This window comes from Pongo pygmaeus, chromosome 6 (genome assembly GCF_028885625.2).
Source record: "Pongo pygmaeus isolate AG05252 chromosome 6, NHGRI_mPonPyg2-v2.0_pri, whole genome shotgun sequence".
Lineage (NCBI taxonomy): Eukaryota > Metazoa > Chordata > Mammalia > Primates > Hominidae > Pongo > Pongo pygmaeus.
In genome coordinates this window covers 45,128,715-45,200,803 of record NC_072379.2, presented here as the reverse complement: position 1 = coordinate 45,200,803, position 72,089 = coordinate 45,128,715, and the positions used below count along the sequence as shown (strand labels likewise).

At 39.4% G+C, this 72,089-nt stretch overlaps 1 long non-coding RNA gene across 1 annotated transcript; it reads right to left on the bottom strand.

Annotated features, from left to right (window-relative positions):
- Positions 1-42,359: 42,359 nt before the first annotated feature.
- On the bottom strand, positions 42,360-67,563 carry LOC129041404 (uncharacterized). The gene is made up of 3 exons (XR_008503860.2): positions 67,417-67,563; positions 44,735-44,833; positions 42,360-42,849 (listed from the first exon to the last, which is right to left on the bottom strand). It is a non-coding gene; the product is annotated as an uncharacterized LOC129041404 (long non-coding RNA).
- Positions 67,564-72,089: the final 4,526 nt, after the last annotated feature.

Here is a 72,089-nt window from a genome sequence, read left to right as displayed (position 1 = left end):
TAAATAATATGTCATGCTTTGTTTTATTTTATTAATATTATTATTATTATTGAGACAGGGTCTCGCTCTGTCTCCCAGGCTGGAGTGCAGTGGCAAGATCTCGGCTCACTGCAACTTCCACCTCTCGGGTTCAAACAATTCTCCTGTCTCGGCCTCCCGAGTAGCTGGGACTACAGGCACCTGCCACCACGTCTGTCTAATTTTTGTATTTTTAGTAGGGACAGGGTTTCACCGTATTGGTAAAGCTGGTCTCAAACGCCTGACCTCAGGTGATCCACCTGCCTTGGCCTCCCAGAGTTTTGGGATTACTGGTGTAAGCCACTGTGCCCAGCCTTCATGCTTTATTTTAGAAGCCCCTCATTAATGGATATTTAGTTGTTACTTATTTTTGGCCACTCCATACAAAGTACCAAAAGATGCACTTAAACACACATTTTCAGGTACATGTATAAGAATTCTACAAGGTAGATTTCTGAAAGTGGAATAAGTGGGTCAAAACACAGACACATTTCAGGTTTTGCAAAGTATTGTTAAATGGCTGTCTAGATAGCATGCCCGAATTATGTTCCCACTGTCCATGTATGAAAGAACTCAGTTCCTCGGTAGAATGGATTTAAGAACAGGCAACTGAACTGCTCTATTTGAGGCTAAATATAAAATCCCTTAGATTTTTAGCATTTGTGTGTACATGTTTTTTTTTTTTAAAGTCTACCTGTGTGTGTGTTTGTAGTGATCTCTGATCCATAATTTCTGTGCAACTGCAGTTGTTTTCCATTCAGCATCTGGTGGTATCTCTAGCTCTTTAGATAGAACGGAGCTGGCCAAGGTTATCACTGGGGACTCTGTTGAGTCTATGCCCTCTTGACACAGGCCATGCATCTGAGACCTTCCCTTGCAAGGAACACGTGTCCAGGGTGCTTGGAAGGCTTCTGGGCATCACGAGGTCACTGCAGAGAGCAGAGCCTCTTCATGAGTCAACAAAGGGTCTAGCGGAACCAGTCTGGCTCTCCCCGCCCTGCCAAGCATATTTAGTCTGGGAGGATGTGGACGGTGGGCACAGACACAGCAGCATCCTTTGCATTCCTCTAAGAAAACTCATTTATTAGTCCGGAGGCTGATGAAGCATAAATGGCAAGGGTGTCAGGGGGCCAGGTGGCACGGTACATGCTGCCCTGCACCTCCAAGGAATGAGGGTCAAGTGTCAGCCCTGGACATTCTCCAAGTGCCTTCTCAGGCGGACTGAGAGGCCTTCTTGTTTGGGAACAGAGATCTTTTGTTAACACACACAGAGGGGAAGCCACTCATTCCACAGAAAGCCTGCTAAGGCAGGACCTGTCCTACATAAAAATGTTTCGGATGTATAGATACAGAGCTAAAGATAGACATAAAGTGGCACATATATAGATGTGGGCAATGGCATACATAGTCTGTGCAGTAATACATGTTCAGATATGCCAAGATTCTCCTTGAGGGCCATATAGTGAGGGAGGCCATGGCACTCTGTAATTGAAGAACAACATAATGGAGTATGCAATTCATGAATGCAGTTTAAAGTCTCTGGGGATTTTTTTTAATTTTTAAAAAAATGTTCAAAAGTGCTTTTCCTCATAGAATGAAAAGGGCAATGCCTGCCTTTATACCTGTCTCTATGAACCGAGTGCAAGAAATGTGTATGTAAAATATGTGATTATAAAGTAAATAGGCTTTATTTAAAAATGTGCTTTATGAACTCAAAATATTAGCTGGAGTCTTTTTCTAGGGGAAAAAATATCTATGTGTTATTGCAGGGACTCTGCCCTTAATTAAGAAAGTCAGCATAAATAAGAAGGTTTTTATTTAAGAACCCAGTCTCCCTTCACATCTAAACTTATTTAAACTAAGACCATTGGCATTTTTTGTAAAAGTAGAATGAGTTTCAAGGCTGAAGGAGAGGGGTGTCAGCAGCATCTCGTTATCAAAATTGAGGTGGAATGAGGTTGCTGCTTCATTGTAGATTTATACAACACTCTTAACGGAACTAAAGATTAGAAAGCAGCTCCTGCAAAATCACATATGTTATAAATTCTTTTTATTCATATATTCCTTTTTTCTTTATTGAGGTATAATTTGCATACAGTAAAATGCACAGATCTTAAAGGGTACAGTTTTATGTATTTATATGTATCTTTTGATATAGGACCTTACTTCATACTTTGCTGCAACTTGCTTTTTCTTTCTTTTTAATAGACTGTATTTTTAAGAGCAGTTTTAGGTTCACAGCAACATTGAGCAGAAGGCATAGGGATTTCCCATACACACCCTGCTCCCCCACAGGCATAGCCTTCCCCACTCTCAACATCCCCCAGCAGAGTGGTGCATTTGTTACAACCAATGAAGCTACGCTGACACATCATGATCACCCAGAATTCATAGTGAATTTTGTAAGTGTACTCATATTGTATGTCATTTATTCAGGCTGGGTTGCTGGCCTGAACATAAATTGCATAGAGGTATGCTTGTGTAATTTTTTTCAATAGATTAAGTAGAAGCTAGAAACAGAAATAGAATCGACAACCCCAAGGAGTGGGGCATTGGAAATATTGTTTAAAGCCTCAAATTATAAACCCGTTATTTGTTTGTTTTATTTTTTGTCCGTGCCAAAAGCACAAAGTATTGTTCTGGATTTTTGTGAAGACCCTTTTTTTAAAAATTTTTTTCACTGAGAACCTAAGTGAGGAAATTTTCTCTCTACATCATACTAAGGAGAGAGCTCAGCACCATTTGGATTGGTTCCAAGGACCCCAGGTAGGAGAAATAATCATTTAGACGTAAGGAAGTTGACAGAATCTCAGGTCTACAGGGTCCCCTGCCACTGTCTCCCTGCTATCACATTTTCCTAATTGCTCTCTTCATCCCACTGTCACCCCATGGCCCTCTGCCCTGTCACTTAGTGTTATCTTCTCAAAAAACAAATCCATCATGTAATTCCTCTGCTTGCCAATGGGAAGAAATCTAATTGACCTTGTAGGACGAAATCTGAATTTCCTGATCACCAGGTCTCTCATCTTCGGTCATTCCCCTACTATCCCTTATATTTCTGCGTTGCTGAATTTCACCATTGCTCAGTGATGCCAGGCCAGGACTCTCCATGAACAGATATGCCTTGGTACATTTTTTTTTCCCTCCAGCACCAACGTCTCTGGAAAACTCTTCTTTCTGCTCATGGAAGCCTTACTCAATCACTTAGGCAGAGGGAATTTGCTGCCCTCTTTCCAACCTTAGCATCACTTGCCTTTGACTGTAATAGAACACATTTTTACTTATTTTTTGTGCATATTCCAATCTCTTCACTAGGCTGCAAGTTTTCAATGGCAGGCATCACTTTTTTTCCTCTTTTTTTTGTAACTCCATTATCTAGATTTCAGTGCATAACAGGAGTTCAATACCTGTGTTAAATAAATGGCTACTCTGCAGCATGAAAGACACTGCAGTCTGTTAATTAAGTTTTTAAAAGCGCTAGATGTAGATTATGGTGATTGTGTTAACAAAAATGAAATAACTTTTTTTTATGTGAGATATACCTGGGGCATTAGTTAAACATACATATTCCTAGGGGCCTCCCTGGAGACACTGACTCAGGGTGTCTGTGGCAGGGCCCTGGAATTTTCATGTTTGTCACTTGTCCGATGTGATTCTCATAATTCTGTACATAACGGAAACTCCGAGTCAAAACACCCTGCTGCATTGTTAGGGTGGGTGGTATTGCTGGCTATCACTGAGCCATCTAGGACACGGTAAGCATACGCTTACTAAGTTGCTCTCATGGGCCAGGCACCATGCTAGTGCTTGAAATTGCCTTAACCATTGGAAACTATTCCATCTAGAGTAAGTGGATGAATCCCCTCACAAGGATTCTTCTCATGTGAGTGAATTCAGAATCAAATTGAAAAGATGAAACCATATTCCCTTTTAATAACATAAATACCCACTGTTATTCTTTTATGTTATATAAAATTGCTGCATGAAATAAATTTCATCATTGGTAGTCATAACTTTGAATATCCTTTCTGAAACTTAACTTTCCCAACTCACTCTCCTAAAGAAGCCCGCACCCCCTCCACCCCGCCCACCGCCATCAGAATCTGATATCCCACCACTGTTGAGTATCTCTGGTCTGATACCGGATTCCAGTTGCACCTCACCTTACCTGTTCTGCCCTGCAGGAGGTGATTATCCATGCCCTGGAATAGTTGAGATGTGGCAGATATTAATTAACATTGGCTTACCAATCATTTCAGACCCTATGCTGGAAACAAAGTTTGAGGCAAAGGAGGAGTCAAGGCAATGGAGGAGATGGCAAGTAAAGTCATTAGGATTTTGGGGTTAGCAGATTGCCTATTGAGTGTTACCCAAGGGTGGAAAGGGATGCAGAAAAAGGCAAGTTGCATCAACCTCCTTATGTGGCCTGGACAGCTAATGATGGGAATTGTTTAGAGATATAAGACAAGCATTCTTAGTCTCAGGATATGAACAAACTACTTTTGAGCTCCAAAAGAAATCACTCTGAAATCCCACATCTATCCCTTCTACTGTAGAAAGTGAAATCATACATGTCAGAGAAACTACTGACATTGCTTTTTCTTAGTTTGTAAAGAGCAAAGTACAGCATCTTGTCCAATAAGGGGTTGCAACACCATGCCAGTGTTCAGACAGTGGCGCTCGACGGGTGGATCTGGAGTCACCTCTCCTTTCAAAAATTATCAACTAACACATCTACCAAGTGTCCAGAGTTTCAGTTACACAGTTTCTTCTTGACTGTTAATTATATGTGTAGCCTTTATTTTATAGAGGCTTCATCCACACGAAATTATTGGGTCAGGGTTCTAGTCCCATCTCATGTTCACTCATCTAGCTAGTCATCATGCATTTAAATGGAATTCTTTCAGGAATTTAAAAAATTAAAAGCATCCTGTTCATTTTCCAGGGGAGAAGAAAAGAAAAGTTCTTCAGAACTTCTTATAGAAGCCAGTTCTTGGAAGAGCCAGGAGCACTGTTCTGATAAGGTCAAGTTGCCCTGGGTTTGCAGAGATCACATCAACCAAATGGAAATGCATAATGGACCAGAAATGGGGTCAACTGCGTCATGGAGTTTGAAGTGGAGCTGATGAAGTGGCCTTGCTCTTGTTTAAAGCAGGCAAGCCATTTGGTGTGATTCAAGGTCCAAGGAGGAATTTGAATATTCCATTATTACATGAGAATTATGGTATAATGCAAAGACTGCTACAAGAGGTAATCCAGTATTAGATTTGCAAGGTGTTATTTAATTGATAAAGAAAATCCCAAAGCAATCAATCATTGACATATGTAAATTCTGAAAGAGGAGTAGGTGGAAAACTTGCTTGGGTGATGGTTTTGGTGGAAGGGGTGGAGGATGAGGTTGTTCTGGGCATCCAGAATGTGGCCCTTGTGCTCTGGATACTGGAAAGCGGGCATGAAAATTGTGAAATCAACCTCAACAGCAGAAGTTAGACTTGGCCAATTCAAAAATTACATTTTTAGTATGGTCTGGTTGTTCCATGTAGATAATTTTAGGAAGGAATAATGAAAATTTTCAAACAATCAGTAGTTCAAAAGCAAAATGAGCTGCTCTATGAAATAAATTTTTCATAATTGGAAGTGTTTAAATAGGGACTGGACAATCTGCTTTGAAATGTTTAAGAAGGGAAGACTGACATTGAATAAAATGGCTTTCAAAGTTTTACCACAGCTAGTTTTCTATGAAACCCAGAGTTTTTTTTTTTTTTTTTTTTTTTGGTCCAAAGACATATGTAATGTCTTAAACTTTATGTTATTCAATTTTTCACTGTAATTTATCAAGAACATTTTTTTAATCTAATTTTGTTGTTAGATATATTTTCTGACCCTTCCCATTTGATTTTTTCTAGAAATTTCATAAGCCTGTTTCCTTTCACCAAGTAATTGATAATGTTGTCGGCTAAACAAAGATATTATATGTAACCAATAAATCGATAGCATTTTCATCAATATGATATATTGTTGATTATAATATATGTATAATATATAAAACTGAGAAATTGATAACACTATTGAAAAGAAAACGTTGAGTACAGAGCCATTTGTCACTCCACCAGACACCTTGAAATTGTTTTCATTCATCCATTTACTGAGTCGCCTTACAGAGCTCACACTAATTTAATATATTCTTTTCTTAAAATTGATTACATTTCACTCATCTCTAGTCTTCTCAGACTTTCCCCATCACCATGATCCTTTAAAGATTATCTATGATAAATCAGCAATCTATTCTGCAAATTTTCTTCTTGTCTGATCTGTTGTATGTCCCCGTGTGCCTCATATGGATGATAATCCATTATTTGAACGTCGCTTTGTTATTTTCAGTGACTCTTTTTGGAAGCTCAGGTTTATCTTCCACTTGGAGCTTCCTAAGGTAACTATCAGAAATTACAGAAAACTGTTATCTTTGATCCTGCACCCAACGTTAGAATAAAACTTCCTAATATCTGAATTCACAGATGTTCTAATTCACTTTCAACACCACCATTGATTTCTTGGGCATGGTAATATACAACAGACACTCAAAAGAATTTTATTACTTGCAAGCATCTTTTACACATTAGTTCTTCTCCACATATTTAGGGAAGCAGAGAATCTGAAAAATCATGGTGCTCTTCATAGGGCACCATGAAATATTTGCTTCTGTTATACAGAGCAAAAATAATTTGTCAATAGAACGTGTTTAATGGTATACATATGAAATATCAGGTCATATGTACAAACACTCATGAAAAATATATTTTATCAAGCATGACCAACTATTTACATATTTTTCTGTGAAAATGAAGTTGATACTTATTTTTTTAAGCTAGTGCTAATTTGTAGAAAAATTAGAGCAGCTATGTTACACACTTTTTATTAAAAATATTTAAGACAATTCCATGGAAAGAAAACTAAAATTTTTCATATAATATCTTTATTTTATGAAGATGTTGTTTGAGTCATACTGCACAACATTATTCAATTTAGATCTTATAATCTGTTAGATAATTAATATCTTTCCAAATATCCAAATCAGAAAACCAATGAACCAGGCTGTTAAATAATTTGTTCCAACACGATACCAGAGCCAAGATTCTTGCCACCCCACAGTACTGCTCACATTTCTTCTTTATTGAGATCATTTATAATGAGACAGTCACAATTATGTTTTCCAGAGCTTCCTAACAAGGATGGAAATCCACCTGAGGGAGGGGCCAGGAGCACAGGCTCCACAATCAGACTGCTTGGGTTTCACTTCCATCCCTGCCACTTGCCACCTGGATGATCTTGTGCAAGTAGCTTAGTTACTCTGTGTCTCTACCTTAGTATGGACTCATAAAACAATAATAGCTACATCGTAGGCTTGTTGTGACTGTTAATTGAAGCAATCCTTGTAAAGGATTTAGCACAATGCCTGGCATAAAATAAGCCTCGGATGAGTGTCAACTGATAATTAAGTTGTAGTCATTTTGTGCCACACACCATGGACTCCTTCTCTGTCTATTTTACTTTTCTTTTCTTTTTCTTTCTTTTTTTTTTTTGAGATGGAGTTTCATTCTTGTTGCCCAGGCTGGAGTGCAATGGCGCGATCTCGGCTCACGGCAACCTCCGCCTCCCGGGTTCAAGTGATTCTCCTGCCTCACCCTCCCGAGTAGCTGGGATTACAGGCTTGCACCACCACGCCCAGCGAATTTTGCATTTTTTAGTAGAGACGGGTTTTCTCTACGTTGGTCAGGCTGATCTCGAACTCCCAACCTCATGTGGTCTTCCTGCCTTGGCCTCCCAAAGGGCTGGGATTACAGGCGTGAGCCCGCGCCCGGCCTATTTTACTTTTCAATCCATCTTTTTAATAACTTAAAGTACAAGTGTCAATATATACAATCTTTTCATCCCTGGTTATCAAGCTTTCTAATATATATGGATGTATCTTCCAGTTTTGATCCCATTTACTTTACAGCGTCACTGCTCTGGAACCCAGAGAGCAGCTCTTTCTAAGAGGGTCAAACAAGAGCTAAGAAAGCCACGACCTCCCGGGTGTTGTGCTTTCGAAAGACCAATGTTTCCAGGTGTCCTGAGGAGAGGCTCTGTGCCAATTTTGCATCCACATCAGAACTACATTATCCATTGCTGTGTTCTGTAGTTGTCGCTTATAATATTAGTCTCACAATGCTACATATATGTCTTTATTTGGATCTTGTACGTCTTTTCAACATGGAATTCTAATCTTGACTTTCATCCCACCCTGGTCCAGACCTATAAAGAATGCTGCAAGAGAATTTTACAGTGAGTGCACATCTGCCCAGACTTTTTCATATCTCATACCTAGATCTCTTACTTTTGAGTTCTGCCTACTATTGAGACACCCTCCCAAATAAGACATTTTCTTTCTCACTTGGATGAAGATTTCCCATTAGGCAAGATCACCCTCGGCATCCTTTTCAAATTACTGTGACATATTTCTTTAGCCAGTGGAACCAATGGTGCCAGGGGGGAATGAGTTCCTTATCCTCAAATGTACAAAATGTACAAGCACAGAATCATCTTTAGTTATGCAGGATGAAAGAAACTTACAAGCTTATTCTATGTATCGCCAAAAGGATCAGCTAATTTCCTCATTCACTTATGTATTCATTCTTCATCCAAATTCTACTCTCCCAGAACTAAGAGAGATCACAGTTGTTGGGAAATCTAATAGGCAGGAGTATAGAATTCAAAAGCAGTGACTCTTCAGATACAGTGTGTGAGGACAAAATAGGCACCCTGTGTTGAAGAGAAGACGTAACTTCTTTGGTGCCCTCCTTCCTTTTCCATTTTCTCTTGCATGTTTGGGGTTCAATTTTCCCCCCAAAATACAAATCAGAAGTGCTGAAAATTTCAATCTTATTTTTCTTTTTGTATTTTGAAGAACACAGCCCAAAAGTAATCATGAAAATAGAAAGTCATATATCCTAGATTCTAAAGATTGAATGGATCTTGAAGGTCATCTAGTCAAAGCACAGAAATGAAATGCTCAGCATGGTGCAATTTCTTTCTAATATTTTTTTGGGAATTGTTTAGAATGGGAGGTTAGTTTTGTGCACATCTGTATGTTTCTCCATCTTTAAAAATGGATTTGTTCTGTTTTCTCCATGTTTCTTTTTTTCTGTAAAAATATCGAGTGAGAGGAGAGGGGACACTGAGTCTGAGGCCAATGCTTCCTGTTGAATCATATCAACCTCTCCCTTTTAAAAGGATCAAGGGAGATCCTTCCTTTTAAAACGTATGTTTTTCCTTTGTGTGTTTGTTTGTTTTGAGACAGAGTCTCGCTCTGTCACCCAGTCTGGAGTGCAGTGGTGCCATCTCGGCTCACTGCAACCTCTGCCTCCCGGGTTCAAGCAGTTCTCCTGCCTCAGCCTCCTGAGTAGCTGGGACTACAGGCTGCCCACCACCACACCTGGCTAATTTTTGTATTTTGAGTAGAGATGGAGTTTCACCATATTGATCAGGCTGGTCTCAAACTCTTGACCTCAGGTGATCTACCCATCTTGGCCTCCCAAAGTGCTGGGATTACAGGCGTGAGCCACCATGCCTGGCCTAAAACACATGTTTTTTGATGATGTGTCAGTGCCAGCTATCATTGGAGGTCTACTTTGAGGGTTTATGGTCCATGGAAGCTAATACCAGGTGTGCCTGAGGGCTCAAAGGGAGATGAGAACCCATTGGTGGAGGACAGAAATGCCAAAGAACCAATCGTCATCCAACTGACAAATCCCATTCAGGATCTTCAGTTAAATTTAAAACAGTTGTGCCTCATTCCAAAAAATAACCAATTATCTGGTTCTTTATGAGGGTAGGAAGAAGAGCCTTTGGGCCACATTCTGATGTTCTTGTCTGAAGGGGGGACCCTATGGAAGTCATAAATCAACAAATTTCATGGTTAAAAATATCTGATTTCATGCCTACTTACATCCATACAAATGTCATATTGAAACTATGAAGTGCGTGTCGTAGCTGAGACACCCAGAGTCTCCCTTTAAACTTCCCCTTTGTGCTGTTGACTTCTACGTGATTTCTCAGGCTGCTGGAGTCTCAGCCACGGAAAATGCTGTTTCAAAAACTTTCTAGTCATTTTCAACTTTATGTTATTACAGGTTTGACTATTTTTAAATGATCCTGATTCTGTTCCCTTCATGACACTGGGACAGAGGACAGGCCAAGGGGACTTATCCCTGGTGTTCTCCTCAGCAGACTTTCTGCAGCTTGAGCTTTTCCAGGCCCTGGGGTGCAACAGTAATGACCCAGTTACAGTGCCTCCACCTCCTCCAGTGAAATTCCTGTAGCCCAAGGACTCTTGAGATCCCTCTCTGGTGAGTCAATGGCTTTGTGGGATTTCCTGTGCACTTTAATGGATGTGCAGAATATTCTGGTCTATTTCTCCCACCTCTTGGTATCCACTCTTTTCTTCATGACCCTCCAGGCACTGTTTGTCTTCTGAGATACACTACTTCTATTCCTTTGAATGCTGGGATGATCTCAAGGCACTCTGCTGAAGGACTAACTCCATTTATTTCTTCTATGTTGTTGGAGTGGCACTATTTTGTTCTGCTACAAATAACACAACTGTGTCCTGGGGCTAATCTTACCAGTTATTACATATTCTATTTCTAACACAAAAAGGTAGAGCCTTTTCCTCCATCTTATCTCTATTTTTTATAGGTTCTTTCTCTGTTTACCTGTCAGGGCTGGAAGGTAATAAAAGGTTTGCGTGTCCTGTGGCATCTAATTACCTCTCTTCTGCAAGAGTCCATCCCTGAAACTCTCTCCTTGCAGGGTGAGTCTTTCCTTTTAGGAATGCTGCTGATGAGATAAAGAGATGGCTGTTTGCCCTATGGCCTCTCAGAATAGGTGCTGGAGAGGAGCATGTGAGCCTTTCCCATGAAGCTGACCTACCTATAGATTAATATTGCAGATTAGCTCTAGGTTTTACCTAGTCTTCTAGGAACATCTGGGTTGACCTAAATATAAAGGGCCAGACCGTGGAGAACTCTAACCGGCCCCCTGTTTGTTTGCCCATCCTAACATGTTTTCTTAGACATAGATAATAATTTTTGAATTTAAAAAATTATACGCGAATGTCTTTCAATTATATTATTATTAAAAAGTATTATTAAAAAAATAATAAATATTTTTTAGACGGAGTCTCATGCTGTCGCCCAGGCTAGAATGCAGTGGCACGATCTTGGCTCACTGCAACCTCCGCCTCCCAGATTCAAGCGATTTGCCTGTCTCAGCCTTCCAAGTAACTGGGATTACAGGCGTGCGCCACCACGCCCGAGCAATTTTTGTGTTTTTAGTAGAGACGGGGTTTCACCATGTTCGCCAGGCTTATCTCGAACTCCTGACCTCAAGTGATCCACCCTCCTCGGCCTCCCAAAGTGCTGGGATTACAGGCGTGAGCCACCGTGCCCGGCCCTTTTCAATTATATTATAACTAGCTGGGAAATGTGTCACCAATTTGCCACAGGTCTCACTATTCTCTATTGTTTATACCTTTTCTTTACTTGGCATGATGAGCTCATTGACATTCTGCTGGTCCTTGAAGCCATTCCATTTCTACCTCTGGCTTAGATTCCTGCTCAGAGACCCTATACAGATCAGCATAACAAATTTAGGTCAATGAAAGAGTGCAGCCATTGATGCATATAACATATTTAGTGTACATTAATTGATTGATTGAATTCATGAATAAGACTTTTATTCTTTTAGGATATATCTGTATACTTACATAGATCATCAGAAAATAAGATGTCTTCACTTTTTATTGCTAGCAAGAGATGGAAGAAAAATATAATCAAATTCTCCTGCAATTTCTGACGTTACATGGAGATCCAACAGAAAGAAGCCAGCAACTATAGTGTAGAAAGGATTCTGAGTTTTAAACACACACACACACACACACACACAAAGACACACATGCACAAACACACACACACACACACAAAGACACACATGCACAAACACACACACACACACACACATACATATATACCTGCAGAGGTTCCCTAATAGCAGAGAGCCAAGGACCTTTTTATAGATGAAGAAAACAAGAGCTGAGGTGCTAGGTGAACTGTGCTAATGAGTGTGGCTGAGATGTCCCCTGCCTTGGTCAGCCAGAGCACTGCAGGTGCAGCTCACTTGGTGGTGTCCTCAAACCTGAAAGCCATTGTGTTCTACACTATGTAAGAAGCTGCTTCTCTGGATTGGCCCCAGCATCTTCCTCTGAGCCAAGAACTTCAGTGACACTGGTGGTAGGAGAGTGAGTCTGGGCAAGAAAAAGAAGATCACAAGACAGGAGTTGCCTTATGAAGAGCCCTGAAATGACAGGAAAATTTCAAGAAAATAGACATGGCACTACAAAATAAGCTTAATTTATTTTGAATTTATTGATTAGATACTTAATATAGTGCTTAATATGTTCCAAGGATGTCCTAAGCTCTTAAATACATTAACTTGAATCATCACAACAACCTGGTGAGGTAGGTGTTATTGTTCCCATTTTACAGAGAAAAAGATGGAAGAACAGAGAAGTAAGGTAACTTGCCCAAGGTCACACAGCTCAAACTGGGGGAGCCAGGAAGGGAATCAATGCAGTCTGTGTGCTGAACCAAGTTGCTACGGCATTTCCCTAGTGAAGTGAAGGGGCTGGTAGACAGGAAATGGGGATAGTTAGGCTCAGGAGGTGGATTTCTTTCAGGACAGGACTTGCTGACTTTCCCCAAGCTACACCGTTGTTGTGGCTCCCTAGAGTAAGGAGAAAAGAATGTGAGAGAGAAGAGGAGCTGCCCTCACCTCCTCCCCACCCGCCCTTCACTTGGCTCCTGACCCCGCCTTCTCATTGGCTCTGGTTCCTCACTTGGCTGGGAGGTGCATCCATTCAGGTACCAAGATGTAAACATTTATACTGGAAATATTTCAGGAATACTCCAGGAAGAAAACCGGACTAAGAATTATGAGAACTGGATTCTAGCACTTTCTCTGCCTCTAACCAGCTGTGTGACCTTTGGAAAATCATAACTTCTCTGGACTTGTGATTCTTCATCTGTTAAAAAAAATGAAACAAGACTGGACTAGAATATTGCAAAGCTTCCTTAGAGTTTAGATACTCCATGATTCTATGATATAAACAAACCAAATATTTTAGCAAATGTTCCTATAATGTTGATAAAACAACTTAAAATGTCTGAGCTAATTTCAACTCCATGCATTTCAAAAACAAGATCTCTCCTCATTTTTGTTTTCACTCTTGTTTTTTGTTTATATACATGTTCTTACTTGTTACCCCAGAAGGTGAGGAAAGCTTCATACTGTCTGACCAGGTTTTCCTTTATTTTATTGTTTTATATTATTTTATCACAGTTTAAATGTCATAATACAAATCAGAATAGTCCAAAATAGTGCAAAGCCTGTCAAGATTTTTTTGAGGAAATTCACAGGAACTTCCTGTATTTTCACAACCATTTAGCATATGCCAGATGGGAAAAATAATGCATTGCTTCCCGAGGAAGTGGGACATTTAGTAAGACAGTTTTTCACACATAAAAATACTGTCTTTTATCTCTGAACTACCCATGGATCTATGAAGGGAAAAAATGCCTTGGATCTGCAAGGTTTTTGTGGTAAGAAGTCCCTGTGTGAATCAGAGAAGAACTTACTGAAACTCTGTTCTGTGTAAGCACTCTTATAGGTGTTGTGGGGATTTAAAGAAGAAACAGAGGCCTCCTGCCCAGCTTAAAGAGATTAGGCTTCTAGGAAAACAAAACATGTTAAACTATGCAGTTACAGGAAGCTGAGAGTGTGAGATGGTGTCCAGGGCAGATCAGTAGCTTTGAGGGTTACTTCAAAGCCTGTGTCCGAAGCCACCAACACCTTATAAAAACTCAGGGACGACACTTCTTGGCTCAGAGAATTCCTATGGGGTTTGGCCACCACATTCTGCTTTTGCTTGTGATCTTTTTGTTATCATCTTGCCACGTTGTAACAGGATGTCACCTCCCTGCCCAGCCCTCATGTGGAGACAACCTGGAGGTTGCCAGGCCTCCATGGGCTGGCCCCGAGGCTCCCCAGTGTGCAGGGCCTCTGCTCGGCCCAAGTCGGGTGGAGTCTTCCAGTCATCCTTCCCTCCTGGTTCTCTCGCAGCTCACCTCCAATCCAATCCCTCAGAAAATCTTCTGCCTTTAAGACACATGGAGTCTGACCACTTCCCTCCACTCTCCACCACTTCTCCTATGACCAAAGCCAACTTCATTCCCAGCCTGGAGTCCCATAGCAGCCTCTGAACTGGTTTTCCTGGTCTGCCCTTGCCCTCTGCTTCCAGCCTCGCCTAAACTTAGTGTTTTCAAACAACACTCATTTGATCATTTCTCCTGATTCTGTGGGGTTAAGCAGGGCTCTGCTGGATGGATTTCCACTGGGGCCTCTCCTGTGGCTGCATCAGATGAAGGCCGGGATGGAGTCTCCAAGGTGGCTTCTCCCACATTCAGTCCTTAACAGGCTCGTCTAGAACATCTAGGCCTCCGGTTCTCTTCGTGTCATCTCAGGGGGTCTTCCTCTCCACATGATCTCTTCACAAGAGCGCTCCAACAGGGTAGCTGGACTTCCAACATGGAATCTTGGGGCCCCTAAAGTGGACAAAGCCAAAGCCACCAGGCCTTCTCAAGCAATCCTCTGGTTAAAGGCAATCCCAGAGCCAGCCCAGATTCAGGGTGGGAGAGGACTATCACTACTAAAGGGTATGAATGCTGGCCAAGGAGGACAGGGAATGGCTTGTTAGGGGCCACTATTGGAATCTAGAGACCATATCCTTTACAGTCTGTTTTGTGCACAATGAGAAATATCTTATTAAACCTGTGTCAGACCACACCCCTCTGCTCAAAACTCTCCACTGGTTTCTCCTATCACTCAGAGTAAAAGCTGAAATCTTGCCAAAGTTGCCCAAGGCTCGCACTATATAGGCTTAGCTCTCTGAACTCATGCCTTCCCTCTTTTCTACTCTTTCCCTTTGCTCCAGCCACACCTGGCTCCTGGCCCTCTCTGGCACTCGGAAGGCTCTATCTCAGGGGGTACGCTTCCTCCAGAAACCTCTATGACTTCCTCTTTCACCTTCTTTAGGGCATCACGCAAACATCCCCTTCTCCATACTCTCTTCCCAGGCTCCTCTGTCTAAAATTATAAAGCCAACTACCCTATGTTCCATTCCTCTTCTGAGGTTTATTTTTTTTGTACCATATTGACCATAATCATTGAAAAAAATACATATTATTATTTTGCTTTTTAATCTCATTCTTTTGCATTTCTTCCTATAATAGAATAATAGATTTTTAAAAAAAGTAACTCTGTAACAGAAGGATTTTTGCCTTTTTATTCACTACATTTTTCTCAGCACCTAGAATAGTGCTGGCAAATTGTAGGGGTTCAACAAATATACATTAACTGACTGACTGGATGGATGGATGGATGGATGGATGGATGGATGGATGGATGGATGGATGGGTAGGTGGATGGAAAAATGGGTGGGTGGGTAAGCAGATGGGTGGATGGGTGGGTGGATGGATGAATGGGTGGGTAGGTAGATAGGTGGATGGAATGATGGATTGATGGATGGGTGGATGCATGGGTGGATGAGTGGATGGATGGGTGGGTAGGTGGGTGGATGGATGGATGGATGGATAGATGGATGGATGGTTGGATGGATAGATGGATGGATGAATGGATGGATGGATGGATGGATGGATGGATGGATGGGTGGATGGGCGGGTGAATGGTTAGATGGGTGGATGGTTAGATGGGTGGATGAGTGGGTGGGTGGATGGATAGATGGATGGATGGATGGATGGATGGATGGATGGATGGATGGATGGAAGGATGCATGGATGGATGTGGGCTCCTACTTCCACCTCAGACTGCTGCTTGTTGTGCCCCTCTGAGCTCCTGGGACCTTGTTTGTCTAGGAGCATGTAGATAAGTGCTCAGAAAAAAGCACTTGAAGTGGGCCTTGAAAGACTGTGGGGGTTTTCAATAATTGAGAGGTTAGTGAGAGGACATCCTGGAGGTGGGGAGTGTTTGGTGTCATATTTTATGGCACACTAACAAAAGTGGAAAGAACCATCTTGGGAAGGTGAGCCTTGGTTGATGAGAATCCAGGATTCAACTTGGGAAGATGTAGAAAATCACACTGCCTAGCCAGGCCAGTGAATCGGGCATGGTGAGATACTTTCTACAGATCGTCACTATCTTCACCACAATGCTCCAGGAAGGCATTACTCCTCCCACTTTCCAGATGGGGAAACTGAAGCTCAGAAAATGTAAATCACATAACTAGGTCAAGATTCAGAGTCAAGTGGAATTAAATTCATGTCTGCCAGTGTTCTTTATTCTGCACAATCTTCACCTCACTATTTAATTGCCTCCTTAAAGTCTTCAAAAAAAGAGACTTGATCTTAACATTTTTAGAAAGAGGGATGGGGAAGCATAACAAATGGTTTTTGGATGGAATATTAAAAGAATCAATTTCCCCTTAATTCACATATGGAAAAAGCTTCAGAAAATTATTATTTGAAGGTAAATCAGTGGTCTTAAGTTATCGGGAAAGTAGAATTTACTTTCCACATAATGTTTCACTGCTTGTTGCTTTGCTGACTACTGAATTTTTTTTAGAGCTTTTAAAACCCCAACTTCTAGTTTGAAAATGCTGCATTTGGCAAGTCGGAGAATCAGTTCTTTCATTCAACAGTGAGACACCAATATTTTATTCTCTTTGGTCTGCCTGCATTCTTGATCTTTACAAGGGGAGGCCCATGGATTCCCAGAGAGGTGGCGAGCTCCATGGAACCAGAAATATTCCCCAGCAAAGCGGGGGATGCTCAGGGTATCTGTATTCCATGGAAGACCATGCTAATAGCTTTCATTCGTCACTTCCAACTTCAAGATTCCATGTTTATTTCCAAAATATTGCTCATATGTGCAAGGTTTGGAAAGAAAATTGTAAATTATGTAGTTTATTTAGAGCTTAAAACACATGAAGTGGAGAAGTAAAAAATAAAAGGTTAAAAAAGTAAGAGGAAGGCAGAGTAAAATGGTCTCTGTATATTATATATTTAAAGAAGAAAAATGTGTTGAAGACTTTGGATAGAAAGCAATTTTAGGCAACAAAAGCCACTGAAGAACAGGGGAGGTATGATAGTATTTGGATTGAGAAAGATGACTAGAAAGACACTATAAATGCCTTATACAAAGGGAGGGTGAGTCGAAACCTGGTAATTGGGATTTCGTATTATCAGATTCCTGCTTCTATTTCCAGTGTGAGATTGCATGAGAAGACTTTTAAGTCTTTAAAGTGACATGCTAAATGTATCCCTGAGAAGATATAATGCTCACTGAGCGCAGTGGCTCACTCCTGTCATCCCAGCGCTTTGGGTGGCTGAGGCAAGGGGATCACTTTAGGCCAGGAGTTCAAGAACAGCCTGGCCAACATGGTGAAACCCCGTCTCTACTAAAAATACAAAAATTAGTTGGGCATGGTGGTGCATGCCTGTAATTCCTGCTACTTGGGAGGCTGAGACATGAGAACTGCTTGAGCCCAGGAGATGGAGTTTGCAGTGAGCCGAGATTGTGCCACTGCACTCCAGCCTGGGTGACAGAGCAAGGCTCTGTCAAAACAAAACAACAACAAAAAAGATATAATGTTCTAGCCAAACTTTCAAAGTATCTGTTCAGGTGCTGTAAAATAAGACCTTGAATGTGAACGTTTAGCAAATGTGCCCTGTTACACACCAGCATTGGAGTATTGCTGTATGTTCCATCAATTCTTTTTTTAAAAGAAACAGTTATATTGAGGTACAATTTATACACTGTAAAATTCACCCAGTTTAGATCTACAGTTCAATGAGTTTTAGTAAATTTACATAGCTATGCCACCCTTATCATAATCCATGTATAAAATATTTCCATCACCCCCAAAAGTTCTGTTTTGCCTGTTTGCAGTCAATCTCAGCTCCTGCCATGACCCCTGGCAACCGCTAATCAATTCTTAATATTACGGCAAAGGCACTGAGAGAGAGCGTGGCATTTCACAAGCCATGTGAGATTATATGCGTGTGAGAGAGAGAGTAAGACTAAGACACACACACACTATAAAGAGCTGAAATAAATCACCAAAATAATTCTGTATATTTAACTGTTTTCATGATGTGTGCCTGCTTATATTATAGTCTCAAAAAAGCTCCCACTTTTTCAAATGTTATGGGAAAAGATTGTTTTAAATTTTGTTTTATTTCTTAATGCTCACATTGATTTCAGTGATTAAGGAGTAATTTTAAAGTTGGGTTTTTTTATTTTTTGCAGTTAGGATTGGGACCTCACTTTTTAAACAAAATCTTAAGTTGGACCTCAATATATAAAACAGATAACGCTGAACAGCCATCAAGAAAAGAGGAAGGAGACCTGAAATACCAGTCTCTTGGACTTCCCTTCCAGGTCTTCGGCTGCTCCTTCAGCTCCCCTCCTGCGGACCAGGTGGCCCCCCTCAGAATGTCATTCAGTCAGGCCTCCTAAAATGTCAACATTCCCCAGGGACAGAGGCCTTTTCTCTGGCTGGGTCACATGATCAGGTGATTCAAAAGGTGGGATAGGGTTTCCTGAAAATACCTGTCCCCTCTAGAAAACATAAAAGCAACACTTTGCTTTTAAGGGATGTCATCACAACTTTTATTCACATGTTGTGAATAATCCCTTGCTTTACTTTCTAAGTGTTAACCATTTCCATTTTTAGTAGATTTGATTTAAGCTTATTTCTGTAATATGCAAATTCCTGATGAGCACCTACTTTCAAGTACTGTTAACATGATATTTAATCTCTCGTGTGTGTGTGTATGTGTATGTGTGTATGTGTGTGTATATATATATATATATGCATAGAGAGAGATGGTTATTTTTAAACTTCATGATTATGAGGTTTTTCTCTTTTGACTTAATGATTGAACAATGTTCACACATTCTTGTTTTCTGGCATAAACTCCATTTGGTCATAAGGAGGAATTCATTTAATTCATTATTAAATTGTATTTCTGGTTATTTTCTTCACTACTAATGTAGCTATATCCATGTTCATTTTGTTGTTATTTTTATTGGAAGTGTATGTGCCCAGCTTTCAGTATAAATTATATTCACCAAGAATTGGAAAGCTTTCTCGTACTTTTTTCATGGAACAGTTAAAAACCATGGGAATCACCTCTTCCTTGAAATTCTGAAAGAGGATACCTGTGAAACCATTGGGACCTGACAATGTTTTTGGAAATAATTTCTTGGCAAGTTCTTTTGTTTTTTTCTTTTACATTGTTATTGGCCCATCAGCCTAACAGGTTGTCTATTTCTTCATGTTTGTGTGTGTGTGTGTGTGTGTGTGACCTTCCATAATTTTATTCTTTCAAAAAAATTTTCAAATATATTGTGATAAACTTCACATTGTATTTTTAAAAACTATTACCTATCTCTATATTATGTATTCTTTTCTATTTATTATTAAGGATGCTTCCTTGTCATTTGTTTTCCTCTTTTACTCCATTGGTTAAATTAATTTGTCTACTCACATTAATTTGTCTAAGATGTGTCTTTTTTGTTTTTTTCTTTTTTCTTTCTTTCTTTTTTTTTTTTTTTTTGAGACAGAGTCTCTCTCTGTCACCCAGGCTGGTGTGCAGTGCCACGATCTCAGCTCACTGCAACCTCCGCCTCCCAGGTTCAAGCAATTCTCCTGCGCCAGCCTCCCAATAGCTGGGACTACAGGTGCATGCCACCATGCCTGGCTAATTTCTGTATTTTTAGTAGAGACGGGATTGCACCATGTTGGCCAGGCTTGTCTCAAACTCCTGACCTCGTGATCCGCCTGCCTCAGCCTCTCAAAGTGCTGGGATTACAGGCTTGAGCCACTACACCCGGCCTTGTTTTTCTTTTTTAAAGAACTAGTTCCTAGATATATCAATTGATTGGTTTTCTATTATCTATGTCACTGAATTCTACTTTTTTATTCATTATTTCCTATTTCCAATATGCTCTAGGTTTATTTTGTTATATATTTTTAAATATCTTAAATTTCATTCTCAGTTACTTTATTTTATTATTTCATTTCTATTAATGATACTATTAATGGCATGAATTTGCCTCTGAAAAGAGCTTTAGCACAATCCTGTAATCCCAGCTACTCGGGAGGCTGAGGCAGGAGAATCGCTTGAACCCAGGAGGCAGAGGTTGCAGTGAGCCGAGATCATGCCACTGCACTCCAGCCTGGGTGACAGAGTGAGACTCTGTCTCAAAAAAAAAAAAAAGCCATTATGCTTTAGAGTAGTTTTAGATTAACAGAAAAACGAAGCAGAAAGTACAGAGAATTCCCATATGTCCCCCACATTCCCCCTTCCCACGTACACAATCTTCCCCACTATCAACAACCCCACAAGAGTGGTACATGATACAGTCAATAAACCTACACTGACACATCGTTATTACTCAAAGTCCATAGTTCACTTTAGGGCTCACTCTTGATGTTGTATATTCTATGATTTTGGACTATGTATAATGACTATCTTTACAGTGTTATGCAGAATAGTTTCACTGCCCTAAAATTCCTCTGTCTTCTGGCTATTCATCCTTCCTCTCCCCTAACCCCTGGAAACCACTAACCTTTTTACTGTCTCCACAGTTTTGTCTTTTCCAAAATGTCATATAGGCGAAATCATAAAGTGTGTAGACTTTTCAGATTGGCTTCTTTCACTTAACAATATACATTTATGTTTCCTCCACATTTTTTCATAGCTTGATAGCTTATTTATTTTTAGCATTGAATAATACTCTATTGCCTGGATGTACCACAGTTTATTTATTCATTCACCTACCTACAGAATGACATTTTAGAAGCTTTCAAGTCTTGGCAATTATGAGTGAAGTTGTTATAAACATCCTTGTGCACGTTTTTGTATCAACATAAATTTTCATTCACTTGAGTAAGTACCAAGGAGCATGATTGCTGGATCATAAGTTAAGAGTACGTTCAGCTTTATACAGAACTGCCAAAATCAAAGTACAATACTGTACCATTTTGCATTCCTACCAGCAATAAATAAGAGTTCCTCTTGCTCCACATCCTTGCCAGCATTTAGTGTTGTCAGTGATTTTGGATTTTGGCCTCTTAATAGATATGTTTCATTGTTGTTTTAATTTGCAACTCTCTAATCACATATGATGTTGATCACCTTTTCATATGTTTGTTTGCCATCTGTATATCTTCTTTGGTGAGATGTCTGTTTCAGCTCTTGTGCTCATTTTTTAATTAGGTTGTTTATTTTCTTATTGTTGAGTTTTAAGAGTTTTTTTGGCTATTTTGGATAACACTTCTTCATTAAGTATGTCTTTTGCAAATACTTTCTTCCACTCTGTGTGTTGTCTTCTCATTCTCTTGACATTGTCTTCACAGAGCAGAAATTTTTAATTTTAATGAAGTTCAGACCACCAATTATTTCTTTTATAGATTATGCCTTTGATGTTGTACAGCACTTTGGGAGGCCAAAGTGGGAGGATTGCTTGAAGCCAGAAGTTCAAGACCAGCCTGGGCAACATAACAAGAACCCTGTCTCTACAAAATTTTTTAATTAAAAATTAATAAAATCAAAAGTCATTGCCACACCCGAGGTCATGTAGGTTTTCCCCTGTTATGTATTCAGATTTTATAATTTTTCATTTACATTTAGGTCTATGATCCATTTTGAGTTATTTTTTATGGAAAATGTAAGTTCTGTGTCTAGATTCATCATTTTCTTTATAGATGTCCAGTTATTCCAGCACCTTTTGTTGAAAAAACTATCTTTGCAGCATTGTATTGCTTTGCTATTTGTCAAAGATCAGTTGCTATATTTACGTAGGTCTATTTCAGGGCTTTCTATTCCACACTCTCTTGTTTACTGTGGCTTTATAGCAAGTTTTGAAGCCAGTAGTGTCATTTACCCAACCAACTTTGTTGTCCTCCTTCAAAATGATATTGCCTATTCTGAGTGTTTTGCCTCTCCATATAAACTTCACAGTCAGTCTGTTGATATCAACAGAATAAGTTGCTGGGATGTCTATTGGTATTGCATTGAACCTATAGATCAATTTTGGAAGAATTGGTATTTTGACAATATTAAGCCTTCCTATCCATGAACTTGAAATATCTCACTATTTATTTAGTTCTCCTTTGTTACCTTTGTCAGAGTTATGTACTTTTCCTCCTATATGTCTTATACATATTTGGTTAGATTTATACCTAAGTATTTCATTTTTGGGGATACTAATGTATAAATGACAATGTGTGTTTAATTTCAAATTCCCTTTTTCATTGCTAGTATATAGTACACCAATTGACTTTTTTATTTTAACCTTGTAGCATGCAACCCCACTATAATAGTTACTAGTTCCAGTTTTTTTGTCAATTGTTTCAGGCTTTTTAAATGTAGATGATTATGTCATCAGCAAATAAACAGTTTTTTTTCTTCTCAATCTGTATAGCTTTCATTTTATTTTCTTGTCTTATTTCATTAACCACAAGTTTTAGTATGATGTTGTAAAGCAGTAGTGAGAGAAGACATCATTGCCTTGTTCTTGATCTCAGCAGGAAAGCTTTGAGTTTCTTATCATTAAGTAAGATCTTAGCTGTAGATTTTTTTGTAGAGAGTCTTTATTAAGTTGAGTAAATTATCCTCTATTTCTAGTTTGTTGAGAGTTTTTACCATGAATGGGTGTTGGATTTTGTCAAATACTTTTTCTGCATCTATTGATATGATCATGTGGTTTCTCTTCTTTAACCTATCAATGTAGTGAGTTTCATTAATTGATTTTCAACTGTTGACCTAGCCTTGTATACCTAAGACAAATCCCATTTGTTCATGGTATGCAAGTTTTTAGATATGGATAAATCTATTGATTTAGATACATGTTTTTAGATGTTGGATTAGATTTTCTTTTCTTTTCTTTTTTTAGTTTTTCTCTTTTAGTATCTATGTCCATGAGAGATATTGGCCTGTAGTTTTATTTTCTAATGTCTTTGTCTGCTTTTGATGTTAGAGTAATGCTGGTCTCATAGAATGAGTAAGGCACTATTCTTTCTGATTCTATATTCTAGAAGGGATTGTAGCAAAATTGTGTATTTTTTTTCCTTAAAAGTTTTGTAGAATTTATGAGTAAACTCATATGGGCCTGCTGCTTTCAGTTTTGGAAGGTTATTTATTATTGATTCAATTTCTTTAAAAAATCTATACCTAATTAGATTGCCTATTTTTTCCTATGTGAGTTTTGGCAGATCCTGCCTTTCAAGGAATTTATCAATTTCATCTAGCTTATCAAATTATTGGGCACAGAGTTGTTCACATTATTCCTTTATTATCTTTTTAATGTGCATGGGATCTGTACTGACATCCCCTCTTCCATTTCTGATATTAGTAATTTGTGTCTCCTCTTTTTTTTCAGTCTGGCTGAAGCTTTATTGATTTTATTAATCATTTTAAAGAGCCAGATTTTGGTTTTGTTGATTTTCTCTATCGACTTCCTATTTCAATTTCGTTGATTTCCATTCTAATTTTTATGATTTCTTTTCTTTTGCTTACTTGGATTTCATTTGCTCTTCCTAGTATCCTAAGGTGGGAGCTTAGATTATTGATTTGAGGTCTTTCTTCTTTTCTAATACATGCATCAATGCTATAAATTTCCTTTGAGGCACTCCTTTTGCTGCACCCTACAACTATTTATAAGTTGTATTTTCATTTTTATTTAGTTCAAAATATTTTTAAATTTCTCTTGAGATTTCTTCTTTGTCCCATGTGCTATTTAAAAATGTATTGTTCAATCTCCAAATATTATGAGATTTTTTCTATCTGTCCTTCTGTTACTAATTTCTAGTTTAATTCCATTTCAGTCTGAGAGCAGATAACGTGGGATTTTTATTCTCTTGAATTTGTTAAGATGTGTTTTATGGCCCAGAATGTGGACTATCTTGGTGTATCTTCCACGTGAGCTTGAGAAGGATGTGTATTCTGCTGTTTTTGGATGAAGTAGTTGATAGATGTCAATTATGTTCATTCAGTTGATTGATGGAACTGTTGAATTCAACTATGCCCTTACTGATTTTCTGCCTGCTAGATTTGTACCTTTCTGAAAGAGGGACATTGAGGCCTCCGACTCAAAATTAATAAAAAGAAAAATAAGTTCTTATTTAACCCTCACTGACTCCTTCTCTGATGCTTTTCCCTTCTTTATGTAGAACTGAGAATCTGAGCTATATAATTTTTCTTTCTTCTGAATAACTTCTTTTAATATTTCTTGCAAAGCAGGTCTTCTGGCAACAAATTTCTTCCATTTTTGTTTGTCTGAGAAAGTCTTTGTTTATTCTTCACTTTTGCAAGATAATGTTAAGAATACAGAACTCTAACTTAGTGGGGTTTTTCTCCTCTCAACACTGTAAATATGTCATACCACTGTCTTGCTTGCATGGTTTCTGAGGAGAAGCTGCATGTAATTATTATCTTTGCTCCTCTATCTCACCTCGCATAGATAAGGTGTGTTTTTCCCCTCCTCTGGTTTCTTTCAATATTTTTTTCTTTGACTTTCTGAAGTTTCAAGACGATATGCCTAGGTTTAATTATTTTGGCATTTACCCTGGTTGCTTCTCTTCGAGCTTCCTAGATATGTGATTTAATGTCTGGCATGAATTTGGGGACATTCTCAGTCATTATTGCTTTAAATATTGCTTCTATTTCTTTCTCTCTTTCTCCTCCTTCTGGTATCCCCATTACACATATGTTACACTTTTTGTAGTTGTCCCATAATCCTTGGATATTCTGTTCTTGTTTTTTTTTTCTTTCCTTTTCAGTTTTGGAAGTTTTATTGTCATATCTTCAAACTCAGAATTTCTTTACTCAGCTGTGTCCAGTATGATCGCAACCCGTCAAAAGTATTCGTCTTTTCTGTTAAAGTGTTTTTAATCTCTAATATTTCTTTTTGATACATTCTTCAAATTTCTATCTCTCCACTTACAGTATCCATTATCCATTGTCTACCTTTTCAATTAAATCAATTAGCATATTAATCATCATTGTTTTAAATTCCTGGTCTGATGATTCCAACATTACTGCCCTGTCTAACTCTGGTTCTCATGCCTTCTTCAGTCTCTTCAAAGTATGTTTTGCCTTTTAATATGCCTTGTTCTTTTTTTGTTGGAAGGTAGATTTGAAATAATGGGTAAAAGAAAGAAACAGAGGTATATAAGTCTTTAATAATATAATGGTCGTGTGTCAGGGGAGGGAAATTATTCTAGAGTGACATGATTAGGCCTCAGGTTTTTGGTGAGCCTGTGCCCTGTGGACTGTGAACTTCACCAGTGCATCTCAGGTCCCCTAGCCCCCAGTCCCATCCCCTATCATTGCATGAAACAGGATGGCTAGAGGGAGCTGGATTTTTTTTTTCTTTTTCCACAAGTGGAAGGTTAACGGGGGATCAAGATGAGAATCTCCCAAGTGGATTAAGCTCTGACAAAACTTCCGAAGTTGGGCTCTGGTAAAACAGTTTCTCCCAAGGACAGGCCTTGCTAAGAAGAACAGAATGCCCTAGTATATTTTGAAAGGATTCCTCTTTCCCTTCCCCTGCAAGAAGCAGGAGGGAATTTTTTTTTTTCTCCCTTTCACTGTGAATGCCTCACAGAGCTTCTGGAGGTAAAATTCACAGAAACATGAGGGTCCCTTATGACTGGGTCCCCCGCAGCATTTTTAACTCTCAGACTTGTCCACAGTAAACAAGCCTCCAGCTATCTGTCAATTACAGCTCCAGTTTCTCTATCCCAGCACTGATTCCCATGGTGGTTTTGCATGTGGGTTTTTGCTCTGGTCTATGTTGTGATTCTTTGTATCCGTCTGTTTCTCCAATTTAAGGGACAATGGTTTTCCCTGTGATGTCACTTCTCTGACTAATCTAAAATGAGTTGTTGATTCTTCAGTTTGTTTAGCTTTTTAGTTGCTAGACTGGAGTGGTGACTTCTAAGCTCCTTACCTGCCAGCTGGACTGGACACCAGAAAGCTCCATATATTTTTATGTGCAGTGCTTTTATTTTTATTTTCATCATTTTCTAAATAGGGACAAATCTAATCAAGAAGCTAATTTTGGCCAGGCGCTGTGGCTCACGCCTGTAATCCCAGCACTTTGGGAGGCTGAGGCGGGTGGATCACAAGGTCAGGAGATGGAGACCATCCTGGCTAACACGGTGAAACCCTGTCTCTACTAAAAATACAAAAAAAATAGCGGGGCATGGTGGCACACGCTTGTAGTCCCAGCTACTCAGGAGGCTGAGGCAGGAGAATCGCTTGAACCCAAGAGGCAGAGTTTGCAGTGAGCCAAGATTGTGCCACTACACTCCAGCCTGGGCAACAGAGAGAGACTCTGTCTAAACACACACACAAAAAGTTAATTTTAAAATTAATTTTATTCAGTGCATTTATTTTATTTCAATTAAAAAATAAGCACTTCTAGCAACAGTCAACACTGTGGACAGTGCAAGGCAAATGTGATGTTTATTTTTTATTAAGCAGCTCATTTTTTCCCTAGCCCCACTTCAACTTAAAAACTGTAGAGTCGAGGTCCATGTGACTCTGCTAAAATAACAATAGTCCTATCCTCTCATAGCTTGGCCTTGCCACTTTGATTAAAGGAGAGTATTCTTTCATTCCATTTACCCTTTATTGTAAATTGTAGACATCTACTTTTTTTTTTTTTTTGAGATGGAGTCTTGCTCTGTCGCCAGGGTGGAGTGCAGTGGTGCAATCTTGGCTCACTGCAACCTCTGCCTCCTGAGTTCAAGCGAATCCCTTGTCTCAGCCTCCCAAGTACTTGGGACTACAGGCACGTGGCACCACACCCAGCTAATTTTTGTATTTTTAATAGAGATGGGGTTTCACCATGCTGGCCAGGATGGTCTTGATCTTTTGAACTCATAATCTGCCCGCCTCAGCCTCCCAAAGTGTTGGGATTACAGGGATGAGCCATTGCGCATGGCCAACATCTACCCTTTATGTAGTGCAGTGTGTCCGTCTTTGCCATACAGGGTAGATGACTACAGTCTCCTGAGTATGCTTCTCTCTGGCTCTTCCTGTTTCTATCTGCAACTCAATGAATGACCTCACTTCATGAAGCAATGCGTCACTGCCTATGTCCTTCCTCATTCTGCCGTCTTGCATTTGTGGCAGCTGTAATCTCCAAATGGATAATGGATGAAATGTACTGGTGGATGTGGACTAGGGACAGGGAGTTGTCACCAGCTGTCTCAGAAAGCATTTCTTTCACAGATTAGAGCATTTCTGAGTGCCTTTTGGTGGAGCAATGCTTCATGTCTGTCAGATGGATCTTCTATGTGTCTGTGAGGTATAGCGGAGAGCGTATAGTGAGTGCCTCCTCTTTGCTTCACATTACGCCTTATGTTTTCTCTTTCAAAAGGAATATGTGGACGCTCCAGAAAGTTTTCCAGTCCCATCCATCACTCATGTAACTCTTTATATTGCTTTCAGACGAAGGGAGGTTGTAAATGAATTCTCTCAGAGTCTCTGCTGGGACAACTTTCTACCTCCCCGTTGGTTTCATGGAGAGTTGAGAGAGAGCGAATTAAAACAATCAGCTAGCTGGCATCACAGCCCTCAAGTCATAAAGAATCTGAAAATGCCTTTATTTAACTTGATAAGCCCTTAAACTAACTTGACAGCTTTTATACCCTCAATGGCAACTCACCCCACATCTTCAGAGGATCTAAATTTCTGGGTTAACAAAGATCTGCCAAAACCTTCTCCTTAGAAATTCTGGACTGGTGAGATTATATTCTCCATGGATTCTTCTTAAAGATCCATTTATTAAAGAGAAACATTTGGCCTGCTATAATTAACTTGTAACCTGTGATACAAAATTTTTAAATCTATCACTAACCAAAGAAACCATTATTATATCAAATCTTCAGTTATTTTGTAATAATCACCACCACCACATGCTGAGATAAAAATGATCAATTCCTTTGTATTTTAAATGTTAGTATTCAACATAATCAGTCCCAAACTTATACCTGAAAGTAGAATGTTTACATTAGAAAATGAGAAAAACAATATTGAAACTCTGTATCACAATTCTAGACAGAACAAAAAATGAAAAACATAATAAAACTAACCCAGTCTCATGTTTTCAGCAAGCAGAATTCTAAGCAATTTAATTCTCATTTTGATCAGTACAATAAGAGATGAATGAAGAGAGGCTAATGGTCATTCGTTTGATTAGGGAATGGAATGAAGTTGTTGAATCCTCAGCCATTTCTTCCTCAAGCCCTTGCTAGGTCTTCTTGCCCAACCCCTTTCCTCCACTGTTTTGCCCAATGTGGTCTTTAATAATATGAAATTTAATTTAATTTGTTAAATTTGACTATTAATTTATTATTCTTAATAGCCTAATAATTGCTATTGATGAAACTTAAAACCGATTGTATATTTCCTCTGCTGAAAACCCTCTAGTGGAGTACCTCAATCAAGTGAAAGCTATGTCCTTATGACTCAAGGCCCTACACATGCTGGTCCTTTTTCCTTTTTGCTTTCATTTCTTATACTCTCTCTGTGGCTTCCTCCATTGCAGACATCCAGGTCCCATTGCCTTTTCTTGTTCATGGTAAGCAGACACCTACCTGCACCATTTTCTTTGCACTTTCTCTGCTTTTCTACTGAAAGTCTCTTTTCCCAGGAATTAACTGATTTTACTTCCTCAGCAATTTGGGGCCTTCGTTCAATGTTACCTTCTCAGTAGGATCTTTCTGCCCATTCTTGTTAAAACTGTAACCATCTGCCCTCGATGCCATTGTCTTTCCCTGCTTTTTCGCTATAGTGTTTACCACTCTCAGATGTGCTATGCACTGTAATTATTTGCTGTGTTCATTGTGTAGCCCTCATCTCTAGAATGGAAACTACATAAGAAAAGGGATTTTTGCTTGCTTCTTTTCTCTGCTCTACTGCAGTGCCTGTAATACTCCATGATACACATATATATGCTCAATATGTATTTGTTGAATGTCCAGAGAGTAAAGCCTGCAAAGTTATAAAATAATAGATAACCACATTGAAATTAATCCATCATTTTAGTTAGATTTTCTCTTCTTACTTTGATCTAGATGGTTTCCCAAAGGATTTTTAGATATATTATTATATCACTTTACCAAAATCTGTCACCATTACTGTTATTTTAAGAAACAGTAATACAGGTGAATAATTTCCCCTAAATTCTGAAAGTCAAAATCCAGGCTGTGTCACCTTTAGAGCCACCAGAAGTTGCCTCAGAAGGATAGAATGGCTCTCTCTTATGACAAGGCTCTCTTTCAACCAGCAGCTCCTTCTAGGGGATATCAAAGGAAGTTTTAGTCTTCAAGGACCTTTGAAATGATGTGTCTATCTCTCATGAATCAATGTAAAATTATTACATGTCAGGCCAGTTGTGGTGGCTCACGCCTGTAATCCCAGCACTTTGGGAGGCTGAGGCGGGCAGATCACAAGGTCAGGAGATCGAGACCATCCTGGCTAACACGGTGAAAATTTGTCTCTACTAAAAATACAAAAAATTAGCCGGGTGAGGTGGTGGGTGCCTGTAGTCCCAGCTACTTGGGAGGCTGAGGCAGGAGAATGGCGTGAACCTGGGAGGCAGAACTTTTAGTGAGCCGAGATCATGCCACTGCTCTCATAAAAAAAAAAAAAAAAAATTATTGCACGTCAATATTTTTTTTACTGATATATATTATATTAACATATTAAAATATATAACATTAATGTTTCTCACCCAAATTTCACAAAAGACATTTCACAATATATCTACATTTCTGACAATGAAATCCTAGAGTGAAGTGAAGGCAAAAGAGTCAAAAAACAGAACCCCTAATAAGTTAAGGTGAGGGACAGAGCTGTCAATTAATGTGAGTCACTAAAAATTTACCCTCTGGCCTGCTAACCAACCCCTGGAAAACATCAATTCAGATTCCTAATACTCTTAGGAATTCAGGAAAAGGGGAGATAACAATGGGTAGAAGATGTTTAAATGCTTTCCAGAAGAAAGCAGGCTTTGGCTAGGCATTAAAGGATAAGAAGAATTTGCAGAGAAGGAAAAATATGTGTCTTAGTTAGGGAGCCACTATATCTGAAAATTACTCCAAAAATAACATATACACATGGTCTTCCTTATGCATTTATGCATAATTAGGTAACTATGAGGACACTGGTTTGACTTAAGTTAAAATTCATATAAGGGAGTATATTGAAATAATTTTGGAAAGGAAATTTGGGATTGCTTCAGGTGCAAGGATAGGATCTTTAAAATAGGCAGAGTCATTGAGACTGAAACTAACAGATGAGAGAGTTCTGTAGAAACTTGACAAAGGAATGACATGATTTATACTCCAGAGAATTGAAAGAAACTTCTTTACTAACATGGTAATATCTAGATTGGAGAAGCAGAATAAAGTGAAGAATCAAGTTAGAAGATAATGTCTAACATGATATACTAGACAGGAGATCATCAGACCTTAATTAAAGATTCAAAAATTCCTAGAAATTTTAAAATGACAAAAAGCCAGGAGAATATTAAAACGTGAGAAATTTTGAATGAAACTGAGTTTTGTAAATTTGAACTCAATCACTCGTTTTAATAAAACAATGTGCATTTGACATGACAGTTTATTTGTAAGTGATTATTTATTGCACATGAAATTTAAAAACTTTTTCTACTCAGAAATTATTTAAAAAGTACTTATTGAATTCACATTGTAAAACAATTATTAATTGTTTTACAAATGGCTATGCATGTGGCTGGACTCATTTCTCCTAAACCAAATTATGGGAAACAGACATACAGCGAAGAGAGTAAGCCATCCACATTACTAGTAACACAATGAAGGTGATTTTGTTTCCCGGCTTTGGTGATCTCCACTGTGTCAAGCAGGTATAGAAAGCACTAGATGTCAGACAGAAGCAAAAGGGGGGGAAAAAAAGGGAAACCAAGGATCAGCCTGCATAGAACTTAGAACACGTGGAACTTTGTTGAATGAGGTTTATTTGCTGAACAATCATGATTATTTCCTGTTTCTTCTGATGCTTCCTTCATACAAACTTTGTGAACTTCCAAAAAGTCAAAGTTCATTTAGATATCAGTTCTCTTGCTTCCTTCATACAAACTTTGTGAACTTCCAAAAAGTCAAAGTTCATGTAGATATCAATTCTCTTTCATGTGTTAGCTTATTTTTAATTTGGTGTATTTGCAGGCATACACCAAGTCCTTTTATCTGTTGTAAGAAAAGGAGGGATCCCTAAACTGGGGAGAAGTGAGAGACCTTGTGATGAGCATTGCTGGCTTTGCTGGTCGCAGGGGTGTCATGGAGAGGCTCACTTTCACTGTTAGGGGATGCTAGTTAAGACTGGGAGGGCCTGGATTCTGGCAGGCTGGGTGAGAATTCTCTCCCCCTTTATCTCTCAGCTCTGTGATTTTAGCTCCCTAAGCTATAGTTTCCTCAACTGTCAAATAGAATAACATACCATGCATATCTCATGGGGCTGTTGTGAGAATTAATTGAGATAACTCATATAAACCACATGCTCAGGAGAACGCCATACCACCTAATAGTCCAGTCCTGGAGATGGTCTCAATTTTGTAACACAGAAATAACTTTTCTTAGGCAGCTTTTAAGTGTAATTCTTATCTTGCAATCCACAACAACAACAACAAAAACTCAAAAACAAAACATTATCTTTCTTTACATTTCTGCTTTTGAATCTATTTAGCAGCATGATATCACTCACAGTAAATTTCTTGCCAGTTATTAATGCAATCTTCTGTTCCCCTTTCTTCTTCCCCATAAATTAAAATATACTTTAAGTCTAAAACAACCAAATGCACAGACAAACTGACCAGTTTGTTTACTGAGGCTATTAGTAAAGAATATTTCCTACAGAGGGCTCTCTGGTGTTCAGATGATAGTTTTATCAGTTTTTACCATGTGTTATATAACTCTTGTTTCCAAAAGGTGACAGCTGTTGTGTCAAGAGTAGGCTTCACCTATTTTTGATAACTTTTTTCCTCTTCCATAAATCTGTTGGGAAACAAGCCCCGTTAATATCCTGGAGAAGGTTCTGTGGCCCTGCAAGCAAGTGTGGCTCCCCATTCACTGCTGTCTCCTTGGGGCTCTAAGCCTGTTCTACTATCCGTAAACAAACATAGATATTTTTTCCTGCTCTCTATCCCATCTTCTACTGGTGTGCTGATATATCCCATAATGGATCTCTGTTGTCCGATTTTGTTCTTCTATTTAAAAACAAATGAGTTAAGAATGTATTCTTAAAAAGTTGTGTAACTCTGTTCCTCTGTGACATTGTCTGCCTAACCATAACTCTGGCGTTTACAACAGCATTGTCTTTATTCTTCCTGTTACCCATACCACCCATTGACATCCAAATGCTTAAAGACCCACTCAAAACCCGCCACGGGGACTACTGACTACTGCTTCCTTCCCTTAGTATTGAAACACTTACTGCCTGCCTTGATGAGGCAAGTCCACAGAAGCAGAGGGACTTGCAAGAAGTTGTTTGTTTGTTTTGTCCTGATCTTTAGGTATCATCTTGTCCACAAATGTAGTTACTGCAGTCCTTTTTCCTGGTAGACAGCTGCTTGCAACATGTGGTTATTTGAAGATAATTGAGCTAGCTTTATGATGAGGCTGATGCCACAGAAGCAGCGACTGAGGAGGGTCTCCCTGTATGTCTGGAACAATGACTGTAGGACAAGCTTCTTGTACTTTTTCATTCTCCTCAATTCCAGCCCCGGAGGATTTTTTTTTTTTTTTTTGAACATCTGCAGGACACTTCTGACACACAAGGATGTGTTTGAACATCGTAGTAACATTTGGAAATGCCTGTTTCATTTGACAGAATTTGCAAATTACATTTTTCCCCCTCAGAATAACTCACAGTGTGGAAATGCTTCCATATGCTACAAGTTGTTCTCATCATTTGCTGAAGGGAAAACAAAAAGAAGAGAACTGTAGTCAAGTTTGTGACTTGCAGAAAGCACCAAGCTACAGCAAGTGCACACTTAGTGGCAGCCTTCGGTGGGTCTAAAACCAGCCACTTGGAGCCTCACTCCCTGCCAAAGTCTGGTAAGTAGACTCTCTTTTTAAAGAATCACCTAAGTGCAAATTCATTAATAATTCTGAAAGTTATTACTATATATAAGTGCTAATTAGTTCACTTACAAGTGAAAAAATATTAGCTCTTCTGTATACCACATATTTAGAAAGCACCACATTACAATTGCCTTGTATTTCCAAAACCTGGCCTAGGAAAACATTTTTTAATATATTATACTCAGGCCCGTTCCACCAGTCATCATGACAAGAATATAGCAGCTTCTAGGTCCCAAGTGAATAAGAACCCCAAGTAAGTAAAAACTTGTCCCCTTCCTTTCATGTCAGAAAATGGCCATGGCCCTTTGAGGCAAAGGTGCAGAAAAAGTTGTGACATGCTTACTAGAATTCATTTAAAATCATGATTTAGAAGAGTACTTCAAAGCATAGGTATAGGATTGAAAACATGATAAATGATTGGTTCTGCCCTCCGTGTTCAGGGTTCCAAAATGCTGATGTTCATTCATTTATTTACTATTTCAACAAAGATTTATTGAGCATCCACTGTGTGACAAGCCAGAGATGCCACCAGATGAAGTCATGGTCCCCAAAATTGAAGAACTTGTATTTCAAAGGAAAAATATTAGAAAAGCAAATAGATAATGACAAACTATGTTAAAAACAAGATAGATAGAGATAGCTATGGTATAAGAGATAGCTGCTAATTCTGCTTGGGTAGTCAGGTGAGTTTCACGAGGGCATGACAGCCGGGCTGAGTTTGGGGGAGAGAAAGCATTTTCCTGGATGCAACATTAAAGATGAGTGTATTCATCAGAGGGAAGAGCACGTGTAGAGGCACAGGAGGTGTGGTGATTTCAGGGAGCTGCAAAAGGGCCCATGTCATTAGAACAGGAGTCCTTGGCAGAGCCATTTAGAGGTAGGGGTGTCCAACCATGAACACTGGTGTTGCCTACACTCAGGACTGTACATCTAGAAGACCACCAATAATGATCATGAGGGTATTATTCATGAAAGCAACATCTTCAGGATTTTTATCATAGAATAGTAACTATAGGAGCAATTAGAAGCAATGCAAAAGATAAAACAGGAGAAAGAGCCAATGGGAAGCTGCTGTAAGTCTGAATTAAACCTCTCATAGATTGGCATATCCCAGCTCTACATGATATTTGTTTTTAAAGAATATAGTACCATTGCCTAGTGATCTAAATTATTTATATATTTATTATGAACCGAATTGAAAAATGAGAATACCCAAATATTCTTCAACTAAAGGCAATTAATTCAATTTCTTTCTTCAATTATCTTCTATTGAAATAAAACACAAATTAAGAAACTATGTTTTAAATAGCTGTCATTTATTTTGAAGAATAAAGACCTTCCTACTAAATGCTTAATAGAACGACTTATTTTGTTTTGTTGATTTTTTTTAAATGTTGTGAACCAGCAGTTGGGAATTAAAAAACAAAACAAAACAAACAAACAAACAAAAAAACCCTCCCTAGAATGCTGGAGATATGGTTCTGGAATCTGACACTATTCTCTGGAGACTCAGTGCACCAGGCGAATCCTAAGTGTCATTGTGTTCCTTGGATGGTATACGAAGTTTTCTTTTAGGTTTTGGCCTATCATTTATTCCTGTTTAGAGCCTTGCTTCTTTCCTGTGTGTGTTGTTTTTTGTTTTTTGGTTTTTGACTTTGTGAGACAGATCATGAATTTGAGAAATATTTAAAGGGAGAAAGGAAGGAGCAACTGGATATTTTCTTCCGTTCTTCCTTTCTTCCTTTCTTCCATTTCTCTCTTTCTTTCTTTCCTTCTTTCTTTGTCTTTCTTTCTTTTTTTTTTTTTTGACAGAGTTTTGCTCTTGTTGTCCAGGCTGGAGTGCAATGGCGCAATGGCACAATCTTGGCTCACCGCAACCTCCACCTCCCGGGTTCAAGTGATTCTCCCGCCTCAGCCTACCGAGTACCTGGGATTACAGGAATGCGCCACCACACCCGGCTAATTCTGTATTTTTAGTAGAGACAGGGTTTCTCTATATTGGTCAGGCTGGTCTCGAACTCTTGACCTCAGGTGATCCACCCACCTCGACCTCCCAAAGTGCTGGGATTACAGGTGTTAGCCACCGTGCCCAGCCTGGATGTATTATTTCTTAATTGAATTGCATGAATCATATCTGGGATGATGGGTTTTAAAACAAATAAAATAAAGTCTACACAGCACAGAGTATTTTTGCATTTGAATAATGAGTTGTCTATAACTTATACTGAAGACAAAACCAAACCAAAGAACAAACTTGGGTATAACTTCTGAAGCTGCAGTGAACTGGCTGGGGAAAAGAGAAGCATTTCAGATCCTGGGAGGGAGTTTTCTGCTTGTTTTCGAGCCAGGCCCCAGCATTAGCGATATGATTACGTTCTCCGAAGCTTGGTGTGTTATTGAACAATGCTGTTGTAGCTGGCCTGGGCATGCCCACGAGAGAAATGCAACATGAGGCATCAGAACGATGAGAGATACAGACTTCAAAGAAGAGAGAACCAGCTAAATAGTGCTCTTTGTTTTTGAAGCACATGGTACCAAGATAAGCCATTTCATAAGCACCATCCTATGGGCCTCCCCAGAGCCTTGCCAGAGGAGGCAGCTCCAGGCTCCATCCCAGGCTGGGAATGAGGCTCACAGGTGGACAGTGGCTTTCCAGTGTCCAGAGCCACACCCTTGTACTCTTCTTTAATGCCTCTTTATGACAGGCTCTGATGTGAACCATATTCTCAGAATGAATCTAGTTGAGTCCCTGGAAATGATAGGTATTTATTTGTGTAATATCATGTAAAGCCCAATTTAAATGGGTCTTCCTATGAAAAACAACATCACACAAGTGGCAGCTGATCTGATAAAGCTGATATTTGTCATTAACTTGGTTTTCTCCCTCTGCCTCTTGTCCTTCCCACTTGTGGCCCACAAATAACCAGAGGGAAACAAAATGAGACAAAAGGAAAACTTCATGCTGCAATGCATGAGACAAAAGAACATGGATGAGGATGTGGCCCCCAGAAAAGAGCATGACAGCTCAATCCACCATTTGTGAGCTCCCCACATTCACAAAATGGGAACACTTGAGGCTAAGTTCTTAGCAGATGTGACAAGATCCAGCCACACGATTCTCATTAATGGGCCTGGGAATCCTGCAGTGGAAACCTTAGCCCTGTGCTGAGAATTCTTTCTATTGTTTCATATCCCCCTAAGCCATAAATGGTTGTTATGTAAATGTCATGTTGCTTAATTCCCAATGTACCTCTTTACTCCCTCTAATCCTCTGTTAGACACATACGCATACAGCCGATGTGTTTAGATTTTGCTCAGAAATAAAGCACCCTACCAGCGCTGAGGAAGAGATGAAGGTTAATATCTGTATTTACCTCCCCTGTGCTTAAGCAGGTGAAAAAGGCTGGTGGTGCTGCAAATGGTTGCGCATGCTGCTGAGTCAGGGGTGGCCTTCCACAGTTTTGTAATGCAGGCCAGTGTTGTTCAGAATTGCCTTTCTAATAAAACCACCATTGAAATGAGCAGAGGGAAAAAAATAAAAACCAGTTCACCAAACTCTTTCAATACAACGTCCCAAAGAAATGAATATGCCAATGCTAAACAAAGATTGTCAAACAAACAAAAAAGACTACAGCCTTGCCACAGGGTATCCTGTTCTTGAATTGAGATTTGGCAGCAAGGAGCTAAGTACCAACCACTATTTCCAGATCATAGCCCAGCCAAGTGTTTCAGCATTCAACACAATCTTCCCTTGACTTCTCCAGGTACGCAAAAGGGCATTGCTGCAAAGAGGCAAAGACACACATCCTGGATGCGTCAGCTGAGATTATCTGGGAAACTAGACACCTTTTTGACGGACGGAGATAGATGAGCCCTTCAGGTAGAGTTCTCCACTGTCTTTAGAGAATTTACGTTAAATCTTGGATTGCTGGAAGTGATGGGGCTGGGAAATGATATGCAAATTCTGCCCTATCCCCTGCAAAGATAAAAAACAATAACTCACAGATGGTAAGCCTAACATGATCTGGTCCTGTATTACTGAATTTCTGAGTTGGATCATGTAGTTCCATGTTCATTTCCCAGATGGGAAATAGAACCCCAGAGGTGATGAATGACCTGTTGAAGTTGTACACCATTAGAGACAGAGTCAGGAATACAACCATGGTCACTGCTCGTGCTCCAGTGTTCTTTCCAATAACCTGGACACCAGAAACTTTTTTAATGCCAAAATATTTACCCATAGTTGGTCAATCTAATTATCAAGTTTAGATGTAAAGCTTCTTGGTACAGCCACAATTTTAGTTATTTATTCATTTGTTTATTTATTTTTGATCATTGAACTTGAGCATTTTATTTTAGTCCTTTTGGATTTCTTTTCCTCTTTGGCTTTTTCTTTTAATAACAGATTTTTAGATCTTACAAATTGAAGATGATGTGTGTAAATTTTTGTGTAATAAATACGTCTGCATCTGTTGAAAAGTAGTTTGAGTGTTTTTTTTTTATTTTTATAATTTAGTTTTGTATTTTTGCCATGTTATTTATTTCTTCCCCTGCCCCGCAGCTTTACAAAGGTATAATTAACAAATAAAAATTGTATGTATTTATGGTGTACAAAATAATGTTTTGATTTATGTATATGTTGTGAAATGATTACAATAAGGGAATTAATATTAATACATCCATTTCCTCTCTTATCATTTTTTTGCAGTGAGACCATTTAAGATCTACTCTCTTAGCAATTTTCAAGCAAGTAATTAATACATTATTGCTAACTATAGTTACCATGCTATACAATAGATCTCCAGAATTTATTCATCCTGTACAACTGAAAATTTTTACCCTTTGACCAGCATATCCCCATTTCATACACGTAGATACCCCCAGCCCCTGGCAACCACCATTCTACTCTCTGCTTCTATGAATTCAACTTCTTTAGATTCCAAATGAGTGAGATCCTGCAATATTTGTCTTTCTGTGCCTGGCTTATTTCATTTAACACAATGTCCTCCATTTTCATCCACATCGTCAGAAATGACAGAATCTTCTTCTTTTCTTAAGGCTGAATTATACTTCATTGTGGATATATACCACGTTTTCTTTACTCCATTTACTTGCCAATGAACACAAGTTCATTCTATAACTTGGCCACTGTGAATAATGTAATGATCATGGGAGTGCAGTTACCTCTTTCACACACTGATTTCACATCCTTCGGGCATATGCCCAGATGTGGGATTGCTGGATCATAAGGGAGTTCTATTTTTAGTTTTTTGAGGGATCTTTATACTGTTTTCCATAATGGTTGCACTAATTCACATTCCCATCAACAGTGTACAAGGTTCCCTTTTCTCCACATCCTCACCAACATTGTTGTATTTCGTCTCTATGATAATAAGCATTCTAACATATGTAAAGTGAAAAGTCATTGTGATTTTAAAAATGGCCTTTTCCTGCTGATTGGTAATATTAGCATTTTTTTCATACACCTGTTGGCCATTTGCATGCCTTCTTTTGAGAAATGTCTATTCAGGTCCTTTGCCCATTTTTTGAATTGGATTATTTGTTTTTCTTGCCATTGTCTTGTTTGAATTCTTTATATATTGTGGATATTAATCCTTTATCAGATGTATGGTTTGCAAATATTTTCTCCCATTCTGCTAGTTGTCTTTTTGCTAGGCTGATTGTTTTCTTTGCTATGCAGAAGTTTTTAGTTTTTTTTTAACTTTTATTTTAGGTTTGGGGGTATATGTTAGGTTTGTCACCCAGGTAAACTCATGTCATGGGGGTTTGTTGTACAGATTATTCTGTAACTCACGTATTAAGTCCAGCACCCAATAATTACCTGTTCTGCTCCTCTCCTTCCTCCAAATCTCCACCATCAAGTAGACCCCAGTGTCTGTTTCCTTCTTTGTGTTCATGTGTTCTCATCATGTAGCTCCCACTTATAAGTGAGAACATGTGGTGTTCAGTTTTCTGTTTCTGCATTAGTTTGCTAAGTTTAATAGCCTCCAGATCCTTCCATGTTCTTGCAAAAGACATGATCTCATTCTTTTTTATAGCTGCATAGTATTCCATGGTGAGTATGTACCACATTTTCTTTATCTCATCTGTCACTGATGTGCATTTAGGTTGATTTCATGTCTTTGCTGTTATGAATAGAGCTGCAATAAACATTCACATGCATGTGTCTTTATGGTAGAATGAATTATATTCCTCTGGGTATATACCCAGTAATGAGATTGGTGGGTTGAATGGTACTTCTGCTTTTAGCTCTGAGGAATCACCACACTGCTTTCCACAATGGTTGAACTAATCTACTCTCCCACCAACAGTGTATAAGTGTTCCATTTTCTCTGCAACCTTGCCAGCATCTGTTACCTTTTGGCTTTTTAACAGTAGCCATTCTGACTGGTGTGAGATGGTATCCCATTGTGGTTTTGATTTATTCCTCTAATGATCAGCGGTACTGAGCTTTTTTTCATATGCTTATTGGCCACATGTATGTCTTCTTTTGAAAAGTGTTTGTTCATGTATTTTGCCAAGTTTCTAATGAGGTTGTTTGTTAATATCTTGGAAATTTGTTTAAGTGTCTTATAGATGCTGGACATTAGACTTTTGTCAGATGCATAGTTTGAAAATATTGTCTCCCATTCTGTGGGTTGTCTGTTTACTCTGAGTTTCTTTTGCTGTGCAGAAGCTCTTAAGTTTAATTGGATACCACTTGTCAATTTTTGCTTTTGTAGTGATTGCTTTTGGTGTCTTTGTCATGAATTTTTTGCCCATTCCTATATCCAGGATGGTATTGCTTAGATTGTCTTCCAGAGTTTTTATGGTTTGGGGTTTTACATTTAAGTTCTTAATCTATTTTGAGCTTATTTTTGTCTGTGGTGTAAGGAAGGATTCCAGCTTCAGTCTTCTGCATATGGCTAGTCAGTTATCCCAGCACCATTTATTGAATAGGAAGTCTTTTCCCTATTGCTTGTTTTAGTCAGTTTTGTTGAAGATCAGATGGTCGTAGGTATGTGGCCTTGTTTCTATGCTCTCTACTCTTTTCCATTGGTCTATGTGCCTGTTTTTGTACTGGTACCATGCTGTTTTGGTTATTGTAGCCCTGTAGTATAGTTTGAAGTTGGGTAATGCGATGTTTCCAGCTTTGTTCTTTTTGCTTAGGATTGCCTTGGCTATGTGGGCCTTTTTTTGGTTTTAAAATAGTTTTTTCTAGTTCTGTGAAGAATATCATTGGCAGTTTGAGAGGAATAGCTTTGAATCTGTACATTGCTTTTCAAAGCATGGCCATTTTAATGATATTGATTCTTCCTATCCATGAAGATGGGATGTTTTTCCATTTGTTTGTGTGTAAACTGTGTATAAATAAATAGTTAAAACTGTAGTTAAAATAGTTTAAACTAATGTTCACTTATCTATGTAAACAATTAAACTGTAAACTATTAAACACAGACAAGTGAACATCAGAGAAGTTTGGAGACTTGTCCCAGGTACCCTGACTCTAAATGGGATTCCATAACTCCAAGTCCAGTGAAGGGTGGTCACTTTAAAAAATTGTTTATAAGTGGCAAGTGGAGTGTAAAATTAAAATTGTAAAGTAGGTTTTGTTTTTTTTTCCCCACGTTCTTTTTGTCTCACCCTATGGCTTCAACCAATTGTCTTTCTGGAGACTGCACCAACACTTTCCCTCTGCTTGAGTTTCTTTCATCACTTTTCAAGCTGTGGATTGGCTATCAGTAAATCAGTCCATATCAGGTTGACCAAGCAAGTGGCTACCTCATTGGCTCTCAAGCACTTGCTGGTCTACCTTATCTTTTAAAAGCCTTGTAAACTTCATGTAGGCGCACAATCCCGAGGCAGGAGGGAAACATTTTGGATTCAACAATCCAGCACAGTTTGTAAACATTTGCCTTATATAGTCCCTGGTATTATTCCTGGGGTACAGACTGCCCCTTTGTCCTATAAAAAGGACACACAATACCCCTGAGACTTGAATACCCTTAAAAGTTCATCAGCTTCTGAGTTGTTACTCTTTTTTTTTTTCAGTACAGCAAATATTTCTTTAGGATAAATTTGATCTTTACCCTCTGTTGACTCTGAAAATATGTTTTCCTATTTTCATGTAATTTTCACTCTTCTGATTATCTTCCCCAGTGAGATATATTTTACAATGAAAACCTTTTCTAGGACCGTGAAAGGAAAACTGATCTCCTGAATGATACCTGAGTATTAAGATTACCATCAAAAGGTGTGAAAACTTTTTTTGGTGGGGAACAAAGCAATCAGCAACTTCTGTTGTTGATTGGGTAGGGAGTGTTACAGGATTTTTAAGTTCAAGAGAGACAGAAACTCTGGAATTAAAGTGGTGATCATTCCGTACCTTGCACATCACAGCAGTGCTACTAGCTGGTGATTAGAGCAAATATACCTGGAATTGCTTTTGAGTATTAGAAACAACTTGACTCCTTGGGACCAGTGACTCCATCCTGGGTTGTGACCAAGCAGTTCAGGAGAGCTAACTGGCCCACAATCAATCAGACCTTCGACCTTGGCTTCATTAGCCAGCAAAGGCTTCGAGCACTTGAGCTAACCATCCTGGGACAGACTGAAGGGTGATGAGATAGCTGCAATTCAGCCTTTAAGGTTATAGAGGCACAGAGTAATTAATCGTGTCATTCACTGACAGTAACATTTATAAGCCACTTCTGTCTGCAACTGTTTCTTTTACTTGTACTGCACCTGGTGCAATCATAAATGCAATATTTTTATAGAGTCAGCCTATCCAAATTGGTAGCAATGAAAAGATACAATTAAGGTAGCTCTTTTTCTTTTTTAATTTTCTAAAGCATTGCAAGAGGTCTGGGAAGAATTTGATTAGCCTGCTTCTGGCACGTAGCCACAGTTCTGTGGGTCTAGACTGGTGTCATATTTTCCCGTGTGCAGCTTTCCGAAGAGCTACGCCTTTACACTGAGTCTTTCTTGTGAAACAGTAGGATTTGGGCTACATTCCAGGTATATGCAAGTATTTATTATTAGTTCTCGTAATCATAATCACTATAAACATTAATGCATTTTAACAATCTGGCAGCCAGTATCTTAAATCCCCAGGAATCTTAGTTAAATCCCAAGGAAAACTTTGTAACAGTCGTTTGGGGGCATTTGGGGCAGCATTTACAAGCAGGGAAAGACCAGTTTTCCAATTTTCACAATAGGCCTGATCGATGGTTCAGTTTCAGTTCCTTTAGCCTTTGGACTGTTGCATCATGTGAGCACACAAAGAAGATGTAATTGGGCACATATAATCCAAATACCTCTGGGAAGGAATTCTGAAGAAGGGCCATATCCTGGAAAAGAGGCATGTGATTGCACCAGTGTCAACATGTTTGAATTTTTTGTAGAGTCTGCCAAGCTCACAGGCCATTTGAATTTCATGGATTCATATTTTCATAGTATTGGGCCTTCACTAACTTCTTTGCTATCAGGGATCATTCTCTCTTGGTTCAATCAACTTCCTGTTGACAAAAAAAAAAAGAAAAGAAAAAAAAGAAAAAAACAACCCTCAAAGGCTTCTTGGACCTTAACAGCTCTTACAAAACAAATTATGATGATTTAAGTATGAATGATTCAGAAACATATGGATTGAATTTCCTTTCACATACATGTGGATTCATATATTAAAGGGGAAAATGTCTTGGAAACCTGCGTTTCCAGTCTCATGTATTCGCATTATAGTTTTAAACACACCGGGATAGAAACAGTACACTTGCAACCACAAGGCATGCACAGGCAGGCCCTCCTCAGCTTCCATTACATGTGGACATGCTTCACTATAGGCTACCACTTATAATTGACTGTTCTTCAAACAAGGACTCTGACTTACCGTCTTTGAATCTCCATCACACAACACAGTGTTTGCTATGTATTAGGAGAGTGCAAAAACTTTGTTATATGAACGAGTGGATGCATGGGTTAATTAATGAATCAACTGGAGCCCACTTATCCTTTTTGCAACCTGGCCCTGTTTCTGAGCTTAGGCTGCAGGTTGGTTCAATCACAATAAGCTGTAGGTTGCCAGAGGCACTGACGCATCAGAGGCCATACCACAAGGGTTTCAAAACTTTCAACAAACCACCCTTAGGATTGGATTCTGGGTGGGTAACTCTCACTATATTTTTGGTTGTCAACTGTCTGAGACTATTTTTTTCTCAAACGTTTGAGTTTGGTAAAACTCAGAACATGTTTTCCCAAGATCATCCCCCCACAATCTAAACCCATGTATATTTTAGGGGAAATTTAATCCATGTGCCCCTCAGTTCATTCACATAGATCATCAACATGCTCTTTAGCAAGAGCTATTGTGAGATTTTTGTGTAAATATTTGTCGTCATCTATAAAGTTGCATTTACCCAGTGATATCTGGGGCAGGCTATGTTGCTTGCCTGCCCAGTAGACTGCGTTTTTTTTTTTTCTAATCAAACCTCAATGCTATTTTGATGTTGGACAGTTCTATATCCCAGGCATCTCCCTCCAACGCTAAGTGGGGGTGGGAGTAGGGTAGGATGAAGAGTTGATATTTGTTATGTTCCCCAAATACGTAAATTCCTTCCCTCTTGCTAGTGATTATTTTGAGCATGGTCGTGTGGTCTCCTGATTAATGCACTCTACTGAACAAACTTCTAGCAACATTTTCTTCACTCTTAAACAGTGACCCAGTACAGGTACTGGACTCTTCCTGCCTTTGGACATTGTCTGTGAGGACATAGTTTTGAGACCTCTGTGGCCAACCATGAGGGCAAGGTCAAGAGAACTGCGGAGAAGCCCCTCTTGAATCCTTAGCTTCTGAGCTCACCAACTCTGGAAACAACCTGCTTCCAGACATCTTGCCATGTGAGACAAATTCCATTTCATTTAAGTCATAACTAATTGAATATTCTATGACTGCTAAATATATTCCAATTAAATATGACATCTAAACTATGATTTTAGAATCTCTGGACTGGTATAGAAAATGGTAGGACCACTTGATATGAAATTGTCCATGCAGTGGCAAAACTTGAGTTTTTACCTTTTATAGTTAAGAGCCTAGTGAGATTTATTGGGAATTAAAAATTAATCTAAATAAATATAAACAGTGGTAAATTTTATGTGTGCATGTTAATACTTCCTTCATTTGCATGTATTCAATTGCTATTTTTATTTTTTAATGAAGAAAAACTGTTAAATAGTTTAACAAAGATGATCAAAATACTTGATACTTCATCCCTACTTTTTCTCGAACTTGAACCTGGCTACTGTAACTCATAAGCAAGCAACTGGTAAAAATAAGTTGAACTGTTTTAAGTCTATTAAATTACTTAAAATGATAAAAAATAATTCATGTAATTTAATTGCTTCTACCTTCTTCTATGTATCGCCTTCCAACTTCATTTCCAAATGCTCTGAATTTTTCTGGGTCTGCTTCGACTTGCTTGCTGACCTCAGTTAAGGCAGATTCATCTAAAATAGTGGTACGGATTTTAGAAACACAAAAATCAAATGTGCTCAGTTATATTTTTCTTAATTATCAGCAGCATAAAGACACAAATCTAATTCTGTTATATTCTATGACATACTAGGCCCTGGGCGTTACAGGATAGTGATCAATACAGTTATAGTGTGGCTGGTTTTTAAATGTAAAATCCTAGACTGTAAGAGACAGAAGGACTAATAGAGAGATAAACTCAATCAGTGGCTTTTAAAATGTGCCTCTGGGTGCTTTAGGCTTTAGCTGTCTCTTAATTCCTAGGTGAGTTGGCAAGTATATTTGTAATGCAAAGTTTGCACAAGGAAGGCTGCAAGGGAATAACACGAAACCAAACAAATGACACCATGTGTGGTAAAGCAACACCTATCAGAGGAATTTGGGATTCCTTTCAAATCATGAAGCAGCCTTTGAAGAGCAGGTTTTGATTAGGGGGCAAAAGGGAGTAGGGAACATCAGGTGGGATGGAATGGCATGAGGAAAGTCACTTGTGAAAAAGCAGTCTGGGGCATGAGCAGAGACTTGCTCCACTACAGAGACGAATTGATGTTGGGAAAGCATAAAGGTTAGATGATCAGGCATGGCTAGATTGTGAAGACAAGTTAATCTTAAGGAGAGCTACAAAACACAGCAATTATAATGTGCATGTGCATCACCTGGAGATCTGGTTAAGATCCAGATTCTGATTGAGTGGCTCTGGGTTGGGCCAAGAGGCTGCATTTTTTTAAACTCTCAGGTTTAGGTCCAATGGATCCAAGGACACCATGGGTAACTACGATTGGGCTATTGTTGTACAATCTGGTCAGGAGTCAGGAATCCTCTTAAATTAATAATGGAAAGGGAGAAAAAAATTGAGATGACCAGAGAATGAAAACCTCAGTATTCCAAAAAAAAAAAGATAATGGTTTGTTTTCTTAAGTTAGCAGCTTGTGTTCCTGGAGTGAACTGCATTGCATGGTGTGTAGTGAAAGCTATGTAGGCCAGCATTTGAGTCCTTTTTCTTCCATTTCCACTCTAAGCCTCTCGTTTTTCTTATTTACTGATTGTGGCTAATAATTGTATCATTTGGCTGTTTTTTGGGATGATTATATAGATTTACATAAACCGTATAGTACAATGCCTGGTGCCCATTAGGCGCCCTACCAAATAACACTATTGTTGCTTTAATTGTGATTATTGTTATTTATTAGTCCTGCAAATCACATGAAAAGAATTTCTAAATATCTCCAGAGAGCCTGAGTATCTGCAGTCTTTAAGATATCTTTATTTTCTATAGAAAGCAGATTCGCCTCTGCTGATCAACTTGGGGAAAACACTAAAAGTGATGATATCAAACAGGATTCCTTGTGACCAGAAGAATCTAATTACTTCCATGTGTAACTCTGATGAGATGAAAAAAACATTTATGCATCTAAACCACTTGCTAATGGTCAGAGGTGTAATGCACAACTCCCACCAGTAGATACATGGCATAAAACTTACAAGTGTTGAAACCTGAAGTAAGTCATGAAGGTCCCTCTGCTCACCAGGGATGTCACTGTGCTTTCACTGTCATTTCAAGAAGTTATTCAGTTTCATTTTTTTCTTTCTTTGAAAACTGTTCTTCTTCATCCTCCTACCCAAGCCCATGCCCATCTCCCTCCCTCATGCAGTCCTTACTCTCAACCACACAGGCACACGCTCAATGGCTTGTCCAGTGAACACCTGGAATCACAACCATTATCGTTGCAATAACTTTATTTCACAAATGAGAAAGTGAAGGAATTTAGGTTTAAAATGCTCACCTAACTCACACAAAGGATTCTTAGTGTCCTTGAGTTTCCAAGATAAGAAATATGAGGAATGCTATAAAAAAGGAAAAACACCATCTTTTATAATTCCTCTCATAAAAAAATGGTTTCTCTGATGTATGTGGTTAGCCATGTGATCAAGCAGAGGTTTTCCTGATGTACGTTGTTGATCATACAGGTAGGCAATATGAGCAGCGGTTAAGTATAAGAATTCCAGTTGAGGCTTCCTGGTTTCACATCCAGCTATTATTGTTTTACTTGTTGCTATTATTATTAGGTAGCAATATAACCCAGGATGAGTTACTTAATCACTGGGCCTCAGTTTCCTCTTCTTTAAAATGGGATTGATAATGGCCCACATTTCACAGGGTTGCAGCTCCATTTAAATTGGTTGGTAGACATAGAGTGCTTGGAGTAAGACCTGCCACATCACGGTCTTTCTTTCTGAATCTAGACATTTCTTTGGTTTGAGCAACCTGAACATACTTTTTCATTGCGGTCTGGCTATTCTAACAGTTCCAGTTACTCTTGTTCATTTTGTTTCAATATGTGGTTGTAATAACAAAGATGACTACATGATAGATGTCCATGGAACATTCTTCCAATGACCAGAAAATCAAAATGCAAGCATAATGTGAATAATGGGCCAACTTTTTATTGGGAAATATTTGGCAGAGGCTAGACTTTTTAAAGGCAAGTATTATATTCAAGGAAAATGGTTTGAAATGAAAATGTTTTTAGATACTCTCAACAAAACTAACTTGTATAATCCCACTTGCTTGTTTCATTATATTCCTATTGTTAGCCCTACATCAAAAGCTAGATCGGATCTAGATTTTCTTTTAAAAAAGAGTGTTTCCCAAGTCTGCTTTCCATTATCCCCAGCAAAATCTGTTTCAATATTCAAAACTCATGAAAACAGTGAAAAGAATATGTCAGCAGAATCCCCTCTAGCTAAACGTGCTCAAGGAGTTGGTAACAAATCCTTGCTGAGAAAATCGCACAGGCACCATGCTTCTCGGTTTTGCATTTTTAATCACCTGAGATGTGTCCCGCAATTTGCTTTGGAGCCAGTCCTGGACTGGGTGAATTCCCACGAAAGGAGATTTCCAAAGTTGAGCTGACTTGCAGCTACTGCTCCCACTCACGATCCCAGCCATGTTGTGGTAGGTGGAAAAGGCAAGAAGTTGAGTTGATGACTATGAAAGCTGGCCATCAAAAGGCTGCGTGATTATTCACAAATACTTTCTTCCTCATAAGTTTCTACCATCTGGCATTCAGCATAGTAGAATGCAAACACTTTTACCATGATTCTACAGCAAGAATTGAATAATTAGGAAAGAAAAACTCCCTCTGCTATCCCAAGACCAGCAGAAAATCCTCTAAATGACTGATTTCATGCAAAGCATCCTCTGCTTTGCTTTGATTCCAGAGCAGTTTCTGATACTAGTTCTTAAATCGGATTCTTAACTGTTGTTCAATAATGTCTGAAGAGCTTGTAAAAAGATAAGTGAAAACCCTTGTAAGTATTTAGTTTCTTCTCAAACGCAAAAGAACAACCACCCAGGGCCAGGGATTGATCTTGCAAAGTCATCTCCCTTTTAATTCATGTAAGACCTAACACATGGAAATCTAGCAAGCTGGGGGAAAACATAGAGGCAGGAAATTCTGTGGCTTCTCTCAGAAGACGAGGATCGAATCCTTCTTAGGGAAGGAGACCATTTTCACACTTTTCCTTAATCACTACATTTTTCTGTCTTGAGGGAAAGGCAAGAACAGGAGGCCATGAGACCCGCTACATAACCTGTGAGTCTTCTACTTTCCAGGCTGAAATCTCCCATCCTCCTTATTCATGGCTTCTTGAAAAGATGCACCTTATTCATTCAATCATTGGCCCTGGGCTAAACAAGCATGGTCCCTACCTCATGATGCTTCTAATCTATTAGGAAAACAGATAATCACAAAATACATTAAAATGTTACTTAGTCATGATTGTGATAAAAATTGCAAAAATGAAGTAGAGCATAATACAAAAATTTTAATCATATGATTTAACTTAGGAGATGTGGTAAGGAGGAGTATTGAAGAAAACACTTACTCCTGGCCTCCTTCTCCTGCACTGTTACTTACAAAGCTTTTCGTAACACACCCATCTCCTATAGATATGCTATGGGAGTGCCATAGAAATACTGCTTATAAATATATATTACCAGTGTCTAGATTATAAAATAAGAAGTTTATTCAACAAATATTCATTTGACAATTTTTTAAATATTTCCTATTTGCCAGGAACTCTTCTAAGTACTCAGAATGAAATAATAACCAAAATAGACAAAATTTTAAAAACCCACAAACAAACCCTGACTTCCACGAAGCATACATTCAGGAAGGGAAGAAAGAAAATGAACAAAATAAGGAAATGAAATGTAAAGTATGTTAGAAGGTGAAACAAGCTAAAAAGAAAAATAAAACAAAAAAGACTACCAAGAGGCTAGGGCCTGTGTTGGGAGGGACAGGTGTTACAACTTTCGGTAAGATGGCCAAAGGCAGCCTCACTGAGTAGTTGACATTTAAATAAAAACCTCCAAGTTGGGAGAAGGAGCCTCGTTTGTATCTGGGATTGGGGCACAATATGAAGCTAGAGATTTGGCCGAGGCCAGATTTGAGAAGGCCAGATTTGAGAAGAAGGCTGTTCAGAGTGTTAACTCTATTGGGAAGGATATAATCAGACTTAGATTTTTTTTTAAATAGTTGGGGTCTCACTCTGTTACCCAAGCTAGAGTGCAGTAGCACAATCATGCCTCACTGCAGCCTCAAACTCCCGGGCTCCAGGCATCCTCCTGCCTCAGCTTCGCATGTAGTTGGGACTACAGGTGCATACCACTACACCCAGCTAATGGTTTTTGTTTTGTTGTTTTTATAGAGTTGGAGTCCTGCTTTGTTGCCCAGGCCGGTCTCGAATTCCTGACCTCAAGTGATCCTCCCTTCTCGACCTCTCAACAGACTTATATTTTAAAACAACTACTCTCTAGCTATTCTGCAGGAAATGAATGGGGTGGTAACAGAAGAATATTGAGAGACATCAATTGAGGAAGCTGTAGAAATATTGTAGACAAGATAAGGTAGTACAGCAGACTAGATATTTGCATGTTTCTAAGATTTGTGTGTTAAAATGTGGTGGCATTAAGAAGTGGGACCTTTGGGAGGTGAATAGGCCATGAGGGTGGAATCCTCTTGATTGGCATTAGTGACCTTATAAAAGAGGCCCCAGCAGCCAGGCGTGGTGGCTCATGCCTGTAATCCTAGCACTTTGGGAGGTCGAGGCAGGTGGATCACCTGAGGTCAGGAGCTCGAGACCAGGCTGACTGATGTGGTGAAACCCCATCTCTACTAAAAATACAAAAATTAGCTGGCGGTGGTGGCGGGTGCCTGTAATCCCAGCTACTTGGGGAGGATGAGGCAGGAGAATCACTTGAACCCAGGAGATGGAGGTTGCAGTGAGCAATATCGTGCCATTGCACTCTAGCCTGGGCGACAGAGTGAGACTATGTCTCATAAAAGGAAAAAAAAAAAAAAAAAAAGAGAGAGAGAGAGAAAGACTCAGCAAGCTCTCTAGCCCTCTTTCTGCCACGTAAAGACACAATGAGAAGTTGGTAGTCTGCAACCAAGAAGAAGGCTCTCATAAAACCTGGTCATAACACACCCTGAGCTCAGATTTCCAGCCTCCAGAACGGTTAGAAATAAATTTCTGTTGTTTATGCACCGCTCAGTCCATGGTACTTTGTTACAGTAGCCTGAACTGACTAGGATAGGTAGTAACCTGGGCAAGGGTTGTAGTTAATAGAGATGAATAGACAAGAATGAGTTTGAGGTGTTTTAGAGGGAGAATTCACAGGAAGTGGCAGCTGTGTGGATATAGGAGACGATGGGCAGAGCATACTTGTTTCTTGTTCTTGGTCCAACCTACTCCCAAGATAGCTCTGCTTGACCTTCATCTCTTTCTTTCTGGTATGGTGCTTATAGCTGACCCATGTATTATTATACTTTAGCTAAAAGTTATTGCAAGTGGTTTTCAGCCAGGTACATACTCCACAGGGAGATATCAGCAAGTCTAACCAGGCTGTAATGTAAAGGTTTATAAGCATGACTTTAGAAAGGTTAAGTGCAAAGAGAGTCTCTGTAAGGGCTAGAGCCCACACTGGTCACGAGATGCTCACAGCACGCAAGGCAGTAATGATCTAGAATCTCCGGCTCGGTTGGACAAGGCAAGAGGCACAAATGTACGTGCAGAGGAGCCTGTCAATAGTTTATTGGAATGAGAAGGACTTATCTTTCCCACTGCTATGACTGGAGCTGTTAATGTACGGGTCTCTTCCCTAGGTTTAAGTATGTGCTAGTAAGCCTCACAAAAACAAAAAGGGAAGGTTTAATTTGAGCTGCTCGGTTTGGACAGAAAAACTCTTTACTGTTAGGAGTCCAAAGAACTGCTATAGCCCACATGTCCTGGGATGGAATAATGTCAGAAAGGCCATTTCTGTTGGGAGAGTGGCAGTTTCAATAAAGCTTAAAGCTTTTGGTATTACACTCCGCTAGTATGGCTCATTCAATCCCCAGGAGGAAGTCATACAAGACCTTGGGCACCCTACATGAGGCCTGTGGGCCCACTGGTGCCCACTGAAAGAATCTAGAAAAACCCGAGGAAGTAGATCGTCTTGTTCAACTGGGCCAGGTTGGTTAGGACTGACTAGTGCCCTGATGTGGTGCTGAGGACCTTTGCTGCTAGGTTTGATCACACAGCTGAAATTCAAGGCATGGATTAGTCATTACATAATATGTGCCATTTAAAATTAACTCCACTAAAATCAAAAGAATAGGATGAATAAATTGTGATATATTCATAAGATGGACTTCAAGACTGCCATTAAGAATAAATCTAAAAAGAAAAAACCTGGGGGAAAAAATCAGGTTAGCATCTATGGTATTGGCCCATTAAAATAAAATCTGTCTCTCTCTCTCTGTCTCTCTTTCTCTCTCTCTCTCTATCTCTCTCACACACACACACACGGGCACACACACACACACTTAGAGAAAGAAACAGAGATGGGCAGAGACAGAGAGAAAGAAATGACTAAAATAATGTATATTAAAGCATTAGTCATTCCTGTTTTGAAAGATTTAGATGAATTTTCTTCATTTTAATAATCTATTTTCTGAAGGTGTATTATCTTATGATAAGAAATGAGTACATAAAATTACAGCATAAAACTGGGCCATTATAAAAGATAACTACAAAAGTAAAAAAGAAATATGCACGTATGCCTCAATCCATTTAATATTCAGACCCCATCATGAACTCCCTTAACTCATTCTTTTTGTTAATAAAACATTGCCATGATCCGTTCATCACTGTTTTCTGTTCATGTGGTCCACCACTGAAAAACCTTCAACATCTCTCCCTCAGAAAAGGAATCTATAGCTCCCTCAGGGCAAGTCTTCCCAGTGCTTTGCCCAGAAATTATTATTTTTCATCTAAAACTGTGGAGAAAAATTTGCTGAGATCATAAAACCCTAAAAATAAGAGAAGAATACCTCAGGCTGGTGAATCTCTGAAGTGTGAGAGTCAACACAGACAGATACGTTCCAGCTTCACCTAAGTGAGTCCTGCCACAGAAGCCATTCCTCTTCCCTCTGTAGGAATGAGCTGTTTGGGGGAAACTGAAGTCCCTATGCTGAACAGGGACAGGAAAGGCAGGGCAGGTTCAACATTTGGAAGGATGGACTGGCAAAATCCCACTTAAGACTCCTTCTAAACCTGAAATGTATTTGCATCCAGAATATAACTCACAAGACCATAAAATCAGAGAAGGGATCATAAAAATGGTCTAGTCAGACCTCTTCATTTTAAAGATGAAAAAATGTAAACTCTGTGAGATTACTTCCCCAGGGTCTCATTATTGTCAGTGGCAGCAGCAGCAGATCACAGTTTTATATATTGTCTATTTTAAGACGGACTGAACTATATGTAAATGGAGTATAAGTAGTTCCTATAGCCAACATTCTTATAAAGACAGCAGTCAAGGGAATGAAAGCTCCCAAAGTTCATAAACAAGTAGAGGATGGCTTAAACATGATTCAGAAAGAGAACAAAGATTAAGATGAGTCAGAGACTAACCCTCTGGCTACTCATGATGGGAAACTCTTTGCTTCCATTGGAAAGAAGGTTGGTGGCCACATCAGATACACAATACTCACTGTAATTATCTGAAGTTACATGTATGTGTCAGGTACTAGTTTGCATGCATAATCCATTGTTTCTCATGTTTTTTTCTGATTACTTAATTCGTAATTATCTAGCATAGGTGAGAATATTATTTATTTCTAGAACCTACCCAGAACCTATGAGTTAGAATCTTTAGAGGTGCTCTTGAGTGTCTGAAGTTTATACCAGCTCCCTAGGCAGTTCTTCTGAGCACAGAGCTTGAGAACCACTGATATAATCCACATATTATGTTTTGATTCTCCTTATTTTACTCATTTGTATTTAAAAATACTGAATCAAGTTCCCTGAAATTAAAAGAAGATAACTCAGGAATTATTTGAACACTTGTATACCAACTCTTCTCTTCATCGCCATATTTATTCCTGGACAGGAGCTATTACTGAATTGAATCTTCTAGGTCTATGTTGTACGTCTGTTTTCCAGCCAAGGCCATTGCTAGGGGCCACATTATCATATTGTCATATCTATATGACTTTGTTTTTATCTATCAGCTTCAAAACTTTTTATCTTTTCCCATAGCTGGGAAAGCTCCAAGGCCTCTGCCACATCTTCATCTCCATTCCCTTCTTTCCGTCTCACTGCCCCCAAACTAATTCAGATCCTCAATCTTCCCACCTAATGGTTTTGTCACCAGGGTACCTGTCTTCATCTCTTTTCCAATTATGACATTTGCCAGGTTAGTCTTCCAACAGGGCTACTCCAATCATGTTTCATAGTTCATCCCTATAAAAGCAGCCAACTGAATTAAAACTAAAACCATTGACCTGGCTTTCAGAGCCCTCTTTTGTGTGACCCTAACCTAAATTTCCAGCCTTTTAAAACTTTCCTACTTGTATCCACAGTGGACTTGACCTTGCCTGCCTATATGCCTTTGCTTATACTGTTGGAATAACAAGAACTTCTGTCCTCATGTCTACTGGTTGAAATCTTAGCCATCACTTTTGATCCCTCCTTCAAAAGACACCTCATCTGTAAGACCTTAATTAGTTCCTCTGATTTAATATTCTCAACCTTCTGTAAAGCCTCTGCTTTGTATACCTCTCTTAACAGATTTTCACATTTATTGTTTTAAAAGTTATTTGTCTAATTGTCTCATCACCTGTAACAACTGAATCAGCATGTTTGCTGCATAAGTTTTCCTGAATAAATCATTTTTAAAAGTTGTGTTTCAAGAAACGTCTCAAATGTGGGATAAATTTATCTTCCTCCAATAACACGAAGAGGTTTAATTGACAGTGCATAACACACACTCAAATGTCAGGGCACACTTCATAAAATGGCTTGGTTTTTAAAAGGTATTTATCACACTTTTTACAAAACCTTGAGATACCTGTAATCTTGAAGATCAAGCAATAGCATTCTGCAGAACTCCACTGAGGAACTGACTTTCATTCTCTCTAAGGTCTATTTTGGACACGTATCCAAATGGGTTGCTAACACATTCTACAATAAGCCCTAATATTCAACATCCAGAAGAGCAGAAAGCCCTGTCGGATCCAACTTAGCAGACTTGGAGGTCTCAGGGCTTCTCCACGATGCGCAGTTTGGCCACCTTATGAGAACCTGGTGGAATTTCACCCAGAGTTACATCAGTGAAGCCTGTTTATTTTGTTGGGTATCTCCCTTCCTCTTCTTTTTTACACCTATTTTTTTTCATATGACATTGACAAATCTCATTTATTTTTTCTCTAGAGAGCCACATTTTGTGAGCCTGAAAGTTTTCTTACGCTCCCTCCCCAGCCAATTCTACTCCTTCAAGGGCTTATATCTATTGTATGTCACTTGATGGAAGGCCCTACATGCTCCTTCTAGATGGTGATCTTTACAAAGGCAGAGACTACCTGTTATGGAGGTTCAAATTCACTTCATTGCAGAGCAGAATGTTGGGATCTATTCGTTTTCTTAATAAATGTTTCTCAAACAAAATCTCTGAAGCTGAATGTTGATATGAATATTAAATAAAATAATTTATGTAAACTGTTGTGCCCAATAAAAGGTAAACTATAAATGGAATCTAAAAATCAGTCAACATTGGCCCTCATGTAACCTTCCTATCCCTTCTCTTTCCAGTGGCTTAAATTAAATTAAAAGCCATCTATGTGATTCCTTTTGTTTCATGTCCTAGGGATAGTGATGACTTTAGAGTCATACACTCACTGGCAGGCTCTCAGCTTGTGGGGCAGCATGGCAGTTCTGTAAGTGAGCATATTAATAGGACACAGCTGTGAACAACAAGGTATTGCTACATAGAGATTATACTGTGCTGAAAACACAGGATCTGGGCAGACGGAGATGAATGCCATTAGATAATATGTTAGGAAGAAGTTGCCTAAGAAAGCCAAATAGTTTATATTTCACTATTATTAGACATGCCATTGGAGAAAGTTTTTAAGAAACATGTATTCATTTCCAAGAAGTAAGTCTTGAAAGTACTCGTGTCAAGTATGCTGGCTCTTATGTGTGCAGTTTTGATTTTAACTATAGGAGAATATGATTTTCCCTCAAAAACTCTTCTTTCTACATAAGCTTAGAAAATTAGGCAACTGCTGCCAGAAGGATTTTGAACATCCATCCCCAAGGATTTTCATGGGAAGGTATTCAGAATTCAAATTTGAATGCTTATATCTTAATCAAAACATGTAGGCAGTATATACATTTCTACGATGATCTCACAGTAAGATGTTAACAGCAAAATTCTTTTAAATAGAATGACATGAAAGGACATTAAATCTCATAAGTGCAATTACCTCCAGAGGTAGCCACACTCACATTCTAGAAAAAAATACACACATTATGCACAAATATACACAAAAAAAGAATCCCAAATTCCATGGTGTTGTATTTAGCCTCATAATAGTCAACTGAATTAGCTCTGAATTATTCAGCTGGCTCAGTCTCCCTTTGTGGCAATGATAGCATCTTTATCTGACCTAAAACTAACAGCATGACATACTGGACAAGTGTATGAACTCTGAATCTAACATCTCCATTCAATTCCCAGCATTGATCTTCACTATTCGTGGGAGCCCAGCAAGTTACTTAATGTCTCTTTCCTTCCTTTCCCTTATCTATAAAGTAAGGATGATGATGATGATACCTACCTCATAAGGTGCTGTATAATAAATGTGAAGATGGAAGAATTATTAATAATAAACAAATAACTCATTGAGACATTTCTAGAAAAGCCTCCCAAAGGAGGCAATGGAGGAACTAAATATTGAAGGAGAAATAGTTAATAGAGGAGGTGATCCAAGGAGAGGAACTTCAAGTCCCAAAGCAGCAGCACTTGGGTAAATGGCTGGAAAAAACGTCATAAGTTGGTGAGTATTGAGAGAGATTGCGCTGGAGGAGATTGCTCCAGCAAGATCTTAAAGGCCCTTGTCAACCATATAATGGATCTTTCGTAGTTTTCTGAAGACAGTGGAGTCACTGAGTGCTCTGAGAAGAATGACGACACACCACCATGATAACTGGTGGCATTTATTATTCATGACCATGAACCTCAAGCAAAGCCCTAACTCTCCCCGTAACGTGCTCCCGAGTCCACTTACTCTCCCACTTACTAGACCACTATTTTGTATTTTCTCCTCATCTCAAACTTCCAAACCCTCCTCCTCCAGCCTCACTCTTTGCTGATAGCCTTGCTTTCCACTCCACTGAGAAAAGAGAAGCATTGGGAAGGGAAATTCCACAAGCTCCCTTCTGCACCTGCCCACCTACTATTTTTGTGGCTTTGTTCTCCATTTCTCCATTTCCCTGTTTTCCCTGGGGGGATCTGGCCAGGCTCCTGGATTATACTTACTTTCCATGAGTGCATGAGATGCTGCTCTCTCTCACTCAGAGACTTTTCTCCAGCCTTCCTCTCCTGTTTCTCCTGCAGCAGCAATCCTTCCCTTTCCACCATGCTATTCCAGAGCAGCAAAAGGCTGTCATTTACCTTTATCTTGAAGAAAATGCTGTCTTGACCTCACTTCATGCTCCATCTGCTGTCCTGTATCTCTCCTTCCTTTCATAGATGAATTCCTTGAAGAGCTGTCTCTTGCTGTCTCCAGTTTCCCTCCTTCTATTCTCTTGTAAACCTGGTCCAATCAGGCTGTCACCCTAACCACTGCTCTGAAACGTCTCTTATCAGGGTGGCCAAGGACTTCCACTTTCTTAAATCCAATCAGTGGTCCTCTATCATCCTATAAGCAGCATTTAACACAGTTGATGACTCTCTTCTTCTTGAAACTCCATCTTTGCTTGGCTTCTAGAACACAGTGTTCGCCTGGTTTTCCTCTTCCCTCCCTGGCTACTTCCTCCTATGCTCATTTGCCAGTTTCTCCTTATCTTCCCAACATCTTCATGTTGGAGTGCCCAGGGACAGTCCTTGTGCTTCTCTTCTCTCTGTATATCCACACTATTGGCAATCTCACCCATGTGCCAATTACTCCAAAAGGTATGTCTTCAGCTGAGACTTCTCTCCTGAATTCCAGACTCATCAATCCAACTGCCTAGTTGACATCATCTTAGGTTATTTAACCACATTTCAAATTCACCATGTCCCAAAGTGAACTCCTGATACTCTCCTAAACCTATTTTTTCCCTTGACCTAGCCATCTCAATAAAGACAACTCCATTCTCTAGTTACCTAGCCCAAAATGTTTAGCCAGAATTGATTCCCGTTTTCTTTTTTACCCTACATCAAAAACATCAACATGTCTCTTTCTTTTAAAAATTCCCAGAACCTGACCTCTTGATATCCTGTCATTCTTCACATGTTTTACTTTTCCTTGCTTTATTTTTCTGCTAAGCCCTCATACCTCCTTTTTTTTTCTTTTTTGAGACAGAGTCTCACTCTTTCACCCAGGCTGGAGTATAGATGTGAGATCTCGGCTCACTGCAACCTCCGCCTTCAGGGTTCAAGCAATTCTCCTGCCTCAGCTTCCCAAGTAGCTGGGACTACAGGTGCCCGCATACCTTGCCCAGCTAATTTTTGTATTTTTAGAAGAGATGGGGCTTCACCATGTTGTCCAGGCTGGTCTCGAACTCCTGACCTCAAATGATCCATCCGCCTTGGCCTCCTAAAGTGCTGGGATTACAGGTGCGAGCCACCTTGCCTGGCCAGCACTCATACCTTCCTATAGAGAATATAACATAATTATTTTGTTTGCTGACTCCCTGCTACCCGACCACCTGCTGGTCCCAATTTTGCTTGCCATCTCCTCATAACACAGGGTGCTGTTTGCTTCCTTTATTACCCTTTGTTGCTCCAGTGGCCTGTCTCTACTGAGGGCCATTTTGTACAATGGAGACACTCATTAGATATTTGCTGAATGACCATGCAGTAAATGCAAGCATTCCATTATTATTTTCTTGTGCCCTTCCCAGTGATACCGAAAATTGTGTTGACCTTTACATGTGACTTTAATACAGAAGCCAGTGAATTTAGGAAAAAGTCAGTTTCTCTTACTTCCTTTCTCTGGCTTATAGCTGGTAATTTGGTTTCCATTATCTTATGAGTCAGGTTTAGATGACTTTGCTCTAAATTCATTTCTTTCCATTTGCCCACACTGAAGCATATCTAACCCTCTTCTTACCACCCGCATGGCTTTTTCGTGTGGCCATTGTTGGCTTGGCACAATGCATGAGCTTAATGTCATTTTCAGAACCAGAAATTCCATTTTGTGTTCCATCATCAAAATCTCATACTAAAAGATACTAATTTCAGCTTTGGAAAACTCACCCACTTATACCATAATACTTGAAAAATTTTGTATGCTTTCTTAACATTTCTTTTCTCCAAATAAGAGAGTTCTCTCTATATAATAAAACATGTCTCTTTATACTTCTAAAATTTCAAATGTACAAGTCTTTTATGTATCTTAGGCTCAGGCTTTGATGTTCTATATGTTTTGTTTCTATTACAAATAAGACTTCCATACTACCAATTACATTACTCATTGGTCCAGGAATTGCAGAGAAACCTATAGACTGGCCAGCAGCCTATGAGGAGGCAAGCATTGGAAGAGCCATTGAGTCAGTGGAGTGACTTTGGAATCACTATACTACGGTTGGAACTGTTGAGTAAAATGGCCATCACGGTGAGAACTGGCTACACTTCAAAGTACCTAAAAGACAAAAAAGACCAAAGAACCCAAAAGGCAAAGTAACTGGCCCTCTCATTTACTTATTGTATCCAAGCTAATGTTTGATTGGTTTGTTTTTCATATTAGATTTTCTGCAACCATACTATCTAGAGATTTTCTATTAGATTTTCTGCAACCATACTATCTAGGGATGATGATATGTCTTCTTTCTAGTATGTATAATTTTATTTTGGTTTTTGTCAAATAAAAGTGGGATAAGTGAGCATCTTTTTTCCCCGCCTTTAATGGTAGCATCTTAAATATTTCATTACTAATTTTTACATTGGATATGGGTTTGAGATATATAGTCTTTATTACAATATAGATGTATTCATGAATCCCTATTTGACAATTTTTAAAAGATTGAAGTTAAATTTAACTGAATGCCTTTTCAATATCAATTAAGATAATCGTAGGATTTTTTTTCTCTTGACTGAGAAATATAATTAATTAATCAATTTTGAATACTAAGTTACCTTGCCATCTTATATAAATCTTACTTGGCTTTTTTTTTTTTTTTTTAATGGAATGTCGCTCTGTCGCCAAGGCTGGAGTGCAGTGGCACAATCTCGGCTCACTGCAACCTCTGCCTCCCAGGTTCAAATGATTCTCCTGCCTCAGCCTCCCGAGTAGCTAGGACTACAGGTGCACACCACCACGCCCAGCTAATTTTTTGTATTTTTAATAGAGACAGGGCTTCACTATGTTAGCCAGGATGGTCTCGATCTCTTGACCTCATGATCTGCCCACCTTGGCCTCCCAAAGTGCTGGGATTCCAGGTGTGAGCCACAGCACCCAGTCGGCTTTTGGGGGTATTTTAAAAATGAATTTCTGGATTTGGATTTTAATAATAAACTTAATATCTGTGTTTATGAGTGAATTACCTTCAGCTTTGTGTGTGTGTATGTGTTACTTTTTTTAGGTGTTTGTGTCATCTCTGGTAGGATAACAAATGACTTCTGATTTTTTCCTCAAATTTTGTTCTTCCACACAATTACAACTACTTGTCCCTTAAACATTTAAAAGAACTCCCCTATGGCTCCATCTAATGTGGATAAACAGAGTACTATTTTAGAGTATAAGAAGAGATCATTTAAGAAAATTTAAAACTTGTATTTATGTGATTGGTCTCTTAGGCTTTCCACCTCTTCTTGCATGACATTTGTTCTTATATATTGTGATTTTCAACCTCAGTTATTATCAATGAGTTAAAATTACAACAAAGCTACATCTACAAAATTAGCAAATACATGATATGATTATTATAGATGAAGGTCTTTGTAGATGAAGGCTTGTGAAATGGGCACCAGCGTGCAATGCTGTGGTGGTGTTAATTTTTACAATTTTTTTGTAAAGATTTTTTGTAATTGTATCAACAACTCTAAAACAGTATGTTTTCTGGCCAAATAATTTTATTTCTTGGAATATACACCAGATAATTACTTACAAACAGAAAATAAAGATCAACGTGTGATGCTTTTTGTCGCAGTGCAATTATATTGATGACATAAGTCAAATATCTATTACAGAAATTATGAGATAAATTATAAATTATCCATTCAATGTAAGGCTATGTTGGTTCTTAATAGCTATGAAAAGTTTTCAATAACATGAAGAAATACCAATAATATGCTAAGTATTAAAAATAAGATAGAAAATTGCACATGTAATATGACCTGAACTTTTAAAAAATGTGCATGGCATAAAAGACACTTGGAAATTTTTAAATAAAATGTTAATAGTGTTACTTTCAGGTAGAAACAGTCACTTTTACAAAAGTTTTAATATCTTTCCAAGTTGTTAAGCAATAAATATAATGAACACACGTACTTTTAAGAAGTTTTGTTAACTCTTCCAGATAAGAGCATGTCTTGTATTTGAAAACAGTGATCATAAGTCTCCAGAACAAATAAGGTGAAGTTCCTTGCTCTCTTTTTCCTGTGTCCCCCAACCCACTGGACACCCTTCTGCTTGTGCCATCAAGGTTGGATGCTTGCCCCAATTGGCCTTGTAGAAAGCATGCAATTGCACTGCTGCCTTCCAGTCATGTGTCTCCTCCAACAACTCTTTATGATTGGTCAAATTAGCTTTAATCTGCAACTCACTTTATTCATTGCCCATGCACCGTGCTGGATGTGCACTGCCTCCACCTCAGCCATTGTTATTTAGATCCTTGTCTTGTCCTCTCCCTATGCCTCAGGTGGCTCAACTGGAAAATGAGGGTGTTGACCTCTACGGTCCTTTCAGACCTCCCTTTAGTTCCTCTTGCTACCTGTCTTAGTTTGTCTTTTGTTGCTATAATAGAAAACCAAAGACTTGGTAATTTATAGAGAAAAAAACATTTATTTGACTCATGGTTTAAAGGCTGGGAAGTCCAAAAACGTGAGGCTGGCATCTGGCAAGGGTCTTCCCATGGCAGAAGGTGGAAGCGAGCGCATGAGACAGAAAGGGGCCAAACTTACTTTGTAACAGCATATTCTCATGATAACTAATTCAGTCCTGCAAATAACATTCATTCATTCATGAGGGCTGTATCTTCATGACCCAATCACTTCTTATTAGGCCCTATCTCCCATTATGGTAGTGAGAGGTGAAGCCAGCTGGGCTTCTGGGTCGGGTGGGGACTTGGAGAACTCTTCTGTCTAGCTAAAGGATTGTAAACGCACCAATCAGCACTCTGTGTCTAGCTAAAGGTTTGTAAACGCACCAGTCAGCACTCTGTAAAAACGCACCAATCAGCATTCTGTGTCTAGCTAAAGTTTGTAAACGCACCAATCAGCACTCTGTAAAAACAGACCAATCAGCACTCTGTAAAATGGACCAATCAGCAGGAAGTGGGCGGGGCCAAATAAGAATAAAAGCTTGCCACCGGAGCCCCAGCAGTGGCAACCCGCTGGGGTCCACTTCCATGTTGTGGAAGCTTTGTTCTTTCACTCTTTGCAATAAATCTTGCTGCTGCTAACCCTTTGGGTCCATACTACCTTTATGAGCTGTAACACCACAAAGGTCTGCAGCTTCACTCCTGAAGTGAGCAAGACCACAAACCCACCAGAAGGAAGAAACTCCGGACACATCTGAACATCTGAAGGAACAAACTCCGGACACGCCATCTCTAAGAACTGTAACACTCACCACGAGGGTCTGCGGCTTCATTCGTGAAGTCAGCGAGACCAAGAACCCACAAGAAGGAACCAGTTCCGGACACAGTAGCATTGGGAATTATGTTTCCAACATGCACACCTTTGGGGAACACATTCAAACCATAGCACTACCATTCTATAGTTTTCCCTGAAGCCATTACATTGCTTCTGAAAACTATTACTTATATTTTTCTCTAGCAGTGCCCAGGCACACTTTGTTTGCTAGTCATCTTTCTAGGTTAAAAACCTGGTGCATCCAAGGGACTGTGGGTGTTTTTTTTTTTTTTTTTGAGATGGAATCTCGCTCTGTCGCCCAGGCTGGAGTGCAGTGGCGCCATCTCTGCTCACTGAAAGCTCCACTTCCTGGGTTCTTGCCATTCTCCTGCCTCAGCCTCCCGAGTAGCTGGGACTACAGGTGCCCACCACCACGCCCGGCTAATTTTTTGTATTTTTTAGTAGAGATGGAGTTTCACCATGTTAGCCAGGATGGTCTCGATCTTCTGACCTCATAATCCGCCCACCTCAGCCTCCTAAAGTGCTGGGATTACAGGCGTTAGCCACCGCGCCTGGCCTGTGAGTGCATTTATTTTCCTGAACTGAGCTACCCACATTCTCCATTCCCTTGTGTAGCAGGTCAGCTTCTGAATCCATCCCTCTTCCCACTCTGTGTGATCTCTGCTCCCTTCATGGAGACCATTAGTTTACTGGTACAAACTTTACTCTTGGTGGCTTCTGTGGAAAATGAAAAGTATGATCCGCCATGCAGGAATGGGAGTTTTTGCATCAGATGGAAGATGGAACTGACACACCTTGAGGTTGTTTTCTCAAATGGGTTCCCTCCTCTGAGCTGAAGAGTCATCAGAGGGGATCAGGTGAGGCGACTTATGAGGAAAGTGCTTTGCCAAGGTGTGGTAAGTCATTGTTGCTACCACATGAGGGGTGGGGAGCAATGCTTGAAGGGAATCCTGTAGGGACAGGGGAGGGAGAGAACGGGAACTCTGCCACCTTTCCAGTACCATCAGAAGGAAAGGAAGAGCAGAGTGGTGAGGGTCTGAGGGGAAAGGATTTGCAAAGGGAATTCAGTGTTCAAAGGCAGGGATGCTGACCAAGCTTTTTAAGGTTACAAAGAAGAGAGACAGTCAGGCTTTTCTAATCAGCAGAGTCCTATTGTGACGAGCGGGTAGAAATGAGGAAGATGAGAATCCAACCACACAGAGGATTTTCAATATTGAAACCAGAAACATTCTGGACAAAATAGGGTAGTTCGTCACCCACTCAAGAGTCTGGCAGGAGCCTAGGAGTAGCAGCTGCTACCGGGACAAGGAGACATGATTTAGGAACCTGAAGAGTTTTCTGGATGTACTGATGGAGGTTATCTGGTCACCCTCTTTCTGGCCAGTTTCACTGACAAAATATCAGTGTATGCATATAAACTTACACACATACATATATGCATATACACATACATACATAAAAAAATATGTATTTTTATATATTCCATTGAGAAGCAGTGGGGTATAATGATAAGAGTTTGGACTCCAGAGCCAGATTACTTGGGTTTATAGCTCAGCCTTCCCACTTCCTGTCTGTGTTACCTTGGATAAATTAATTAACCTCTCTGTTCCTCCATTTTCTCATCAGAAGGTTATTGTGAACTTTGAAGTGAGTTACTATACGTAAAATGCACTTAGAATAGTGCCTGACACATAATACACACTTAATCAATTTCAGCTATTAGAATTACTGATTCCTTTGTCATGACCTTCCATTATATTGGGCCAGCAGATCTCTGTGCCTCCACTTTTCCCTGTGCCTCTCAGCCTGTCTCTGCCCTTACTCTCAACAGTCAACTCTTCAGATCAAATTCCTATCGAGTTAATCATCACCATCTCTGCCGGGCAGAGCTTTGGCACCAAACCACCTCAACGAGGCAGCTGCTTAGTTCATAGATTGGGCATACTTTTTGCCCAATCAGCACTGTTAATAATAATTGAAACTTATAAAGCATGCTAGCAAGAGTAGCAGAGTCAGGAGTTACCAGATGGGTGGCCTCAAGTTTTCTACAATGAACCTGTATGGCATTACATTTGGAATTAAGGAAAAGGTTATTTTAAAAATAGACTATTTTAAAAATAGTGTGGGTAGACCATGACCCTGCCTATTATGAAAGCCCATGGCCCCAGAGACTGCACTAATCATTTATTCTGGCCAATGTCCTGGTGCAGAAGTGACAGCCCATTGATTGAGGACAACCTCCTGGTGGACCTAACTGCTAAGAGCTAATCTAGGGCCCCTGGATCTTGCTGTCTCTCCTGGTGACTGTTGGTAGCTCCCACCCACTCTTCCACTGTGGCCTCCAGTATCTGGCATTATAACCATTTACAGGCTTTTCATCTTCAAGAGGGAATTAGCTTCTCAAATACAAAAGCCAGTTCATCTTCCTATTCATGGTGCACAGAACAGCACCTGGCATGACGGAGGCACGTGATACCTATGTGCTCAGCAAATAGCCACACACAGGGAGGCCAGGAGGAATTTTTCATTGTGGGGTTTCTGAAACCTCCCATTCACTCATTCATTCATTGTTATTCATTCAAAAGTTATACTTTATGTCCACTCGTGATCATACAAAAGGGTCTTAGACTTTGTTTGCAAGGATTTTATTGTCTATATGCCTGGAAATGTAATTCAAAAAGAAAAAAATTAAAATTCAACTAATTACCCTCCTTATCCCCTACCCCTGAGAACCCATATCTAACTACAGATTTGATAGCAAATCTACCAAGTTGAGATTTCAAAGTAAAAGCAGCAAAATGAGTCTGCTTATACCTTCACTGAGACTTAGAAAAATTACCCACTGCAATTCAGAGGCGGCTACGGAAAGGAGCTGTAGCGGTGGAGGGGGATGAAGGTGGGAAGGGGAAGAGATACTGAAACTCAAGAGGAGTTTTGGCTTGGTAATATAGACCCATGGGCCACTCAAAACCTACTAGGAGTTTAACTGGCACTAAAATCCGGTTGGCAAAGGCTAACTTTTAGCTCTGCCATTTAATTAGAGCAGAATTCCCGTAGTAAGTGAGGGAAATCGATACTTTTTCACCTAACTGCTTGTCCATTGAAATTACTGTGCTAAGAAAAGCAAGAAACTATTAATAAAATGAAAGAAAAATGTGGCATTGCCTTTGTCAAGCTTTTGACCCAAATATTTACACTGCATTTTATATTTTTTTACTTCCATTATTCTGAGAGGGATTTTGTAGTTTTTCTGACATATGCCAAAGCAGGTTTTTACATTTTGCAAGTATGCAAATAGCAAATGGAATAAGAAATTCATGCAGATGCTTTCCCAGATTTTCAAATGCAGAACATCGTGTTATGCTGGTTCCAGAAGTTATAATTGCACTTAAAAGTCCTGCCTTGGTGTGGCATTCAGGGACTTTAGGGACTGCACACTAATTCATGTCTGACTTTGTAATCAGCCCTATTCATAAGAACTGGCTTATAGAAAACACATTTCTTCTTCAGAAGGAGAAGCGGTGATTAATGACAACTTCAAGAGTGCCTTGTGGGCCCTATAAATAGATGGCGCTCTAGCAATACACTGGAATTTCTGCCCCCGTCCCAAATTTCCGCTCTTGCTTCCTGAGAACCCCTTCCCGCTATTACTGTGCAGAAGACAATATCTCCTGTGGGTCAGTATCTTTTGTCCCTGACTCCCTCTCTCCTTCTCTCCCTGGAATCTCTTAGTAATCTATCCCAAGTGGCAAACTTTCAGGAATGCCCGCCCTTAGGAGTCTTACAAAATGTGTAAAGTTGTATCATTCCTTTCTTCTTAGAAATAAAGAAAAGCTCTTTATAGAACTGGAAACATTTCCTTTTAAACAAAAGCAATCAAGTACTCCCTAGGGCTGGGCCTGAGAGATTCATTCCTCATCCTCCTGAGACCAAAATGGTGAAAGACATGAGTGTCTCCCCTTCAAAGAGTTCTGAGAGCCTTGTGCTCGAAGGACGATCCCTCCAGAATGTCTGCACACAACAAGACAGTAGCTCCAGCTCCCCTGTCATTCTGGTTAATCTAGGACATCTGGCCACCCCATGTGAGGACCCGGATTCTGTGTGTCCTCCAGGGTAAGCAAGAGGCCCTGTCCTATGTGTGAAGGATCTGGCTGCCATGGAAATAAAGCCAATTAGAAAAGACGATCGTGATAAGGCTCGCTCATGGGCTGTGCTCGCTTTAGAAAGTCATTACAGGCAATTGAATTAGCTTCAGTCTTTGTAAAATAATTTTCAAGACAAGCATGCATTCAAACTAAACTTTTTGGTGTTTCTTTCTTGCTTTATTATTATTTTTTAATCTAGCAGCTCTTGACAACCTGTTGTGTTGATTTACAATCCCTGCAGCAGTATTTTGGAAAGGCAAAACATGTTCCCTGGAATCCCTGGAGAAAGTGATGGGCTCCAGGAATCATCACCGTTGGATTTCGTCCCAGTGGCAATGGGGGCCTTATCAAGTCACTGCCTAGGGTGGTCATTTTAAAAGATTGTAACCTGGGAGATAGAAGACCTGGATTCTCCCTCTTCTCCACATTCACTAGCTCAGCCATTTTAAGTAAGTTGCTTAACTTCTCATTTTCCTTAACCTTAAAATAAAATCATAGAGAAACAAAAAGGGACCTTGTTGGAGGAGGGAAGTAAACTAGTTGAGCTTCAGTTACTTCATTTTACAGATGAAAAACTAATACCTGCTTTATCTCACTCCCATGCTGGCTGAAAAAAATCAACTGAAATTTCAGCGTGCTTAAAAAGTTTGAGGTTGTACAAACTGTTGTACAAATGAAGGAGATAATAATTACTATTATTCACAATTTAAAGTAGAAAATATTTCAGATACATATCACTAAATAATATTGTTTTATCATCATTAGTAATTCCCACATTTAGCTAGATGTGAATACTTTTATTGCCCCTGGATTTCCAAAAGCTTGACAAAGGGATGATTTTCTTTTCTCTCTGCTCAGTAAAATTGTTACATATTCTCTCAAACAAACACAGAATTTTCTAATCAGTGCTCTAAACTTATACAGAGGATTACTTCCAAAGCTTTCAAATCACTCAAGTCAGAGACTTCCTATTATGCAGTTAAGTGAAAAACAATCACATCTATTGTTATTTTATATGTATTTGTAATTTGGCTTTGCAATGCACATTGGTCTTACATACCTTCTGAAGCTAAATCTTCACCTCTCAGTATGGTTATTTGCTTTGGGCCATCATTTAGCCTGGATTCCCTCGAGTCCAGGCTGTCCAGGCTGAGGCAGGAAGATCCCTTGAAGCCAGGAGTTCGAGACCAGCCTGGTCAACAAAGTGAGACCCTGTCTCTACACACACACACACACACACACACACACACACACACACACACACACGAAGACAAAGTGAGGCCAGGAGGATTTAAGATGGTGAGCCCTTGTGGTATCTGATACAGGTTAAAATCCAGCCAACTTACACGTGGTAATTTTTCACTGAGAACTGGGCTCTGGAAATCTCTGACTCATATGTTGACAGAACTTCCCTTAATAATTCAAACAACACGAAGTTTAACACTGGTGCCCCTTGCACAACCCGAGACATAGGAAAAATTTGTATTTATCCAGGCTTGGCCAATGGAGTGTTTTAGTGTAATTTTACATGGAAGCGTTTTAATAAATTTTTGCATAAGATAGATAAATTTCAGTTAGGCATATCTCTGTGTCTCTTTGCGCACCAGAAGAAACTAGCCACATGGATATCTGGTGCAACACTGAGAAATCAAGCCATTTGTACACAGCTTCATGTAATTAAAATTTGAAGCATCTCCAAGTTTTGGGGCTGAGCTAATTAGGCAGGCGTAGGGTAGAGGTGAGTAGACAATGAGAATGATTTACTTGAGGAAGTTCCTAGGCAGTAATTCTCAATGTGTAGACCTTGACCAGAAACCTCTCCATCACCTGAGAACTTATTCAAAATGCAAATTCTGAGTTCCCACTGAGATCTACTGAATCAAAAACTCTCAGGGTACAGTAGAGCTACTTGCATTTTAACAAGTCTTCCAGGTAACGCTGATGCTTGTTAATGTGTGAGAACCATAGTACTAGGTGAATCTCTTCCAGAGCAGTGGTCTGACTCAGGGGGTAGAACAATCAATAGGGTGGTAAATCAGTTGGTCAGATATGTACTGGACTGGTACATATTTTTTAAGCACTTACTAAGAGCCAGTTACCATTGGGGTTCCGAAGATACAAAGGTGAACAAATCACACAGCCTCTGATCCCAGGGAGCTTTCTAGTGAAAGAGGCAAACAAATAGACCAAGCATGATAACAAACTAGCAAGAGGAACGCCTAAGTTCCTCTTGGACCCCAATCCAAACTCAGAGAGGGAGTCAGAAAAGAAGTTATTTCTACATTAAATTGTGAAAAACCAAAGGTGTGTTTGAGTGGAATAGGAGGACACTTCCAATAGACAAGACAAGTCTTTCAGAGTCCTAGGGGAAATCTGAGCCATCTTGGTCAAGGGCTGCAGGAAGTTAAAATGTCTGAAATGCAAGGTACAGGAAGGAGATGGGGAGAGAAAAGGTTGGAAACATATCAAGAAATAGATCATAAATTGTTTAATATGCAGAGACACTTCGGTTTTATTGTTAAGGCCTTCTCCTGACCCTGGACACAAATTGGCATGTGCCCAAGAACTCAGTCCAGCTTGGTTGGCTTTATATGCCAACCAAGGCCTGGTGACCCCAAATCCACCTATCCAAACCTGCCTCTTTCTCAGATTTCCGTACTGGCATCTCTACTTGAATGTCTAAAAGACATGTCAAACCTAACTCGACAAGAGTTGATTTTTCCCCTCTCAATCTTGTGTCATTCAATCTTTTCTTAACTCAGCAAACGGCAATCATATCTACCTAGTTTTTCAGCCCCAAATCTAGAACATATCCAAGAGTTCTGGCTTTTCTCATCACCTACATTCAAGCCATAAGTATATCCAGTCTACTCAGCAAGATTTGTTGGCTCTACCTTTTAAAAGTGTGCGGAAACATTTTCCACTTCTTTCTAGTCTTTCTATGTACTTCCTTCTTGATGGCAAAATGGCTCCTCAGCAGCCTGAAGCCCATGTTATGGCCAATTCTCTCAGCATCTCTAAATCTTTCCCACAGAAGCCCCATGTTAGGTTTGATTTGCTTTGACTGCGTTTATCTTCATCCATGAACCAATGACTATGGCCAGTGGGATAAACACTGTGTTTAATACTGGGTTATAAGCCCAACTTTGCAGCCAGGGATGGAGATAGTCTCATTCAAACCACATAGTGGTTAGGGGTGGAATGGGCTGTGGAGAGAGCAGTGAGGAAGGAGGGTGGTGGGGGTAGATAGTCCCCTGAGGAAATGCGAAGTGTCACCAAAAGGAGGGTAATGGATACTGGGCAAGCAGACAAGAGATTTTCACTAGAGTGGCAAACCAGGAAACCACTGAATGATGAAAAGTAAAGGAGTTTCTTTTTGAAATGTACTTGAATATCATTTTTTCTGTAAGTACTGACATTTCATTACCAAGAGTTTAAATTTAAATCAAAATCATTTTACATGCCCTGGGCACTCCTTCAACAACATTATAATAAGTGCTTGGCTGTCTGTGATACTGGGCTCAATAATACAATACCAGCGGCTGTGATTTCCACCTTCTAGCAAAATCCAAGTCTCATGCAAACTTTAAATATCTGAACACTGGTCAAGCTCATACACAAGAATGAAGGATTGATTTTTTTATTCAACATTTGAACATACACGGCATATATGGTATAAAATGACCATACAGGACATATATAATGATAATTTTATTTAAAAATTAAAATCATCATGGAAAGACCCCATGTCTACTAAAAATGCAAAAATTAGCTGAGTGTGATAGTGTGCGCCTGTCAGCTCAGCTACTCGAGAGGCTGAGGCGGGAGAATCGCTTGAGCCCAGGAGGCAGAGGTTGCAGTGAGCTGAGATCACGCCACCGCACTCCAGCCTGGGTGACAGAGTGAAACCCTGTCTCAAATAAATAAATAAATGAATAAATGAATAAATAAATAAATAAAATTAACTGCCTTTAGCAGTTAGAGATGGGTGTGTTGATGGACTAAGGGCAAACTCAAAAAGACTTAAAATTATAATTCATACAAAAATTGGACCTAAACAGTAGAGAAATACAGATACATTTTTTTTTTCTATTTAAAGATTTTGAAAGCCATTAGGAAAAGATAATTATAATCCTGGCTTTGAGTAGGAATGTCAACAGGCAATGAATGCGTTCTTCTCTGAACAACCAACATGTATATCCATAGCTGCTTCTAAGTGCAAAGGCCTGGCACACTTTCTTTCCTTGTAAGCAGAAAAAGAAAAAAAAAGAAAAAGCTATCTCCTCGGAGAACTTCCTTCTTTCTCCATTACCTCCAACCTTGTCCTCCAAAGAAAAGACTTTTTTTGATTTTGAGATCTCTTTTTCCGCTACTTGTTGGCTTCATGAGATTTGCTCCCTGCTATTCTGACCTGGCACCTTCCCCTCATTTTGGGATGCCAGATGCAATTGGTAGGCAAACATATTCCACCTGTATGGTGAGAATTAACCTGGGGGTGGGGTGGGGAGTTGGGAAAGGGGAAACCTTATTTTAAGAAATATCCATTGCTCTAAAAAAAAAAAAAATGCCGGACTTGGTGGCTCATACCTGTAATCCTAGCACTTTGGGAGGCCGAGGCGAGGGGGGATCACGAGGTCAGGAGTTGGAGAGACCATCCTGGCTAACACGGTGAAACCCTGTCTCTACTAAAAACACAAAAAATTAGCCCGGCGTGGTGGCGGGGCGCCTGTAGTCCCAGCTACTTGGGAGGCTGAGGCAGGAGAATGCCGTGAACCAGGGAGGCGGAGCTTGCACAGTGAGCCGAGATCGCGCCACTGCACTCCAGCCTGGGCGACAGAGTGAGACTCCGTCTCAAAAAAAAAAAAAAAAAAAAAAAAAGGCTGGTTGCTGTGTTCCCAACCTGAAAAAGTTTTTTGGGGAAAACTGAAAGGATACAGTTCCCGACTGAGGAGAGAGTTAAAGAAAGACGATGGATATTTACTTCCCTGCTGATCTTTATCTGCCCAAAATGTGCAGAAACTGTAACTGTTTCTTTTGCTTCAATAATGGAAAAATGGTTATATTTATGCAAAAAAAGCTAAACCCATCACAATAAAAAACAGCACCTAAATGACTAAAGGCACAAACAAATCCAAAAGCAAACAAATTGATATCTCCCAACCGCAAAGTGCTTATTACTGAAGCCCTTTGACAGCTTTATTGGATTTTTCTACAAAGATCACAATAGTTAATGCTTGCAATTAGCTTTTGAAATTAACTTGGAGTGCCCTACACTTAGAAGTTGGCTTAGTAAGCTAGTATCATGTTTTTCTTTTTGTTGTCCCAACTCTGTTTGCCCTTGCCCTTGTTGAGATTGCTGCTTTCTTTTTCTTTTTCTTTCTAGAGGTTTCAAATACACTACTTTATCATATCTCAGGGTCCCAGAATCCAAAACTCTGTAAAAAATTCTATTGACAGTGGAGTTCAACAGTGTAACAAGGACGTCAATATAAGGATGTTGTCTAGGATGCAGAAGAATTCCAATAGATAAATGCTTAAGCCTCTCTTTTGTCTTGTTTTGCTACTTTTCCAAGGCAAGATGCCTGGGCTCTTCTTTCACAAAAAGTGCAAGGAAAGCGGACTTGACCTTTGCAGACTGTCTTAAATTTTAGGCTCTGTTTGTCAGCTGCTAGAGACCTCACCAAAGCAGTGAACTGAAAAACAAAGACAGTGAAACTGCAAATGCCGCTTGAG